This window comes from Coturnix japonica, unplaced genomic scaffold (assembly GCF_054131305.1).
Source record: "Coturnix japonica strain WE unplaced genomic scaffold, WE-NBRP24 Scf040, whole genome shotgun sequence".
In the NCBI taxonomy this organism is placed as follows: Eukaryota; Metazoa; Chordata; class Aves; order Galliformes; family Phasianidae; genus Coturnix; species Coturnix japonica.
Genome location: NW_028188943.1, coordinates 2,817,138 through 2,887,705, shown reverse-complemented (window position 1 = coordinate 2,887,705; position 70,568 = coordinate 2,817,138). Strand labels below are relative to the sequence as shown.

Below are 70,568 nucleotides of genomic sequence, written 5' to 3'. Positions count from 1 at the left end.
CCATTTTTTGTCTTTTTGTCCCTGCTCTACATAATTACCTCACCTGGTGCCTATGCCAATTTTACTGTGGTCAGAATGCCCTAGTCTCAAGTTTACTCTGTTCGGAAGCTTTCTTTGTGAAAGGCAACTTTTCCTATGCTACATACAGAAATACTGACAATTTATGCTGCAAAAACACAACCTACCTCTCACACCTGGAATCTACTACTCAGGGACGCTGTAGGGGACGCTGCACAGGTTGGCAGTATTGTGTGGAGCTTGGGGGCAGACGCTTCCTTCTGTTCTGAGCAGATACGAGAGCCCAGCCCCCTTCCTCTCGTGGGCTGTCTAGGTCTCTGACCTGCAGCTGAGCAGCTGGATTGGCTCCTCCCACTCGCGGGGACTTAGGATGAGGCTGTTTGTCTGCAGTGGAAGTAGGCTCACACCTCCCCCTACCTGTCTCCCTCAGAGATTCCCAAGAGCTCCTCAGGCTGCTGATTTCTTGCAGCAGCCTGGCCATCTGCTCCAGCAGCTCCTTGAGCAGGGTACACCGGCAACCAGGTTCTTTTAACTTAACTAGCTCGTAGGTATGGTGAGATGTTTCCTTTATTGCCATCTAAATGGAAATCACAATGAGACGGGTGGCTTGCTGCTGTTCTTCTCCAGTGCCAGAGAAGTCCACGTAGCCCAGCACTGTGGGAGGCGGTTCCTCCCAACACCGCTTCAATCCACTTTGCCCAGCCTCCATTTTGTGCTGGGGCCAGAAGGCCGCACTGCCCCACAGCACAGAAGGCCACTGCCCCACCCTCCATGATGTGCAGGGGGCACAGGGTCTCACTGCCCCATAGCGTTCAAGGCCACTGTCCCGCCCTCCATTATGAGCTGGGCCAGAAGGCCCCACTGTCCAATAGCACTGAAGGTCACTGCCCCGCCCTCCATTATGAGCTGGGCCAGCACACAGCACAGAAGGTGCTGGCATAGCACCCCCAAGGCATTCACTGTCTGCACACCCTTGCGACAGGGACGAGAGGCAGTGGGCGCTACGGGGTCAGGGGCATCTGTCCTTGCAGATCCCACGAGTGAGAGTGAGAGTGATTGTTGGTGGCCTTTGGCTACAGCTTTTGGAAGCCGAAGGTCTATTCAGATTCCCATGGCTGTGCTGCGAGGCATTGCGGGACGGGGACAAGCCAAGTGCAGCCGGCCCTCTCCCCGCCGGGGCCCGGCACAGCCCCCAGCCTGCGCTGCGCAGCAGGAGGAGAACAGCTGGGAGCTGGAGGTGCTGCAGGCCCAGCTGGAGGGCGAGCGGCTCCACTGCCAGGAGCTGCAGCGCCGCTGGGCTGCCGAGAGATGTGAACTGCAGAAGGCGGCAGAGCGGGAGCAGCAGCTGCTGACCGACCAACTGCGCTGTGCCTGGGAGAAGCAGCAGGCCCAGGAAGAGCAGCAGCTGAAGGAGTGGGTGCAGCGGCAGCGGGTGACGGGGACCCGGCAGCTGCTGCTCTGGAAGGAGGCCGAGCTGCGCGCGACAAAGGAGCAGCTGCAGCGTGATTGCGATGCAGCCCTGCGCCAGGCTCGGGAGCTGCAGCAGCAGCTGGCCAAGGTGCTGAGGAACCCCCCCAGCAGCGAGGCGGCCCATGCCCAGCTGCAGGATGTCCTCAGCAAGCTGCGCTGGGAGACGGATGGTGAGCAGCCCGCCTGCATCCGCCACCTCCAGCGTCAGCTGGAGCTGGAGAGGAGGCTCTTCACCTTTTACATCGTGGGGAGCTGGGCAGACGTGCTCCGTAAAGCAATGTCCTGCTCCCAGGACAGAATGGGAGCTCTGCGCCGCCACCGTGCAGAGCAGGGCTCCAGTCAACCGGCCATGAAGGACGCTCAGGTCCAGGTAAGATGACACACTGAGAGAGTGGGGATTGTTCAGCCTGGGGAGGGGGGGCTCTGGGGAAACCACAGAGTGGCCCTCCAGTGCCTGAAGGAGAACTGGGGAAAGCTGGAGATGTACTGGTTGTAAGGGAGGGTAGTGATACAAAAAAGAACAACACCCTGAAAGTAGAAGAGGGGAGATCTGGATGAAATATAAGAAGACGGGACACCATGAGGGGGCAGAGGCGCTGGCACAGGCTGCCTAGAGAGGCTGTGGTTGCCACACGCCTGGCAGTGCCCCAGGCCAGGCTGGACGCACCTTTGGGCAACCTGACCTAGTGGAAGTTGTCCCTGCCCTTGGCATGGGCTTGGAACGGGAGAGTCTTGAAGACCCCTTCCTACACAAACCATTCTGTTATTCTATGATTTTCTGGTTCTAGGTGCCAGAGACAGCCAAGGAAGACCTGGGGCTCCCGGGCAGCCGGCCCTCTCCCCGCTGGGGCCCGGCACAGCCCCCCACCTGCCCTGCACAGCGGGAGGAGAAGAGGCAGGAGCTGAAGGCACTGCAGGCCCAGCTGGAGGGCGAGCGGCTCCGCTCCCAGGAGCTGCAGCGCCGTTGTGCTGCTGAGAGACGTGAGCGGCAGGAGGCGGCAGAGCGGGAGCGGCAGCTGCTGGCCGACAAACTGCGCTCCAAGTGGGAGCGGGTGCGGGTGTCAAAGCTGCAGCGCCTGCGGGAGCAGAGCCTGAGGCAGTGGCAAGCAGAGATCTGCCAACTGCTGCAGGAGAAGGAGGCCCAGCTGCACCAGATGCAGGAGCTGCTGCAGAAGCAGCACAATGACACCATCCGCCAGGCATGGCAACTGCAGCGGCAACTGGTGGAGGCGCTGCTGAGGTGCGACAGCAGCAGAGCGGACCGCAGAATGCAGCAGGAAGTCCAGCGGCAGCTCTGCTGGAAGTCCCGTGCAGAGCAGGCTGTGGAGAGCAAGCGCCTCCAGTGTGAGCTGCAGGAGCAGAGAAGACGCTTCCTGCAGTACATCCTGGAGCACGTGGAGGGGCAGCCACGCGTCTTCTTCAACAGGGCCAGGGCCTGCCATCGGGCTGTAGCAGAGGTGGGTGTTCAGGCTACAGAGCAACAAGAGGCCTGTCCACCTGAGCGCTGGGAGCAGCAGGAGCAGAACACCCATCTGCTGAGTAAGCTGAAGGAGCTGCAGAGACGGTGCAGCCTCCTTGAAGAGAAGAGCAGAAGCTCTCAGCAGATGTGGGAGGAGGTGGAGTGGCTCAAGGACAAGATGCGTACGCTCTGCCTCCGTACCCAGCAGCTGCTGGAAATAGTCTGGCAGCTCAAGGAGGCCTCTTCCGCATCCAAAGACACCACAGAGAAGGCAGAGGAGGTCAACCATCTGCAGGGACAGCATTTGGAAAAGGAGGCTGCAGAGCAACAAGAGGCCTGCCCACCTGAGCACAGAGAGCAGCAGGAGCAGAACACCCACCTGCTGAGTACGCTGAAGGAGCTGCATAGACAGTGCAGCCTCCTTGGAGAGAAGTGCTGCCTGCTGAGGAGCAGAAGCTCTCAGCAGATGTGGGAGAAGGTAGAGCGGCTCAAGGACAAGACACGTACGCTCTGCCTCCGTACCCAGCAGCTGTTGGAAAGAGTCCGGCAGCTCAAGGAGGCCTCTTCCACATCCAAAGAGGCCACAGAGAAGGCAGAGGACATCAACCAGCTGCAGGGACAGCATGTGGAAAAGGAGAATGAGACGGCCAAGGAAGACCCGGGGTTCCCAGGCAGCACAAGCAGCAAGCTGCTAGAGCAGTGCAGCTACCTCCAACAAGCCCTGAGCAACCTGGAGAGTCACTGCCAGGCCCTGAAGGCCCAGAACCACCTGCTGAGAGACCTCCAGCAGGCTGACATCAAGCTTGGAGCGCTCAGCAAGCGTCTCGAGGAAAAATGCACACAGCTCCAGGAGATGGGGAAAAAGCTGAGGCCACACAGAAATCCCAAACAGGAATGCCCCAATCCCCAGGAAAAGCCGGGGGAGTCAAAAGAGTGGCCAGTGGCAGTCTGCATCTACATTTTCGCAGACCCTCACCACCAAAACGAAGATTCTTAGCACGTCACAGCTACAAAATCCTTATGAGGGCCCTAATGAGGACCCAGAAAACGAGCTTCCACTGACAGCTGGACAATACGTTTACATCTGTGGAGACATGGATGAGGATGGCTGGTTTCTGGGAGAGCTGACGGACGGCACAAGAGGACTGGTCCCTTCCAATCTGGTGGAAGAAGTTTCAGATGATGACCTGGATACCACCGTGCCTCCAGGGCTTCATGATCTCCTGCTGGATACCGATGAGGAAGAGAGACCAGGCAGCAGGAGCAGGGGCAGAAAGTGATGGTCACCATCCAGAAATCTGTGTCTGTGTGTTGGCTCAGCCTTGGGGACGCCGAGATTCCTCTCCATAAGACAGCAACATCCCATCAAGATTCCACCTTTCTGGATGAAGGCTACCTCATGCTCCACTTGACGTTCAAGTGGAGTGTGGTCCATCAGCAGGAAGGCCTTAAAAATTCATCCCTTGTAAGACTGAAAATTTATTACATTGGACTAGACTAAAAGAACAAAAACCACCAAAAACACCAAAACAACTTTTAAAAATTTATATATTATTTATATATTATATATATTATAATATATGATTATATAATATATATTATAATATACATTATATACATAATATATATAATATAATAAAATAATAAATAATATTATATTATATTATATATATTATAATATTTTTTAAAAAACTAATAAAAATAACCAAACCCAAAATCTGTGTCCAGTCTTCTTGTTTTTAGACAGTCTGCTCTTGTAAAGGTACAAGGAAAGGTAGAGGCTGAGGAAAGCCTCCAAAGTCTTTCTCAAGCGCTCTACCTACAAGTATTAGAATCAAGAGAGAAAGGAATCATCACTGCTTGCCTCTGTTCTTTGGGACACCTGAAGTACCTTGGAAGGCCACACTTCCTGAGCCCTACAGACAGTCTGTCCCAAAGCAGCTGTTTGATCATTTCCATTGGGTGACAATGCATAGCGCTTGCATCGTCTGCAGGCATGGACTCAGATGCAAATCCACATCCTTAACTGTAGGTCCGTACATCCTTTATATACATGCTCCAGCTCCCCATTCAAATTTTCTTTCTGTCCCTACATGTCAGCAGAGCACTTAGCAAGTCTCCTTCACGTCTAGACACCAACTGCCCATACAAGTGTGTGTGATAATGCACACGGCTGCGGCCAGCACTCTGTGTAAAGAGAAACTGTCAGAGAGCTGCACATCAGGGAGGGGTTCCTTGGTCTCAGCCTCTGCTTGCTTTTCTGGCTGGCTGTGAGGGACGCTCACGACCAGGTGAGATGGCACACAGAGGGCGTGGATCTCTGGGAGATAGGAGAGTTACATTCCGTGGAGCCAGATGTGCGTTCTTCATTCTCGAGTGTTGAAATCTCTTCTGGTGACAAAGCTGGTGAGACTCAGACAGAGGGATGCCGGTGGATGAGAAGGCCAAAAAGACAGCAAGAGCTGGAACAGTACCTGTGGGAGCTGCTGATGAGCATGGACTTGATCAACCTGGTTCTCCAGGGAAGGTTTTGGAGAAGGCAAGGGGCAAGAGATGGGAGCGCAGGGAGACAGCGAGATGCTCTCAGCCAGCATTTGTGTGCCGGGGACAGAAAAGCCACTGGCACTGGAGTTTCTTGCTTGCTTGCAGGAGACTCAAGCTTTGTGGAGATGGCCATGTATTTCAGCAGGGAGGAGCAGGCGCAGTGAGTGCTCTGCCGAGATATGATGCTGTAGACATACGATTCCATGGCCCTGCTCGCAGAGGGCTTTGCTGCCTTTCCTCCTCATGAAGGCATCTTGGGCACTGCAGAGTGAGCCTGCACATGCAGCAGAATAAGTGCAGTGCATTTCCTTCCTGATGAATGCAACAGCAACTACAAAAGAAACACGAATGAGTGTGAGTTTCAAAAGAGATTAATGTGCTCTGGACTCTGAGGAAAGACCCACAGTCACTGCTGGCAAGCAGGTGTCAGTCAGCCTTTCAATGAGGTCAGGGAGGGATGAAACAAGGCTCCAAGTATTTGTTGCACAGTTGAGTTGCTTCCTGCTGTGCTTCACAGCACAACGTGTTTTTATAAAGATGAATGCCTGGGAAACGGAAAGACTACTTTCATACATCTTGTTTGTGTTAGTTGACTGCAGTTCCAACCAGCTGGACATACAGGGTCTGGCTAATGACACCTGGAAGGAGGTACAGGCAGGAGGCCCAGCACCCTGCAACCTCCAGGTGAGGGAGAGCAGCCAAGGATTCCTTTGGGACCTGCAGGTTCACTGTGTGCAGCAATACATGCAGGAGCATCTGAGTATAGAGATGATGGCAGAGGTACAGAGCTAAGCATCACAGAGAGGGAGAGTTGCTCATCTTGTCTCCCATGGTAAGACAGGAACTAGGAGCCACGAGGAAAATGTGGCCGCATTCTGCTTTCCTCTTCTGTCCCACACCAGCCCCGTCAGAGGGGAGGAACAGCCACGCTTCCACTGAGACGTTCCTCTTCATGCACAAATGAGCATGCACGGAGCTGTGGGCAGAGCTGGGGCTGCACACACGTGGGTGTGCACAGGTGTGTCCACGCACTGCAGAGATTTGTGCACGCATGTGGGAGGGTGTGCAAGGACGAGGTGGTACGTGTGTGTGTGTGTGTGTGTGTGTGTGTGTGTGTGCAGGGATGGGGTGGTACGTGTGTGTGTGTGTGTGTGTGTGTGCAGGGATGGGGTGGTATGTGTGTGTGTGTGTGTGTGTGTGTGTGTGTGTGTGTGCAGGGATGGGGTGGTACGTGTGTGTGTGTGTGTGTGTGTGCAGGGATGGGGTGGTACGTGTGTGTGTGTGTGTGTGTGTGCAGGGATGGGGTGGTACGTGTGTGTGTGTGTGTGTGTGTGTGTGTGTGCAGGGATGGGGTGGTACGTGTGTGTGTGTGTGTGTGCAGGGATGGGGTGGTACGTGTGTGTGTGTGTGTGTGTGTGTGTGTGTGTGTGCAGGGATGGGGTGGTGGCCATTTGCACGAGCACAGAGGTGTGCAAAGCGGTGGGCGATTGCTCCGTTGAAGCAAGAAGCAAGCGTGACAGTGCTCCAGTTGTAAGGAAGTGCATTGCTGGAACAGGGCAGAGCTGAGCCTGCAACTGCAGCCTCCTTTGCACAGCCCAGCTCTCAGAGGGTGAGACAGTTGTGCTTCCTGAGCAGCTCAGGGACGTTGTGGACAGAAGCAGCCGAGTCCAAAGTTCCTGGTGTGAAGTGCTCCGAACATCGGGCTCTCTGGGCGAGCTCCCGGCTGACAGCACTGCTCCCCTCTGCCCTCGCCCGGGCCTGCTGGGAGCTGCAGGGCCTGCTGGGAGCTGCAGGCCCCGCAGGAACTACCACTCCCAGGATGCTGTGCGGCAGCACCGGGCGCCGCCATGACAGTGCTGTGTGCAGTGCTGTGCAGGGCTGGGCCTGTGGGCTCAGGGCACCGGGTGCTCCTTCCCTGAGCCTGCCAGGAGGTAAGGCACCGTGAGGGTGGTTTGGGGGAGACCAAAAGACGTAGAGAGGACGTAGGTGGGACATGGAGGTGAGATAGATGGGGCATGAACTGGATCTAGAGAGAGGGGTGAGAAGGCAAGGTGGATATCCGACAGGTGGGGACAGGGGCCTGTACAGGTCAAGGGCCAAGTCCAGCTCTGCAAGCACAGCAACATGTCGGGGACGCCGGGCTGCGGCTGGGGATGGAGCAGAGCAAGATGGAGAAAGGGGGGAACATTCAGGGAGCGAAGAAATCTCCAAGTGGGGCTTTCTCCATAGCTCAGCCTGCAGCGCAGCCACACGACCTAGGCAGGCCTCAGACTGGGATCCTGCTGCTGGGTGCTGCAGGGTGCAGCCTGGCTCAGTCCTCTCTGCACCTGGGGACTGATGGCTGTGTCTGGGATGGCAGTGAGCCTCCTCCACTCCAGGCTGAGCCACTCAGCTCTCCCAGAATCCCCGTCCATCCCCCTTTCTCATCCCTCCATTCCCACGCAGAACTGACTGAGGAGGGGAGGGATGGGTCCAATGGTGGTGGCAGATCTGGGACACTGCCCTTTCTGCTGCCCTTTCACATTGCCCTGAAGGTGGGCCCGGGGGCCTGGGGAGGTGGGCTTTGTAACTGAAGGAACGGCCGCAGGCAGGCAGAAATATGGCAAAGACATGTAATCATTGAACGTAGCAAACAGTCAAGAAATGACAGTATTCCCAACCATTTCCCATCCTAACAATCCGTTCTGATCCCACCCCCTCAAACTCCCACCCCCAATCAACTTCCCTCCCTCTGCCAAAAACCTCCCAGCCCCCTGTTGTAATCCAAGAAGAATGGCAGCAGCCATGGATCAAGAGAAGGACTTGACAGAGCAGCAGCTGTGGAGCAGGATAAAGAGCAAACCGTGTTGGTGGTGGATGCGACAGGCAGTGCCAGCAGGGCGTCCCCTGCTTCAAAGTGCACCTTTCCTCTCTCACCCACCACACATTCTCTCCTGCATTCAGGGTCTGAGGGATTTCTTCCAGTTGTACTCCATATCCGCATGGCCAGTGCGTGATACAGAGCCCAAGTGGAACACCTGCTTGGAAAATGAAATCAACTCCCCCATTCAGTTCTATGAGCGTGTGCCTTCCTCTCAAGTGATGCGTGGTCATATTTGAAAAATCCAAATTAGTTGGATATAAGAGAGGTAATAGCATCATAACCGAGCATTACTAATACATTCAATGATTATTGCCGCAGATTCCAGCACCATTTGTAACATCAGACCCCATTGGATTCACATCCAATCTATTAACATAGTAGAAGCACAAGATAACCTGGATAATGCCTAATAACTCTGGTTCCTGAGACAGTAGTTGGCGAACCTGAAGGCAAAAGGTCAGACCGCTAGGACAAACAGCCAGACAGCAGTATGGTTAAATATGGCTGCGTCCATCGACTGCCCGAAAAGCCATGCTTTTATAGCAGACAGACGAGGGCATTTAAAAACCACAGACACCAATTGGAGGAAAGCTACCGCAATAACAACCCTAAAACCCCCGTTGAAAGCCCCGAGCTACTCATTCTTTTCCTAGAGGTGTCCTTGGTTCTCATGCTGTTTCTCCCTCCACAGCTGCTGCTGTGTGAAGCCCTTCTCTTGATGCATGGCTGCTGCTCTGTAAAATTCTTCTGGTATTACAACGGCCCCCCAGATTCCCACCCCAATAATTCCTTCCTCCAAATTGCAACACTGAATTTCAAGTGTAACATTATCAGAGTACAATTTCTCCCCCAGAATTGCCACCGCACCAAGTTCCCTCCTCATCTCCCTTTCTGCTCTTCTCGTCTGCGCGTCTTCCTTACTTTCACCCTGTCCTTTTTCTTCTGGTGATGGAGATCTTCAGGCTGGAGGAGCTCTTGTCTTGCTGCAGCCACCCCAGCATCCCTTGCCAGCTGTGCTGTGCCCAAACTCATCCTCGCTGATCCATGCCAGCCGATCATCAATGTCAGCCATGTCCTCCGGGCTGCCTGCGCTTGTTGTCACTGCTGGAACAGCAGTCTGGAAAAGGCAATCTGGAAAAGTAAGTTCTTTGTACTTGAAAACTTCTCAGTTCCTTCTGATCTCGATATACAAAGTAGTTCCAAGTCCCTGTAGCTTTTGTGTTTTCTTTTGCAGAAGGATTCTGTGATTCTGTGTGATTCTGTGATCTTTGAGATCCTTTTCAACCCAGGCCATTCTATGACTGTACAGTTCCATACTGGAACAAATATAAAATGCTAACTATGTAAAACATGGAGTAAAACCTGTGTGATTTGTCCACACCAGGAGGTGATTAGAAAACAATTTGTAAGCTACAAAGATGCTTGCTGGAAAGGAAGAGAAAATAAAACTACAAGAAACAGGGAAAACATTTCTTCCTGAAAATAGGAAGAATAATGGACCTGCCATGAAATTTGGGTGAAGCTGCCTGATTTTATGAAGCTATTCACATTATTTTCTTGGTGCTGTGTTTCCCAAATGAGTGGTTTCTGGCTCTGCTGCAGCACCAGTCTGCATGTGAACATCAACTCTACTCTCCATCTGGGAAGATTAAGACTTCACTTCTCCCACCAGCACCACTGAATTACAGTTACTCAGTGATTAAACAAAGGAATCCTTAAAGAAGGGTTTACAGCTGTCCTGTTATCTGAAGTGATTGGGGCATTCTGATGCTATTAAGCTCTATGTATTAACAAGTTAAAAAAGAAAAGGTAGGCATCTGATTGTTGTGACAGTTTCTAAGTTATTTGGAAAGCTGTACCACCCAACCACTCCTTCTATTTGATGAAGGTGACAAAGCTCAGTTTAATTTCTGACTGCTGTTTAAATTCTGAAGCTCGAGCTGTTTCCTGGAGCAGAAAAAGCTCGGAAGCTGTCCCTCCTACAAGCAGGCACCTCTGAGCAAAATATGACATCTCAATTTCTGATGGTAAGGTCAGGAGATCTGATACCAGCGTCTAGCTTTCGGCTTCATGCTATGTTAGTGGGACCTTTGGCATCTAGCACTTAATGATCTTGAAGGTTTCTTCCAACCCAAGCCCTCCCATGATCCTATGATTCTGTGATTTCACTCAGGTTTATTAAGATGAGATGAGTTCTCCTAAATGCACTGTTCTCCATATGATTATATTTGGAGTCTTAAATTATAATTGGGTGACTTAAACCAGACACCAAACTTTCTGATGGCCAAAATGAAATGAAATCAATCCTTGACTGTGTCAGTAGTCTGTAACTAGAGCCCATCAGGTAATTCCCAGCCTCCTGCCTGTATCAGTGGCTGCACACAGTGAAAAAGTCTGATGGGATTTTAACCTCTAAAATGTTCCAAAGCAACCAGAGGGTGAATATATTCACTATGCAAATACCTGCAGGAATAAGCTTGTCATGTATGTCCTCAGGTAGCACAGTAGTTAATGGTGGGACTCAGTAGGTCATGCTGAAAGTTGAGTCTGCTGATCTTGAAGGTCTTTTCCAGCCTACATGACCTTATGCTAATATTTCTGTATTTATTTCTGTTCAGCTCCCAGAAAACCTCCCACCCAGCCCCCAGCTGACCCCGTGGTGGAAAATAAAACAGAAACCTCAGTGATGCTGGCATGGACCCCTCCGAAGATGCACCGCCCCATTCCAATCAATGGCTACGTCGTGGAATGCAAGAAACTAACTGGCTTCACCTGGGTGAGGTGCCACGAGTCTCATGTCCCCGTCCCAGAGTTCACGGTGGGCAATCTGTCTGAAGAGGCTGATGATCAGTTCCGAGTGTCTGCAGTCAATGCGCATGGACAGAGCCCGTCTCTGGAATTCCCAGGGAGCGTGCACCTTGGTAAGCACAAAAACCCCAGTGGAAATGGGTCAGTGTGTGCTGAGCAGCTGTGTTGGTTCCCTAAAGATGCTTCCTTTAACTTTAAGGATAGCAGTGCATTAACACACCAAAGGCTTTCCCTTATTCCTAGTTCTCCTATCTCCTATCAACCTCCAGCTACCACTAAAGTGATACAAGTTATGTTTCTGTGACAGGGACATGAATATCCTTATCTTTTGATATCTCATATGTGCAAGATCTGTAACAGATCTTAAGCATAGAAGTGCTTCTTCCAGCACTCATGCAAAGGGAGAAGTAGAAATGTCCCTATGATTTAATCTTCCATCTCTAAATGAGATACCAGACTTGCATCTAAAGAGCATTAAGACATACATGTTGTTCTTCCTCAGAACCAGTCCTGGTTGTGAAATCCCCCCTAACAACTGGTGAAGCTGTACCTGGAGGGGATGCCATGTTTACTATTGACCTTACAACAACGTGTTGCGGCACTTGGTACCTCAGTGGTAAAGTCTTACAGGAAAGCGAGACCTGGATCATCAAGAGAACCCAAACTACTCACAGCCTAATCATAAAGAACGTCACCAAGAACGAGGATGGAGCAGAAGTGAAATTTGTTGCCAAAAATGTTGATGTCAGCAGCAAGATGAGAGTGAGAGGTATTTGCTTTGATCCTTCTCCTTTCCTCTTACAGTCAAGGCATAGTTGCTGTGATCTGATGATTAGAACTGGGGCTGCAGGCATTCACGGACTGTACCAAATACCTGAAATTGCATCCCATGGACTGACGTGAGTCCTGGTAATGACCTAAACATGATAGCACTGAGTGTAGGGTAAGCCAATCTACCCAGCTGCTTGGTATCTGAACCAGATTGCTCCATGCCAGCTGATGAATGTCTGCAGTTCACAGCTACTGGCCAGTGCATTCAGTCACCAGGTTTACCACTGCATCACCATAGAGCAGTACTTTCAGCTCCAGGTTCAGACAGCCTTTCTGATTGCACTGGAATAGTTTAGAAGTAGGGGAGCAATCATTCCAATAATATCTCTATCAATCAGCTTTGCATGACAAAATAAAACAAATAAAGATTCATTATGGGAGGAGCTGTTTGTCATTGGGTGGAAACCTCCGCAGAAGCATGTTTAGAGCATTATTAATCAGTAGAAGGAGATGTTTGGTTGATTTTTACTTAGTAAATCCGGCAAGAAGAACAAATTAAATATCTTGAATTGCTCAGCACCTACACAATGATGAGTGCAGGAACAGAAGGTGATACTTTTTCAGAGATGTTGCAGCAAACATTGACCACGTTAGCCTGATATAAATTGAAATAACGAGGCCTTTGCTCCTGACAGGTGCTGCAGTGAGATTTACCTAGAAGAGCAAAGATGTAGAAAAGATCTCTGCTCCGCTGCGTGAGGAAGCCAAACTGCAGGCTGAGCTTTCAGACACAGGTGCTACTGTGGAGTGGATGAAGGATGGGAAGGAGCTCAAGGCCAGTGAAAAATAGGAACTGCACATTGTGGGGAAGAAACACACCCTGAAAATTCACAGCGTCTCCATGGATGATGCTGCAAGTTATCAGTGCATCTGTGAGGGGGATAAAATGCTCTATCAGCTTTCAGTGAAAGGTATGTGACAGTCTGGGCTGTCCTCTTCCTGCCCAGGGCCAGCAGACTGCATTCACCTGACTCCCCGACAGTCCAGCTGTTGTCAGACAGCATCTGGGGTGTTTTCAGTGGCTGTTTTGACTTGAACTGGCCAATCTGCTTTGTAGAGCCATTTGATTTCTGTGTTCTGTCCTGTGATTCGTCCCTAAGATATAGAGGAAATCAAGGGAAAGATAGGAAAAAGAGCATCCCAGTCTTCCTGTTCTTCTCCCAGGGTGGCCACGAGAGATGATGTAAACAGCTCTTTTTGTAGCAGTGATCCCAAATGTAGAAGAGACCTGTGAAGAGTCACAGGGATGTTTACTTAGCTGTCATTCCATGGTGGGCTTTTTCTTGCACAGATGTAGAGAGAAACTTAACTTTCCCACGCAGGTCTCTGTTTTGCTGCAGGGTGTAGGTCTGATCTCTGAGATCCACACGCTGGGCCTTGATTGCAATAAATGAGAGCCCTTTGTTTTCTCCAGTGGAAGACTTTCCATTTCTGCAGTACCCTCTGCAGATGACACAAATGCAAATGCACCTTCTTCCCAGCAACAATTGCCTTTTTTTTTTTTTTTACTCTGAGTATGCATGAGGCTCTTCATCATATTCTGCTGGCTTGTCACCCTTGTTGATCCATGGAGAAACAACAAAGCCCTAGAGTAGTGTATGCACTTTGGCATTGGAGAGCTTACTTAATTGCTTCTTCTCAAAGAACAAACTCCAGAGAGACATGGAGACAGCTCCAAACAGAACTGAATAATGGGACTAAATTGATGGAGAGCAGAACTTCCTGCCAAGGCTTGTCAGCTAGTCTTAATTTTGCTTTTCTTCTCTCAGTCATGTTAGCATAATATTTCATACTGGCAGGTCTGCCCCCAGAATTAACTGAATTAGCTGATGGACGTTTCCATGTGCTTTGCACTGTAATGTGACTATCAAATGAGTAATCAATGCTGTTATTTTAAAACCTGTGTTGGCAAGCTGTAAGACAAACAACTGCTGTTGATAGCTTGGTTACTGCAGAATCAGCTTTCGTGTATCTCATAGATAGGGAAGAGACCCTTAAGGGTCAGCTAGTTGGACTGCCTGGCAATGAACAGGGGCACCGCAGCTCCATCAGGTGCTCTGAGCCCTGTCCAGCCTGACTTTGAACATCCTCAGGCTCACCAATCTTATACCCATGCCACACACTCGCAGTATTTCACCATTCAGCATCGCCACTTGTATCTTCTCTTGCTGTAAACCAGAGCTAGCTGGTAAATCATCTGCTGTGCGGGTCAGCTGTGTCTCTCCCATGGGCATCACGTGGCTGCTGGGAGGCTCTGAAGAGCTGCAGCCAGAGGTGTGTCACCCGCTGGGCCTCGTGCCCAAAGGAGCCCACAGGAAAGTGTTGTTGCAGTTTGTCATGCACTGCACTGCCATGAGACTTGACGTGCCAGACATCCTCTGACACGTGACCTCCTGCATCCAGGCAGGACATCTGAGACGTCTCCTTCAGCCTGACGTGGCTGCGGTTTCACACTGGTTTTACTAAGGAAGGAGAAGGCACGTGGATGAAACTCTTTTCCTGCTCTTCCTGGCATTAGCTCATAGTACAAGTAAAGCACTGTCAGGTCAAGCCTGGAGGAGTAATGCTTGTCACTGACATGTTCATGTTCAGGGTGGAGCTGGAGGGTAAAATAACACAAGAAATGGTCATTGAAATTCAATATCTGTGAAATTCAGCTGGCTGCATTCACAGAACCTGGCGTTAAGATCTGTTTTCTGGTTTCTATCTTGAGCCTATTTTCCATAACCCAGTCCTCATTTATGAACTGAAGCTCTACTGAAAGCCTTTCGCTGTGTATGCTCATGCTGCAGCGCAGCGCTTGTGACCTTTAACAGCACATTCACATTCCTCTGATCACAGGATCCTTAAGGTTGATTAAGACCCTCTAGTCCGACTGCTCACCCATCACCACCATGATGCTCACCATCAGCTAGCTAAAAACTCAGCAGAGATGATAGATCAAGCACAACACTGGATTTGGGATGGCTAGAGATTCCTAAGATACTGAAGGATTGCTTGCAGGTGGTGTTGGCTCAGGTATTCACCCTGCATCCCACCTCCTGTTCTGTTTGGTTGAGAATCATGCATTCTGCAATTTCACTTTGTAATTCAAAGACCCTGGCTTTATCTGTTGAAAAACTGATCTAAAACAAGCCAAGAAGACTCCGTTGGAACTGGTTGATGCAGAACAAAGGACATCCCCAAAGGACAAGTTGCACTGTTTGATGAACATTATTGGATGAGAGCTAAGCTAAGATTTAAAAAGTTCTGGGGCTGTCTCTGAGCATCAGATACAGAGGAAGCCTGCATGATTCCCTGAGAATGGATACCTCCTACTTTGGTGTAGGGTTAAGGGAACACTAGCAGTAACTCCTATCACAAAATGTCACATGGCTCAGACAAAATGCCATCAAGAGGGCTTAATTAGGAGCACCAAATGGTCACAAGATGGTCTTAGGGCAGGGAAGTAATCTATCTATGTGATATTGATTGATGCTGTTAGTTCTTAACTGTGGAGAGTGTTAATGCAGAATGGCTTCATGAGAAAGGACATGAAGAGATTCCACTAGTTAAATTGTAAAAGAATGAATGTGATTAAAGACAAAGACGGTCTATTCTAGGGACGGTCACGGGCTAGGCAGCTGAGAAGAAATCAGTATGTGAAAAGACAGGGTATGTAGCTAAAGATGAAATATGTATCTAGAAGCAAGGACGGCCTAAGGGAAAAGCAAGATGTGTAGCAAGGTGTAGACAGAGCTGCAAAGAAAAAGTATCCATAAGACTAACCACAAAGGTCAGATGAAGTAATGTCTAATTCACCAATCCTGAGCTTAACTTTTGCAATATGCATGAACTTATTACTGATTGTATAAATGAGATGCTGTAACACCTAATAAACGAGGCTTGTTGACCATGATAGCATGAGACTTGTCTCCCGCGGTTACTTCCAACAAATGGTGACCCCGACGTGATAAGGAAAAAAGGGGTGCCACGGGTGAAGAACTGCGTTGGGTTCGGGTCCGGATTTCACAGCCCGACGGACGACGAAAAGAGCTAAAATTGGAGCTCCGCGTCTCGAGCGACCACGACAGGTGGGCTCGACCGACACGTGCTGCCGAAGCCTGGAGGGCTGCAACGGTACCGACGTGAGTAAAAATGGACAGGCAAGCAGCATATAATTTATTTTCCGCTTTTCTTAAGCGGAGACAGTTTAAGGGGGTAGACTTGGAAAAGGAACTCCCTAAGTTATTAGTGTATGGGTATGCTAAAGGGTTATTTCAGAATCTGCATTTAGTGCATGATCTTGCTGAATGGTGTAAATTTGGAGATGCAATTTTTCAGGGAATGATAGATGGGGAGAAAATGGCTAAAAAATGCGGGAAGTGGTGGCGTGTAGTTTATAATGATTTGTTGCAATATCAGGCAGAAAAGGAAGCGGTAGAGCAAGCTAGTGCTGCGCAGGGGAGGAATAAGAATTATAATGAATGGTCAGATTGCCCGGGGCCCCCTGCAGTGTCCACCGTAAAGTTGCCGCCGGCCGCCGAGCCTGCGTTGCCAGCGGTTGTGGAGCCGAGTGCCCCGTCTCCGTCTCCCTGCACGTCTGTATCAGACGAGCCGCCTGCATCGACCATGGCGCTACAGCCGGCCCCCTCGACCCCCCTTTGCAATGAGCCGCTCCCTGGGGCACAGAGTGACCTGGCGGAGGCCGTCGCGCGGGAGCGGGGGGGGGCTTGGGCTGCGCTGGCGCGGGCTTGTTTAGAGGCGGGAGACGGTGAGGCGTTGGAAGCGGTGCAACAGACGGTGCTGTCGGTGGGGTATTCGCCTAATGCTGCAGGTGGAACACAGGCTGCTATCAGTGCTTTAGATTGGAAGTTGTTGTCACAATTGCGGTCTATGGTCAGTCAGTTTGGAGTAAAAAGTGAGCCAGTGAGACAGATACTGGATTATATCTGGAGTACTCAGGTTTTGTTGCCATCTGATTGTCGGGCTATAGCTAGGTTGATTTTTTCGCAGCACGAACAACTGCTATTTAATGCTTATTGGGAAGAGATGTGCCAACAGAGAGTTGCGATAGTTAGGCAGCCCGGAGATCCCTTGTATAATGTCACTGTTGAAGAACTTTTAGGGGTGGGTCCTTTCATCCGGACAGAGGCCCAGGCCTTATTAGGACCAGCTAAATGTAGGGAGTCAATGTATCTGGCCAGGCAGGCTATGGATAAGATCAAGGCACCAGGTGGGTTGTCGTCTTATATGGGAATCCGGCAGGGAAGAAATGAGGATTTTGGAGCGTTTCTAGATAAGGTAGCTGGAGCCATAGAGAAGGCTGGAGTACCAGAGTACATGAGGGAAATAATGCTAAAACATTGTGCACTTCAGAATTGTAATGCTACAGCTCATGGCATTCTAAGTACTTTGAGGAGTAACTGGACAATAGAGGAGGCGTTAGACAGACTATCGAGCGTGCCCACGGGGGCTCAGGCTTTCATAGTTGAGGCTATTAAAGAGCTAGGGGCAGGATTAAAGGCACAGGCTGAGGCTTCTCAGAATCAAGTGTTAGCAGCCCTTGCACCCCTCCAAGCTGCAGTCGCTACAAGCCCACGCTCGCAGATCAGCTCCCTCATGAAATGTTTCCGTTGTGAAAAAACTGGCCACATCCGTCACGAGTGCCAAGCCACTGGGATTTGGTGCAGCAAGTGTCAATCCAACACCCACAACGCTGCTGTATGCTATAGGAAGTCGGGAAACGTGAGAAGCAGCGCACGAAAGAACAGCGGCCGCGCTCCGATACAAGCTGCCGTTCCCAGCCAGCGGCCGCCTGCCCCCCCGCACACGTCGCTCGTCGCGTTGTCGGTCTCTACAGCACCCCCGCCCTCTGCTTCGCCCACGTCGTTCTCTGCACCTCGCCATGCCACCCGTCCCTCGTCCTGCGCGGCTGTGTCTCTGCAGCCCGTGTGTAACGTGGTTAAAGACACGGATGGACTGAAACCAGGGGATTGTTGTGACCCAGGTCCAGTAGATCCAGAAAGAGAATCGGACGCATTTTCTCCTGATGATACTTTGAAGGAAGCAGGAATGACAATTTTCCCTACAGCGTACTGTGATGTCTTAGAGCAATGCAGAGAAGAAACAATATTAAGGGGTGATGCTGACACGTTGCAGACCTTTCCTAATCAGGTCCCCCATTTGGAATCCCTGCCTTATGAGTCAGTGAAGGAGCTAAGGGAGTCAGTGAGAACATACAGAGTTCAGTCAGCCTTTACATACAATCTTTTGGTTACAAACAGTGACACTTATGCTATGACCCCTCACGATTGGAAAACTGCGTTAAGAATGATCCTCTCTCCTATGCAATATGCTGTGTTTATGATTGAATACCGGCTACATAATTTGACTGATACCTCTTTGCCTCAGACTCGGACAAATCCCTGTGACACAGCACCTCTTCAACTGTGTCAGACAAATGTCACTCACATTCCTGAATTTGGCCGTCTAAAATATGCACATGTAACAATAGATATTCATTCTTCTTACATATTTGCCACAGCACATACAGGTGAACTCAGTCATGACACCCGTAAACACTGGTTATCTGCTTATGCTGCTATGGGAATCCCACATACTACAAAAACAGATAATGGGCCTGTGTATACCTCTAAGGCCACTCAAACTTTCCTCCAAGAAGGGTGTGTTAAACATACTACAGCCATTGCTCATTCTCCCACTGGACAAGCTATCACTGATCACATTTATCAAACATTGAAATCCATTCTTATTAATAAACAAAAAAGGGGGAATATGGGAGACACTCTGCAAGAAATATTATGTAAGGTTTTGCGTGTTTTGTTTGTGCTGAATTTTTTGAATCATGTTCATAGAGATACAGCTTATGTGGATCGTCATTTTGAGGCTTCCCCGGTGCTAAAGGAACAGCCTATGGTTAATGTTTGGAATATGGCCATAGAACTTTGGGACTGTCCTCTACCACTGACAACTTGGGGTCATGAATATGCTCTTATTTCCACAGGGACTGGCCCTATGTGGGTTCCAGCATGATATCTTCGGTCTCATCTGAAGGCAGAAAATAGCATCCTGCCTTTATAGTAATTGTAATTGTGTGTTTCTTACTTAGTGGTATTGCTTTGTAACTTGCTGTGTTATAGATAATATTAGTAATAGTTTGACATAGTGTGTGATTTTCTGTTTTACCAATGCAGTCTCAAGATTTAGAGTTTAAGGCATTAGCTAGGATGTTGTGTGCTTCTTCTATTTTAGTAATAGATCAGATGTGTATTAAACAGGATTTGATGTAATCAATGCTAGAATCTACAGGAATAGCTCTTTTAATGTTTTAGTACTGTTTGGTTATGATATTATTAGCCTATTAATTAGCTTTTCTTAATTTGCAAAGACAAAACCTGGAAAGGAATCCCAGCCAAAGAGATGACCCTGTATCATAGAACGGATACCTATTTTACATCCAATTAATTGGGATCTGAAAATATAACCATGCATCATTTTAGACAAAAGTGCACGCTAATTTGATGGTTTATTCTGTTTTCCAAGCAGGTGTTCCACTTGGGCTCTATATCACGCACTGGCCATGCGGATATGGTGTACAACTGGAAGAAATCCTTCAGACCCTGAATGCAGGAGAGAATCTGTGATGGGTGAGAGAGGAAAGGTGCACCTTGAAGCAGGGGACGCCCTGCTGGCACTACCTGTCGCATCCACCACCAACACAGCTTGCTGTTTCTCAAGGATCAATAAGTATTAATGCCCCTAGTGATACTCTAGTACATTTGTCCTCTAAAATTGGTTCTATTTGACATGCTACTTCATAAAATTGCACAATCATTAATCAATTATTAGCCCGGATAACTCAGTTGGTAGAGCATGGTTATGAGCATCTTAAAAGCATTTATTGCACAAATTTTAGTGGTCATTAAAATCAATATATCAGAGTATACAAAAATTGAAGACTTTTCCTGATCAATTACAGATTAACACAATGGGACCCTCATGGATTTATTTTTAGGTTGAAGAAACTTAGGTTGCAGTACAAACATGTTTGTTCTTTTTAGTAGGTTTAACAGTAATGTTGTGTTGTATTTGACTTGTCTCTTTTTTCACTTTTAGAGTATTGTCAATCGAGGTCTTGATTGAGTTGTAATAGTTATGTCATTAATATAAGTAGTGTTGTTATTCTATAGGCAGTATCTTGGAATTGTTGTAATACAAGAAGAATTCTACGGAGCAGCAGCCATGGATTGAGATAAGGAGTTCACAGAGCAGCAGCTATGGAGCAGGATAAAACTACTTGAGAACTGATTGAACAAATGAACTGAACTGCTTGTTAAATATGATTAATCGGTCGTTGAACTGAGCCTTTTCATTTTAAAAGAAAACGGGGGAAATGTGGAGAGTGTTAATGCAGAATGGCTTCATGAGAAAGGACATGAAGAGATTCCACTAGTTAAATTGTAAAAGAATGAATGTGATTAAAGACAAAGACGGTCTATTCTAGGGACGGTCACGGGCTAGGCAGCTGAGAAGAAATCAGTATGTGAAAAGACAGGGTATGTAGCTAAAGATGAAATATGTATCTAGAAGCAAGGACGGCCTAAGGGAAAAGCAAGATGTGTAGCAAGGTGTAGACAGAGCTGCAAAGAAAAAGTATCCATAAGACTAACCACAAAGGTCAGATGAAGTAATGTCTAATTCACCAATCCTGAGCTTAACTTTTGCAATATGCATGAACTTATTACTGATTGTATAAATGAGATGCTGTAACACCTAATAAACGAGGCTTGTTGACCATGATAGCATGAGACTTGTCTCCCGCGGTTACTTCCAACACTTAACAGCTTGACTCTAGAGGGACTGTTCTTCTTTGGTCACCTAGTTTTAAAAGAATAGATGGCTCCTGTCTATTACAATTTTTAAGGCATTATTTGTTCACTGATGCCATAAATGTGCCTGGCATAGCAATTGGCCTTGGTATATTCAGCTCGGCGTCCAGTCGGATCTTGAATATCTCCACAGAAGGAGACTCCACCACCTCCCTGGGCAGCCTGTTCCAGTGCTACGTCACCCTCACCGTAAAGAAGTTCTTCCGCATCTTCGTGCAGAACTTCCAATGCTGAAGTTTCATCCCATTACCCCTAGTCCTGTCCCTACACATTACTGAAAAGAGACCAGCCACGCCACTATGGCACCCACACCTCAGGTATTTATAAACCTGGATCAAATCCCCTCTCAGCCTTCCCTTCTCAAGGCTAAACAGACCCAGCTCGCTAAATCTCTCCTCATAAGGGAAATGCTCCAGGCCCTTCACCATCTTAGTGGCCCTCCGCTGGACTCTTTCCAAGAGATCCCTGTCTTTTTTGTACTGGGGAGCCCAGAACTGGACACAGCACTCCAGAGGAGGCCTCACCGGGGCAGAGTAGAGGAGGAGGATCACCTCCCTCGACCCGCTGGCCATGCTCTTTTTAATACACCCCAGGATGCCATTGGCCTTCTTGGCCACAAGGGCACACTGCTGGCTCATGGTCAATCTGTCGTCCACCAGGACGCCCAGGTCCCACTCAGCAGAGCCCCTCTCCAGCAGCTCTTCCCCCAGCCTGTACTGGTGCATGCAATTATTTCTCCCTAGGTGCAAGACTCTACACTTGCTTTTGTTAAACCTCATCTGGTTTCTTACTGCTCAGCTCTCCAGGCTGTCCAGGTCTCTCTGAATGGCAGCACAGCCTTCAGGTGTGTCAGCCAATCCTCACAACTTCGTGGCATCAGCAAACTTGCTGAGGGTGGTCACTATCCCCTCATCAAGGTCGTTGATGAAGATGTTGAACAAGACCGGACCCAGCACAGACCCCTGGGGGATGCCGCTAGTTACAGGCCTCCAGCCAGATTCCGCACCACCAACGACAACCCTCTGCACTCGGCCAGTCAGCCAATTCTCGACCCACTTCACCGTCCACTCATCTATCCCATACTTCCTCAGCTTTGTTATAAGGATGTCAAGGGGGACAGCATCAAAAGCCTTACAGAAATCAAGGTAGACTACATCTACCGCTCTCCCCCTGTCCACCCAGCTAGTGACATCTTCATAAAAGGCCTACAGGTTGGTCGAGCACGACCTCCCCTTGGTGAACCCATGCTGAGTACTCCTGATAACCTCCTTTTCTCCCAGTTGTCTGGAGATGGCATCCAGCACAAGCTGTTCCATCACCTTCCCTGGGACAGAGGTGAGGCTGACTGGCCTATAATTACCCGGGTCCTCCTTCTTGCCATTTTGAAGACAGGAGTGACACTGGCCGTCCTCCAGTCTTCAGGCACCTCCCCAGTTCTCCAAGACCTCTGATAGATTACAGAGAGCGGCTCAGCAACGACCTCCAGCAGCTCCCTCAGCACCTGTGGATGCACCCCATCAGGTCCCAAGGATTTATGGACCTTAATGTTTCCTAGGCACTCACAGACCACCTCTTCCCTGACTAAAGGGAAATCTCCCATTCCCCACACTCTCTCATTAACCTCCAGGGCCTGGGATTCCGGAGGGAGAGCCCTTTCACTAAAGACAGAAGCAAAAAAGGCGTTCACTATTTCCACCTCCTCAGCATCCCTCCTCTCCCTGGAAGCACTCAAGGCCAGGCTGGATGTGTTGTGAGCAACCTGGTCTACAGCGAGGTGTCCCTGTCTATAGCAGGTTGGAACGAGGTGATCTTAAGGGTCCCTTCCAACACAAACCATTCTAAGATTCTAGGACAGAAAAACAGGCCAGCTCTCCCACATTGTTTCAGTGTCATTTACTTATAAAACAAGCTCTGGGACAACCCGAGAAGGTATTTGTTCCACGTGCAGCATCACCTGTGATAGAAACCAAGGAAGCCTACAGCAGGCCTCAGGACTCAGCAAGCCTTTTTGGCTCAAAGCAGGGCCAGCTGGAGCAGCTTACCACGAGTGCACCCAGAAGGGCCTCCATGCAGCTGCAGGCTTGCCGCATGTCATTGCATGTCATTGTGATGCAACAGTGGGTGAGCGTGACATAAAGCTGCAGGCTGGAACTCCGGCTGGGGTGGCCTCAGTTCGCTGCTGCTGGAGCGAGAGGTGGTAGCGGAGGGTTGCAGCTCTCAGAGAGTTCCTACCAGGAGCCATGGAGTGCTGTTGCAGTGCTGGATTCCGAAATCCAGATGAATTTCTGAGCAGAGCGGGGAAGAGCGGAAAGGTGAGAGCTGCTACATCAATAGAGGGCTGAGTGCAGTAGCCTGGGGTATGCAGGGCTGCTCTGGGGCTGTAGATGCTCTCCAGAGGCTGAGGGACACTTCTCCTCATGCTGGTGCTGGAGAAGGCTTGCAGGGAATCGCACCTCTCTGCACATCCCAGCATCGGTTACAGAAGTGGGGAGGGAGCTGCCAAAGGGAGCGGAGGTGGGCTGGAGAGGGGAATGGAGTGTCTGAGTGTCCAAGCGTGTCTTTGTCTTTCTAGCTCCGACCCAGAGGACAGGAAGTTGGAGCAGGAGGTAGCTGGCTGTTGGACCTTCCACTTGGGGTTAAAATCCCTGTGCAGCCCGGCACCAAGCTCCTTTTCGCCAGGAGAAAGCTGGGGGAAAAGGTGAGAGGAGTAAGGAAGCGTCAAAAAGGGCTCTTGTTTCCTGGGGTTGCCGCCATGCCAAGGAGGCCTTGTGTTGGGATGCCAATCCCATGTGTTGGGATGCTGGGGCCAGGCATCCATCAGGCACAGAAATGTGGAGACCGGGTCGTTCCTGGAGGAGGGTGCAACCCTCTGCTCTCCCTCTTGGAGGACTTAGGAAAACCCAGACATGACTGTTTGGGAAAGAGGCAAGAGGCCAGCCTGTGGGTGTGAGCAGCTTGGAAGTGTCTCTGTCTCTTTGCTGCTCTCTCCTTCCCCATTCACACTCTACAACACATCTCTTCCAGCTCCACCAGCCTTCTCCTCAGTTTGACCTGAGAGATCCGTACAGTCGCAATCTGTGCACAGAGTACAACAGCCTGCATGACCCGCATCTGCGGGAGTTCCACAACCGCAAAAACAACCTGCGGAACCTGAAGAAACGGGGCTTGGTCACCGAGGATGGCGACGTAAGTTTGGCTGTTGGGCTGACCAACATGGGTCTCCTCAGGAGGGCTTTCCAGTCTGCCAGGCAGGGGCCTGACACTACAGCCATCTGTCATTGTCTCTTCTGTAGGTTGTCTGCACTCTGAAGGAGTTCAACGAGTACAGGCAGTACCTGACCAGGCTGAAGCTGGAGAAAAAGCAAGCAAAGAGGCGAGAAGAGGTAGGCAAAGCCCAGTATTGGTAGGCACGTGTCAGCAGCATGGCACTGAGGGCACGGGCTTTACTTGATGGATCTGAGGGAGATGGGGAAAGCAGAAAAGGTGAGGGGCGGGCTGGTGGTCTAGGCATTGAGGCATGGAAAGGACAGCTCAGCTCAGAGCTGAGCTAGCACAGCGTGCTGGTGTGAAGGCAGCCTGGAAAGTTGCTTGCTTACAAGCAGAGCACTGTGGCAGCCGTTCTCTTCTGCCCTCATTGCAAGGCTGAAGCAGTGTGCTTGCCCTCTTCTGCGTAAAGCAGCAGTACTTAGGGTGGGAAGCACTCTCTAAGACAAGACCAAGCATAAACCCTCTGTTCCCTTCCAGGATGAGCTTCTTCAGGAGATTTCCAATTTGAAGAAATCGATCCACAGACTACAGATGGCCAGGGACAAGTTCCAGCCCAGTCCCGTGGATTACATTGCGGGTTCGAAAATCAGACCCACAATGCTTCATAAACCAGCTGGCCCCTCTCCTTCATGCTATAATCTTCTGTCTGGACAATGCAGAAGGAATGTGGCTTTGATGGAGCGTGGCCTTCAGGGAGACTCATGGAGCACAGGGCGTGCAATGAAGCTGCCTGAGAAGTCACCCAAACCTGCGTTGGGCAGGGAAGGCTCCAAACTCCCCAGAATCATCCAGACTACTTCTGCGTCAACAACAAACTCCAAACTCCCCAGAAGCATTCGTACTGCTTCTGACCCAACAGCAAACTCCAAACTCCCCAGAATCATCCAGACTACTTCTGCGTCAACAACAAACTCCAAACTCCCCAGAAGCATTCGTACTGCTTCTGACCCAAAAACAAACTCCAGAGTCCCTAGAAGCATCCAGGCCCCAGTGAAGGGAAAAGGAAAAAAAGGGGAAAACAAGTAGAGAGATTGGCCAAAAACCAAAACAGTGGCAACAAATTAGTTTTAATTGGCTTAATTAATTTTAATTTGTTTAATTCGTTTTAATTTGTTTAATTAATTGACCAAAGATGATACCAGAATGCAAGATAACACACTACAGTACAATATATCATAATTAGTATCAGAATTAGAATTAAAACCAATAAAAAAAATTAAAAAAATAACATTACAAAGTGTGTCCGAAAACTGAAGTCCTTATTCTAAAGCCGAGGTGAGACAACCCAGGGAGTTCTCGTGCTGCTGGGATCAAAAAGGAAAGGGGAGATCAAGTGATATACGGATGGCTTTTATCTTTTGCACTGAACATAAAGGGTGACAGAGCAGCAAGCAATCCTCTGGGGGATGTAGTTGTTCTCTGCTGGGGGTACATGCAGTGTTACAGGCTTGGGACAGAATGGCTGGATGACTGTGAAGAGGAAAGGGACCTGGGGCTGTTGGTCGATGCTCTGCTCAACATGAGCCCACAGTGTGCCCAGGTGGCCAAGAAGGCCAAGGGCATCCTGGCCTGTATAAGAAACAGTGTGGCCAGCAGGAGCAGAGAGGTGATCATCCCTCTGTACTCAGCTCTGGTGAGGCCGCATCTCAAGTACTGTGTTCAGTTTTGGGCTCCTCACTACAAGAAGGACATGGAGGATGAGGTCCTCACAGGGGACTTCAACCACCCTGATATCTGTGGGAGGGACAACACAGCATTGCACCAGAAATCAAAGAGGTTTCTGGAATGTGCTGATGATAACTTCCTCTTCCAAGTAGTATGGGAACCTCAAAGATCAGGTTAGGAAAGCTAAAACCCAGGCAGAACTAAATCTAGCTGGGGACAGAAAGGGGAACAGGTATATCAGTGATTAAAAAGAAGGTAAGCGAGGATGTGGGCCCTCTCTGGAAGGCAACTAGAGGCCTGGTCATGAGGAATACAGAGAGAGCTGAGGTGCTCAATGACTTCTTTGCTTCAGGCCTCACTGGCAAGTGCTCTAGGCCCAGAGCCCACACTGCAGAAAGCAACAGTAAAACTTGGAGAAGGTGGATCTGTAAGTGCTGTAAGTGAAGATGAGGTTCTAGACCATCGAAAGAATCTGAAGCTGCACAAGTCAAAGGGATCCATCCGCAGGTTCTGAGGGAACTGGTGGATGAACTTGCAAAGCCGCTGTGCATCGTATTTGAAAGGTCATGGCAGTCTGGTGAAGATCCCACTGATCAGAAAAGGGGAAACATAACCCCCCTATTCCGGATCGGGAAAAAAGAAGATCCAGGGAACTACAGGCCAGTCAGTCTCACCTCTGTGCTTGGTAAGATCGCGGGGTAGATCCAACTGAAGGCCCTACTGCACCACACGGAAAAATAAAGACAAGGTGGCTGGTGGTAATCAAAATGGTTTCACCATGGGCAAGTCAGACGTGACAAACTTGGTGGCCCATGTCAACTTCATGAAGTTCAACAAGGACAAGTGCCCTGAGTTGGGGAAATCTCAAGCACAGATAAAGGTTGGGTGGAGAATGGCTTGAGAGCAGCACCGAGGAGAAGGATTTGGGGGTCTCAGATGATTCAGCACGAGGTGGCAGTGTACGCTTGCGGCCTGGAAGGCCAAATATATCCCAGGTTTCATCAAGAGAAGTGTGACCAGCGAGTCGAGGAGGCGACTCTGCCCCTCCGCGCTGCTCCCGTAAGACCCCACATGGAGTACTGCGTCCAGCTCTGGGGACCCCAACACAAGGACACTGTGCTGTTGGAGCAGGTCCAGATGAGGGAAATGGAGATGATCAGAGGGCTGGAGCACCTCCCCTAGAAGGACAGGCTGAGAGAGCTGGGGCTCTTCAGCCTGGAGAAGAGAAGGCTCCAGGGGGACCTTATAGCCACCTCCCAGTATCTGAAGGGAGTGCATAGGAAAGCTTGGGAGGGACTTTTTATAAATGCATGTAGTGACAGGATGAAGGGAAATGGTTTTAAACTGGAAGAGGGTAGATTTAGAATACATACCAGGAAGAACGTTACTGTGAGGGTGGTGAAACACTGGAACAGTCTTCCCAGTGAGGCTGTGGTTGCCTCACAGAATCACAGAATTGCAGGGGTTGGAAGGGACCTCTAGAGATCATCGAGTCCAACCCTCCTGGAAAGCAGGCTCCCTACACCACGTCGCACAGCTCGGCGTCCAGTCGGATCTTGAATATCTCCACAGAAGGAGACTCCACCACCTCCCTGGGCAGCCCGTTCCAGTGCTACGTCACCCTCACCGTAAAGAAGTTCTTCCGCATCTTCGTGCAGAACTTCCAATGCTGAAGTTTCATCCCATTACCCCTAGTCCTGTCCCTACACATTACTGAAAAGAGACCAGCCACGCCACTATGGCACCCACACCTCAGGTATTTATAAACCTGGATCAAATCCCCTCTCAGCCTTCCTTTCTCAAGGCTAAACAGACCCAGTTTGCTAAATCTCTCCTCATAGGGGAAATGCTCCAGGCCCTCCACCATCTTAGTGGCCCTCCGCTGGACTCTTTCCAAGAGATCCCTGTCTTTTTTGTACTGGGGAGCCCAGAACTGGACACAGTACTCCAGAGGAGGCCCCACCGGGGCAGAGTAGAGGAGGAGGATCACCTCCCTCGACCCGCTGGCCATGCTCTTTTTAATACACCCCAGGATGCCATTGGCCTTCTTGGCCACAAGGGCACACTGCTGGCTCATGGTCAATCTGTCGTCCACCAGGACGCCCAGGTCCCTCTCAGCAGAGCCCCTCTCCAGCAGCTCTTCCCCCAGCCTGTACTGGTGCATGCAATTATTTCTCCCTAGGTGCAAGACTCTACACTTGCTTTTGTTAAACCTCATCTGGTTTCTTACTGCCCAGCTCTCCAGCCTGTCCAGGTCCCGCTGAATGGCAGCACAGCCTTCAGGCGTGTCAGCCAATCCTCCCAACTTCGTGTCATCAGCAAACTTGCTGAGGGTGGTCACTATCCCCTCATCAAGGTCACTGATGAAGATGTTGAACAAGACCGGACCCAGCACAGACCCCTGGGGGACGCCGCTAGTTACAGGCCTCCAGCCAGATTCCGCACCACCAACGACAACCCTCTGCACTCGGCCAGTCAGCCAATTCTCGACCCACTTCACCGTCCATCTATCCCATACTTCCTCAGCTTTGTTATAAGGATGTCAAGGGGGACAGCATCAAAAGCCTTACAGAAATCAAGGTAGACTACATCTACCGCTCTCCCCCTGTCCACCCAGCTAGTGACATCTTCATAAAAGGCCACCAGGTTGGTCGAGCACGACCTCCCCTTGGTGAACCCATGCTGAGTACTCCTGATAACCTCCTTTTCTCCCAGTTGTCTGGAGATGGCATCCAGCACAAGCTGTTCCATCACCTTCCCTGGGACAGAGGTGAGGCTGACCGGCCTATAATTACCCGGGTCCTCCTTCTTGCCATTTTGAAGACAGGAGTGACACTGGCTGTCCTCCAGTCTTCAGGCACCTCCCCAGTTCTCCAAGACTTCTGATAGATTACAGAGAGCGGCTCAGCAACGACCTCCAGCAGCTCCCTCAGCACCTATGGATGCACCTCATCAGGTCCCAAGGATTCATATTCAGTGACTGAAAGCAACAGTTGTTGCTCTAAGAAATGCAATACTAAGCTAGGTCTGCCTGTAGCTGACAGCCATCAGCTTGCTCCTCAGGCAGGTTCTGTCTGGATGGAATGAAGGGCATGAAATACTGATGTGCTCATCAAACGCTGCTTGTTAGCTTAGAGACAAGGTGTTAAATAGGTTTGTTCATGTATTGCAAACATGTTACTTAGCTGCCTTCATTCTAGCTTCAGAAGAACATGTGCAGAATACAGAATTGATTAAAAGAAATAAGAACTGTCTGCATAGAACTTACTCTTTCCTTTACACAGGAGAATCAAGCACACGTTTGTATGTGAGTACCTCCAGAGGTGAAACTCGATCACCCAAATGTAATGAGCAGAGACATTACAATCAGTTCTAACTGTATCTTCATGCTGTGCTGAATAAGCCTGAGTCAGGATGTAAACCACTTTCTCTTTTTTTCTTCAGATGAAGCCATTAATTTTGTCAACAAGCCCAAAACAACTCCAGAAATATCAGTCAGTCCTTCTGAAGACCTGGAGCTGGTGTGTGAGGTGTCAGCTGCAAGCGGAGCTTTCATATGGAAGAAAGATCAAACAGAGGTGAAGCAGGACCAGAGGACAACCATCATCTCCCAGGGGACGCACCGCAAGCTCATGGTCAAAAATGTGACCCTGAAAGACCAAGGGAGCTACAGCTGTGAAACAAAAGATGACAAAGCAACATTCCAAGTGAAAGTCAGAGGTGAGAAAATGCTTGGAAACCCAGAGATAAAGGAACGCTTCATTTGGTGTGTCTTGCATTTGGAGGATCAACTGACAGCCTCTCTGGTGCAAAACATTTTGGCTATAGGACTTTCTTTGTCATCTAGTGTCATAGCAACACTTTTCTACATTTGCTTTTACATCCAGGAATGAATTACTGCAACAAACCATAGGCAAGGAGGGTAACTTGTGCAGCTCTTGTAGTCATCTGGTGTCTGCAGGGTTACAGTGCAAGAGCACACCAGGCATGCAAGGAGTGAGAAAATGGGAGGTGTTTGAAGAGATCTGGTTACAAAATTTGAATGACACAATGAGGTGGAAAATGCAAATAATCAGACTCATAAATGGCCTGGGTTGCAAAGCCCCACAGTGCTCATCCAGTTCCAACCCCCTTCTTCCTATGTGCAGGGTTGCCAACCAGCTGCCCAGGCTGCCCAGAACCACATCCAGCCTGGCCTTGAATGCCTGCAGGGATGGAGCATCCACAGTCTCCTTGGGCAACCTGTTCTAGAGGGCCGTTCCCTTCTGATTTACTGGAAATGTAGAGAGACATGAGAAGAAAAAAAGATAAGGGAGGAGGTTCAGCAGTGCATGCAGGTGTTCTAAATCTCATGTCCAAATCTGCTATCAGACTGAGAAATGTTTAGCTTTGTGATATGATGTGATATGATGTGATATGAAATGATATGCTTATCATTTCCCAAGGCAAAATAGAGGGGAAAGTATTTTCCTGTCTTAATGAGGTATCACAATGCTCCCTGTGAAGGGCAAGTATAGTGAAAACGGGGAACTGGAGTAATCTCTGCAGCAGACTACAGCAAAACGGTGTGACTGTTGTGATGTCCCTGCAGAGAAAGAAGACGTGTTTACAAACAAGGACAAGGTACAAAAAGAGGTGAAGGCTGTACTGACTCAAAATGCCACGCTGAGCTGCGAGGTGGCCCAGGAGAAGACGGAGGTGAAGTGGTACAAGGAGGGGAAACTGATCACCTCGAGCAAGAAGTTCAAGGTGGAGTCAGAGGGCAAACAGCGTCGGCTGGTGGTGAGCCAGGTGGAGAAGAAAGGTGCAGGGGAGTACAGCTGCGAGGCTGCTGGCCAGAAACTCACCTTCAAGATTCATGTAACTGGTAGGAAACACATTTTGGTTGATATTCTTTGATTATTCCATAGTCTGGCTGTGGAAACGTCTGTGTGAATGTGTCCTCTTGATTCTGCCATGAAACTGTTTTGGGGAGGATGAAAAGAAATGCTTACAAACGTGCAGCTAAAATGATTATTTGTTTTTAACAGTGTTTCATCCAGCTCTTCCCCTACAACTACTTTATCATCAGCTGTCCATGGATGTCCAACTGTGATTTGTACAATGTGCAACACTGCTCTTCCAGTTGATATTTCAACAGTAGTAGTTACAGATCTCTACTGTGGCTGCACTGAGAAGGTTTGGTTGTCGGTGTCCTAAGAACTTTTATTCAGAGGCATTGCACTTGCCTTTGGTTTGTTGAATCCCATGTTGACAACCATTCGTTCCATGTTCTGTAAATGTAATGACCAGTCATGAATCCATTGATACCTTTCTAATTGTACGTTTCTCATTAGTCTTAGGGTTTAGAACAGAGGCAGATCTCTCACTCCAACTGCAGTAGAGATTGCTCTGGTGTCAGTATATTTTGCACAAGATCCAGTAAATTTTAACTTAGACTCCAGATAGCCTTGAGCACATCAGCTGCATTCTGAGTGACCATTAGTGAGCTGGCTGATGACGAGGGTTTGTCTTCTGTTTTATTTGTAGCTGCACTCTACTGGTTTTTGCTCATAAGTCAACTTGTTCTCTGTTAACTTTACAGTTCTTGTCTTGTATTCTGAGCTGATCAGGACAGGGAATCTGTTTTCTCCTCTTCTTTCTTATGGCAGTGAACACATTGGAGCTTAATCCTGGTCAAGGTTTGGCATTTGATCAGCTCTGTGGAGGAGCAACTGTACTGGGAGTCTACTGCCTTTCTGCTCACACAGACCTGGTGTCCTTGCAGGGCATAGCTTGCGTTCTGTTCCCTTGTAAAGGTTGCAGTCTTTGCTCTCTCCATCTTGGGGCATTCTGCTCCTTCAGTCCCTGGTGTGCAATGTATCTCTGCTCCTGTAGTAGACAGTTTTGCTGCTGCCTGTGGTGTAGACTCTAAACTATCAGCTTTTACGTTTCCCACACCATGTGGATGTGATTCTGGGGCCTTTGGATCTGTTCCGTGAGTTGTGTAGCTCATGCTTTTGGCTCAGGAAACTGGCAGTTTCAGCAAAGAGTGGATTACAGAAAGGGTAGATTTGGGAGGTATCTGTCAGAGAAAATGAAATATGAACAATGACAGAAAGACTATGGCAACAGCTGGAATCTACCAAGTTAATCCTCAGCAGCCAAAGCCAGCCCACGTCTTATTGCAGAGGTGTAGGGAGAAAACACAGAAATGTAGTGCTTTTACACTTGAATTTTGCTAGCTGAGGGCTATGATTAGCTGTTTGCCTCAGAAACCAAAGGTTTTCTGTTCTCTTTCAGACCGGATGAGCTCATGGCTGCACAGGGTAATGTAATACTTCCTCCTCTGCCATACGTGGAGAGTGCTTGCCTAGCTACCGTTGCTGTATTTCTCATGTTTACCACTGTAACATGACGTGCAAGTCCAGCCCTCACTGCAAAATGATGTGGTGTGAAAGTCAGGAGGGATTATGAGTACTCTTGGAGTGGTTGGCTCTTTCACTACAGAAATCCTCATCTTACTAGCTTCTCCCAAAGTGCAATGGCTTCCTGAGTCTTAATTTGTCCTCTTACCATTGCACTCAGAAAGATTTTCAGGGTTCCTCTACCCCAGGGTTCCACTGGTAGCACAGAACAATCCCATTTTAAGGACATGTTGAATGTTAGGTGCTGAGTGTTGAGCATTACAGGATGCAGATTAGACCTTCTTGCTTAAAAGAAACAAGTGCTGCACACCTTGGAAACCTATAGAAAACTAGAGTAAAAAGGGCTGATTCTGCCATCTCATTATCTCAGTATTTGTGGTGCATGCTGAAATCCTTATTTGAAGTGGGCCAAAGCTCCATTGCATTTGTGAGAAGTTTTGCATCACCTGGTTGGTCTAGGCCATGTTTGTTGTCTTGCTAATAAGCAAGCCTTCTGATCTTCATCAAATCATTGCGGTTGGAAAAGACCACAAAGATCCCCACATCCAGCCTCACCCCATCCCACCATGCACACTGCCCACGTCCCTCAGTGCCACATCTCCATGGTTATTGAACACTCCCAGGGATGGTGACCCCACCAGCTCCCTGCAAAGCTGTGCCACCACATCACCATTCCTCTTCAGAAGAAGTTTTTCTTAACATCCAACTTGAACCTCCCCTGAAAATCATCAGTCAGAACAGGGGCTGTTGAAGATGGGCGGAGAGAATTATGCTTCTGCAGTCAATACAAGCAGGGAGATCAAATGTAGAGTGTATCAACTGCATTCTTGCATTGGCTTGCTGCCCTGCTCCCTCGCCTTCAGTGGACTGCAGTGCTGGTGGTAGAGCTGTGGTGTGAATCCTGGGATTGCACGTACTGCAGCGGTCAGCAGCACAGGAACTTGAGCTGAACTTACCCTCCTGGGCAGCTGCTGCCACTCAGAATTCAGACAGCATGCAGAGGAGAAAGTCATGAAGGAAGGGAAAGGGATGGCAGCAGAAGGCTTCACAGAGTGACAGCGGGGAGGAAGGAGATAGGGGACAGGTCCTGGAAGGGTTTGCCATGACTGCTGGGGAGCAGGAGCCTTCCCAGTCACCTGAGCTGGGTATGCCTGAATATGCTTGCATGAATGATCTGAATGAGTGGTCTTCCATGTCTCCACTGCAAATAAAAGGCAATGTCAATCCCCCTCACACCTGTTAGTCCTGTATTCATGCTTGGAGCCTCTGTCTTGGTATCAACATCAGGACCCTGGGATCTTTCCTGGGACCCAAACAAGCATAGGAAGCTTATTCAAAATTGCTCTGCTGTTAGAAGCTGGCTAGCACTAGAGAAGTCCATGATGTAAGTGCGTCAGAAATATTCTGCACTTCTACAGCCTTTTGTAGGGAAAACCATGGAATAGAAATGGAAGCCCATTTATTTAGGGTTTATCTGTTCTCCCATGTCTCAAATATGAACTAGCATGAATGCTCTCAGCAACCAGTTGTTGGTAAAAGGAGAACCAGATAAAACAGTCATTAAAGTAATCAATAAAAGATTCAATGTATCAATCGATCCCACTTAGCAAAGTGATTAACTGAATCCCCTTAACTGAAGTGTGTATGCCTAACTAATTACACTTGCTATCTTTCTGATGCTAACTCCATTTGTTGACACAAAGGGTAAGGTGGGCTTTAAACACTTTCTTCTATATGTGTTAGGTATTAAGAGGAGATGACCTCAGCCAGTTCTCTGAAGAATCAGGGGTTGCTGAGAGTACAAAACCATGCTTTATGCATAAAACCGAGCTACAAAATCTAATGTAGGCCAAATATTCACCATATCAAGGGCTATATCATTGCCTTAGGGTAGAGTCAAAAGATGGTTTTCTGCTCTTAAATTTCTATGGTTTCCTGATTTTGAGGTCTTCACTTCATAATTGAGCTGTATTTGGCTGATCTCCAGTGCAGAGTGGAGCAATATCAAAAAGACAGACAGATGAAGATCTGTCATTGTCTTCATTAGAAGAAATCTGAAAATTAGGAGTCCAAGCTGATAGTAAAGACTACCCAGAGGGATGGGATGACCATAGGGACTGTGCTGAGGATGCATTATAATGTGTGATAAACACTGTGAAGCAGTGTTGCTCCAGGAAATGGTCCAATACAACATAGAAGCAACTTTTAATGTCTTCCAGTCACAAGTTGTTCATATCTAATGTATATTTTAACCAATGTTTTCCAGTTCCAGAAGCAGAGGATGCTTTTATCAACAAGCAGAAGGTGCAGTAGGAGGTGAAGGCTGCACCAACAGAAAATGCCACGCTGAGCTGTGAGGTGGCCCAGGAGAAGACGGAGGTGAAGTGGTACAAGGAGGGGAAACTGATCACCTGGAGCAAGAAGTTCAAGGCTGAGTCAGAGGGCAAACAGCGTCGGCTGGTGGTGAGCCAGGTGGAGAAGAAAGATGCAGGGGAGTACAGCTGCGAGGCTGCTGGCCAGAAACTCACCTTCAAGATTCATGTCACAGCTGAGAGAAATTGTTTCGACTGTATTGAACCCCCCAACAAAGAAGGAGGGGAAATTTAAGTGCTTTGACACATTTAACCCCAGCATTCAGTGATGTAGACGGTGCTTAAATTCTGTTTAATTCATATAGTTTTCTGTTTCCTTTCTGAAGCTATGAACGCAGAGGACTTGGGTAGCCTCAGCTTAAGACAGGCTGGAAATAATTGGGGAATTTCCCTGGGGATCTCAAGTAGATGCAATGATAGCAAAATGAAAAGTCAATAATTACAGGGGAAATTGAAGAATATTAAAGATATCTTCAGGGCACAAGCACACCCCTGCAAATGCTTCTTCCTAAATAGTCTCAGAGACAGCATTTGGTCACAATGCTAGAAGGCGGCACTGGTGGTTTCTATTAAATTAATGAAACCTGCAATTAAAAAGGTTTTCCTGTATTTTCTTTTGTTTTCTTCTCTATAGCAGGTACAAAAGAAATGCTTAAAAATAGAAAGGCTTCAAGCTGGTGCTTTTCTTTCCAGAAATGGAGGAAGACAGGCGTTCTATTTATTAGGAGAGTCTGATAAGAAAGTGGAAAAAGGCTTTTTACCAGGGTCTATAGCAACATAAGAAGGGGCAATGGTTTCAAAAGTGAAGAGGGTAGACTCTGTTTGGACATGAGAAAAGTTCTTTATGATGAGGGTGGTGATACACTGGAACAGATTGTCCAGTGAAGGTTGTGGGTGACTCATCATTGGGAGTGTCCAAGGCCAGGCTGGATGGGGACCCTGGGCAGCCTCATTTAGTGAATGATGTCCCTGACCACGGCAAGAGGTTGGACTGGATGATCTTTAAAGTTTCCTTCTATACCCAAACCATTCTATGATTCCATAGGGGAAACCATTTTATTACTGCCTCTGTAAACTCAGGAGATATTAGAACTGTTTTCAGAAATTATTAGGTGAGAAAAATACATTTCCTCACTATGACTTAATCACAAACAGAATTTAACCTTGACCCTCACCTGGCTTTTGCTGGCAAAGCAACTTACAGCTGTCAGCTTGTTTGGACAATGTAATGCCTGTCCCCTTGTATGAAACAGACTTTTCAATGACTGCGTATGCTGGTGTGCTGCTGGACAGTGGGGAAAGGGGTGTTGTTTTCTTTTTGAAGATTTTGGAACATGATACTGGTGGAAATGAAAACAAGTTTAGGGCTATCTAAGCTGTTTTGGTCTGGCAGGGAGGAAGTTCTTCACTGGCAATTGATATAGTTCAGATGTTGGCATTCAGTTCATAGCACTGTCAGGAAATGTGAGTGGGAAAGCTGTCCTCAACGGTACAGTCCAAAGACTAATTTGGGCACTTGGGGAAGGCTGTGTAGAAAAGATTCATGTCTTAAATGTGCCCATTTGCCTTCAATTCCAGAAGCAGAAGATGCTTTTATCAACAAGCAGAACGTGCAGAAGGAGGTGAAGGCTGCACCAACAGAAAATGCCACGCTGAGCTGCAAGGTGGCCCAGGAGAAGACGGAGGTGAAGTGGTACAAGGAGGGGAAACTGATCACCTTGAGCAAGAAGTTCAAGGCTGAGTCAGAGGGCAAACAGCGTCGGCTGGTGGTGAGCCAGGTGGAGAAGAAAGATGCAGGGGAGTACAGCTGCGAGGCTGCTGGCCAGAAACTCACCTTCAAGATTCATGTCACAGGTAAGACAGGTGTTGTCTGAAATACAGCAGAGAACAGTATAGTAAAATCTAGTTTCCATTATACAGTGATCCAGGTGCAGTAGTCTGTGCTGAGGTTTTTTCCCCTATACTTGATTGCCTGGGTTTGTAGCAAGTATTTGGATTTAGTATGGCACAAAGACCTGTTTCAGTCTGTCTGTAGAATAATAATTACTGATATATGTACAGTGGAAGCAATATTCAAGATATTATTCAAATCTCTCCTGTGCCTGAGATCCCAAACTGTAATTCTTGTTCACCGAAACATTTGACTAAGAGAAGTATGTGCAGTGAGGCTGGAGTGCATGTTGTACGTGCAGCCTTTCATGGCAGGAGAAGCAGGAACTTCTCCTAGTAGTACACTGCCTTTTTACTATGCCTTTATGTTGGAGGCTGCATCTGGATAGGTGAGTCTGCTACTCACAGTAAGAGACCTGGTAGAGCTGACTATTCCCAGAGCTCAAAGTAAGATATCTGCAAGTCACACACAAAGAACAAAAGACTGCGTTGGTGAGCATATTTCCTTTGTGCCTTCGACAGTCACAGTTGTGGCAATGGTAGAGGCCATGAGGAGTCTGTTCAGGAAGCCAGGAGTACTGTTCTGGGTCATGAAAAGGCAGCCAGTGGTTTGACTATCACATGTTTATGTGTTTTGATGTTTCACAGTGGGTCTTAAGTAAAAGGAACTCAGGTTTTGGTTGCCTGCAGGACAGATGTTCTTTTGGGTTCAATATATTTGCATAGTGACTTGCAACCATGGGACTGGTGTTCAAGGACCCTCTTGGTTCCTTCAGTTCCTAGGTTCTTTCTTGCCTAGATTTGACACTTCGTTTCAACAGAAGAGCTGATATTCTCTATGAAGGCTATTAGTTTGGGCACAAGTGGTAACCTAAACCTGTTCCAACCTGTACATACAAACCTGCAAGATGGTCTCACTTCAGTCCTTCTGTTTTTCTTTTCTTCCCTCAGAGCCAAAACCTGTGTTTATAAACCAGGAGCAGGTGCAGAAAGAGGTGAGTGCTGCCCTGTCAGCAAGTGCTTCCCTCAGCTGTGAAGTAGCACAGGATCCAACTGGAGTAAAATGGTTCAAGGATGGAAGACTGCTTGCCTCCTCCAGAAAGTTCAAACTGGAATCTGTGGGCAAAACACGGCGTCTGGTTGTGGAGCAGCTGGAGAAGAAAGATGCTGGAGAATACATCTGCGAGGCTGCTGGCCAGAAGATGACCTTCGAGCTGGAAACAACTGGTGAGCATTCAGAAATTCTCAGCCAGGATTTTGTAGCCTTGTTGTGAACTGGGTTTTAGGGTGAAATCTCAGTTTTCTTTGCACCTGACAGTGTGAGAATTTGCTCTGGCCCTTTGTGTACCTCCCCGGTGCTCAGCTGTTCCTTCCCTTACTTGGGGATAACGTCATTTATTCAAGGTGATGTCCAAACGAGCTTGTTAACAGTCCTCTGCAGTGCTTTAAGCTGTCATAGGTCAGCCAGAATTTATGCATGTTCTATAGCCATTCCTACATGTTGAAAACACTGCACTGTGCTTAAGCTTCAGCATATGTTCCAGTAAGCACAGTTCCATTAATTCTAGGGGAGTGGGTGAATTAAGCATAGATCTGAAGGCTGCCTTTGCCCAGTGCAGAGATGGAAGGACTAATGTAGATTTGACTTGATATTTTCCCTTCTAGGATGGGAAGGAGCTCAGTCAAAATAAAAAAGTGGGCATTACTTCCCAGGGAAATAAGAGAAGTCTCATTATTCACAGGCGGTGAACTCTCATTTTCTCTCTCAGTCTGCAACCAGGTTGAGTTGCTGTTTCAGTACAGGCTGTTTTATGCAGGAACTCTGCTCCTGAGGTTAATCCAAGTTGTATCCAGGCCCTTCAGAAGGAAAGGGAAATATCAGCACAGAAATATGGTCTGATTCTGACATAAATAAGTGCAGACCTGGACAGTTAAAAAGGATTGTGTGATGTTCAAGGGATTTTGAATCAAAGATGTCCCCTAGGTAAGATTTGTGGCTGACATTCCCCATACATTGTGGGCACACAAGCTAAGGAGAGACTAGTGATGAGCATGCAGAGAAGCCAATGATTCAGACAGGTTTGTAGTGACACGACATTGTAGAGTTCTGTCTATTTCTCCTTGGCATAGTTTGGAAAATAAAGATGAGGTGATGGTGGTAACCAATATGGCTTCCTCAAGGTCAAGCCATGCCTGACAAACTTGGTGGCCTTTCATGATGGAGTAACAGCATCAGTGGATAATGGGAGAGCAACTGACATCATCTACTTGGACTTGTGCAGAGCATTTGATCCCGTCCTGCATGACATCCTGGTCACCAAACTGGAGAAAAATGGTTTTGATGGATGGACCAGTTGCAGGTTAGGGAACTGTCTGGATGGTCACACTCAGAGAGCTGCAGTCAATAGCTCAGTGTCCAGGTGGAGGGTGGTGTTGGGACCAGTGTTATTTAACATTTTTGTAGGCAACATGGAGAGTGGAATCAAATGAACCCTCAGCAAGTTTGCAGAGGACACCAAGCTGAGCGGTGCTGTTGATGTGCTAGAGGGAAGGGATGCTACCCAGAGGGACCTGGACAGGCTGGAGAGGTGGGCCCTTGGCAGCCTCATGAACTTGAGTGTGGCCAAGTACAAGGCCCTGCACCTGGGTCAGGGCAATCCCAAGTACAGGCACAGGCTTAGAGGAGAATGATTTGAGAGAAGCCTTGACCCTGAGGAGAAGAGATGGTCTGGAGGGAGGTGTCCCTGCCTATAGCAGGGGGATTGGAACTAAATGACCTTAAAGATTCATTCAGTTCTATTGTTTTTCTACCCTTAATTTTACTTAAAATGTTTCAGAATAAATGAGATTCTCGTTTCCAAGAAAACTGTTTGCAGGGAGCTCCACTGTAGCTAGTAAGTCTATCTTTAAGTTCAAGGGCAATAATGCATTGACTGTGTTGAAGAGAGAAATGACTCAGGAATGGATGATGGTTTAGAATAAAACATAATCCTACTTATTTTCTATGCAAATATGTGTAAGGAAAAGATGCTGCACTCAGTTCTGGAAATACCCTGACAAATATATCTCTACTGTTTCACAGCTGGAGATATCAAGATTGTTAAAGCACTGGAAGATGTGGAAGTGAATGAATATGGGAGTGCATCTTTTGTCTGTGAGATTTCACACGATGAGGTTCAGACCCAGTGGTACAAAGATGACAACAAGCTGAAGGCTGATGACAACATCAGAATGCGGCAAGATGGTAGGGTGTAAGAGGGAGATCTTTCTCCTGAGTGGGGGGTGGGTTGGAGATCAAGCATATAAGACATCTGAAATGAAGTGAAGAAGGTTCAGAAGCGAGTTCCCCTTTTGTTTTGGGACTGAGGTTATGGTGGAACAAGTGACATGGTGGGATGCTTAGTGTGGGAAGTGTGATGCTATCCCACCATCCCACACTGCCAGGAGCAGGTAGGAAATGAGTGCAGTTATTTCCAAAGTGAGGGTGAACAGGGCAGTCAGTTCACCTCTCCAAAGAGGTTTTGTCTGACAGTGAGTGTGATCCTTCTGTATCAGGTACTTTGAAGGTGACGGCGGCCACATTTGGTCAGTCCTTGTAGAAGCCATGTTTAGATTACACTTTGGTGGGGATGTGGACGTGGGGGAATGGGTGGTTTCATTGACATGAGAGAACAGGCAGTGATGCTGTGAAACCAGATGGATGATGCTCAGCCTGGCCATGTGCCTCAGAGCTCTTTGCTCAAGGAAGCCAAGTGTAGTTGTGGGTTTGCTCTCAAGAGCACAGTTTGGTAGGGATGAGTTGGCGGTTGGACTAGATGACCTTAATGGTCCTTTCCAGCCTTAGTGACTCTGTGGTTCTCTGCTTCAGGAAAGAGCTACTCGCTGACTTACACACGTGTCCAAGTCAAGGATGCAGCAGAAATAAAATCTGTAGCAGAAAAGGCAGAATCTCGTGAATCTTGTGCCCATCTTACAGTTAAAGGTAATTATGCTTCTGATGACGATTTTGATTAAATTATGTTATAAACGAGCTAACATCCTTTGCTTTAATGTCAAGGAAGTTAAACACCACCAGGACCTTTCACAGAAATAAAAACTCCTACCTACCTACCTTTCTGCCCACAAAATATCCAGCTTCTCTTTTGGAATTTACTTTTGCTAAGTAAAACAGATTATTTTCTTAGGAGGTTGATTTTCTACGTTTAGACTTCAGATTTGTGTTTGAACGTTGAGGGATAAAAAACATAGCTTGACTTTTTCTTCATTTTCTCTTGCTGTTTGAAAAGAACACAGGGTTGTTTTTGGTTTTTTTTTTTAATATATACAATGTTAGGGTATATATATGATGTTAAGTGTGATAAAGAAAAGGGAGACATTTGAGTTAGCACACTACTCAAGAGTTCAGTCCCCAGCTTTGCCACTGTTACAATTATAAGGGCAAGAACTTCCTGGAAAATGAATTTCTCCTAAGTAGAGTCATTACATTTGAGCTACAGAGACCTTTACTAGGTGAAAACTTGTTGTTCAGAGCTATGTTGCTGTATTTAACCAAAGTAATTATCAATGTCCGTGTTTCATTCAACCTCTATTCCATTTCGTTATGCGAGGAGTTTGATATTGGGATGGGAAGGTCATGGTTTGATTTAGATGTTGGACTGGGAATCAGAAGATCTGGGCTCTTTTCAGGTTGTCAATCTTATTGTCTGACTTCTTAACAACATTCTTTTCTTTCTGTTATTTTTTAATGATGTTTCAAGGCATTCTGAGCTGATAGGTGTAGTGTTCATGTGCAGTAATGCTGACGTGAGTAAGTGGGGTGATAATGTAAGGGTTTTTTACATTCCTTCTAAATCTCTGCTTTCTCTTGTTCCATCCTTCTTAAAGAGCAATCAGTTAATATTGTAAAGGAGCTGTGTGATGAGGATGTGACTGAGCCTGAAGAAGCCAAATTTGAATGTGAGATATCCATTCCTTCTGTGAAACCTCCCAACTGGTATTCCTACGTGGGGAAGTCTTACAGGCTGGCAGAAACTTGATTATGCAGCAAGAAGGCACCATCCACCAGCTGACCATAGCGAAAACCACCACTGATATGACAAGCACCATTCAGTTCTCAATTGGCAAATCAAAATCCACAGCCAATCTGCTTGTCAGAGGTAACATATCCTGGCTTGGTTTACATCATGAAGATGAAGAATTAATTAACGTACAGTCTTCCTTCACTGGGGTCTTTGAAATATTTTGTGTGTGTCTGGAGGTTCTGCTCCATTTCCAGTTCAAAGTCGTTGGACAATAAATGAGACAGCTGCATCTCAGTAAAAGATCTGTTTGAATAGCTGTGATGTGCTTACTATTCAGATCTACAGAGCTGAGGTTTTGTCCTTGGCTATACCAAAGAAGTCAGATCAGGTGAAATTAATTGTATTTCTGAACTAGACAAGGTTAAGTTTGGTAGCACCTAAATTTGATGCAGTTTGTCATTGATTTCACCTGAAAGAAACTTGCAGGCTTTTTATCTGCTGTTGTCCCCAGCATAAGAGTCTCCATTCACATCCTGAAGTATTTGTTATATTTTCAACTCACTCTTATTTGAATAAAAGCCTCAACAATTTGGAGCAATTTAATAAGCACAGAACAAGAGCTGGACCTTGCATTTGGTAGATAATACACAGTATTACTTTATAGAAATGTAGTCAATGGCATTCCCTATAGACAATCGTTTGTTTTATCTTTAGAGTCGTTCAAAGAACCATTGTGAACTTGACATTAATTGGAATGGAATACACGCAAGAGACTTTCCTCTTCTTCCAATTGTCCTCATCCTTTCTTCTCTTCCACCCCTGCTTTGCAGATTACCATATAGAAATCACCAGGAAGTTGGAGGACAAGACAGCTTTGGAACGTCATTCTGTCATCCTGTCCTGTGACTTCAGGCCTTCTCCAAAGGTTGTGAAATGGTTCAAGGGCCACACACTCATCAAGCCCTCTGAGAAGTACAAGATCAAGAGGGATAAGCATTCAGCAGAGCTCAAGATTCTGAAGCTGAAGCCCGATGATGCTGGTGTGTACAAGTGCAAGGCAGGAATTGCAGAGACTGAGGCTACGCTGACAGCTGAAGGTATGAGCAGGGAGGGTGACCTCTTCCATGTCCTATTTCACCTCAGATTTCTCTTCTTGGGGTTGATTTCTGCCGTTCTCTCCTGCTAACTTTATAAATGTATAATCTTCACTGAGAAGATTACACAAAGATCATCTAGTCCAACCATTCTACCACATCCCAGTATGATTTATAGTAACAGTGGTAACAGTTCACCTTGTTTCCCCACAGCCCGCAATGTAGAAGTAACGAAGCAGCTGCAGGATGTGGAAATTGAAGAAGAGAGCTCTGCTGTCTTCTCCTGCGAGCTGTCCCATAATGACGAGGACGTGGAATGGTTCCTGAATGGCAACCTCCTTTACACCAACAATTACAATGACATCAAGAACGTTGGCAATTGCTGCACACTGACAATGAAGCAGGTTAAGCCTGAGGATGCTGGCACAGTGACAGTGAAGTCAGACAAGGTGTCAGAAAGCGCACCTGAAGGTGATAGGTGGGTCTGATCACACCCCTCCTGGATGTAAGAGATGCTAAGGAGCTCCAGTTCATTCTATTGTGCAGCATTCCTGCTTCTAAAGCTGACCTCTCTGGGGTGACAAGTCATCAGAGGCTTTCTTCCAGTGGAAGGTTCCATTGCAGCAGATATCAACGAAGGAGGATGGTTTTGGTGTCCTGCCAAAGCATTCCATTGCTTTTTATCATCATTTTATTTAGCACAAGGAGAGTTACAAGAGCAGTTTCTTTTACTGCTTCAGTAACATGCAGTGTCAATGCTGTTGTCTCCAAGGATTTATGACTGCAGGGAGAGATCATTCAGTGTGTGTTTTGCCTCTGGGATGACTAATGACCAGGCTGTGAGCAACCTGATCTAGCTGTGAATGTCCCTTTTTATTGCAGGGGAGCTGGGCTAGATGGCCTTTAAGGGTCTCTTCCAATTCTAAGGGTACTGTGATTCTAATCTGCCCTCCCCAGCAATTAAGCTCTTTATGCGCTCAGAGTTTGAAGGATTTCCTCTTTCTCCTTTCTTTTGCATTTGGTGGAAGTTTTTTCCCCAGTATAAACATCTGATGTGTGAAATAGAAGAGAGATAAAAGGAGTCAATAAAACAGGAAAATCAAAAGTGTTCAGCAGCTTATCCTCTTAATCCTGTGGCCTGCTGTATGAGCTCTGCTCCATGTGAGGGCAATGCCAGCTCTCCAGCTTTAGAAGAGCTGCATCCCAATTACTTCATATGATATCAGTCCCACCCACCAGCAATGCAGGCTGTCCCTCCTGTTCCCTGTATTCTCCTACTGATTAGTTCAGAATTCCATAAAGCGTATTCAGTCAACACACATGAAACCGCTTTAGGTTCTATATTGCTGTCGTCAGTGCTGGTAAAGATTTATTTATCCCTCTTTAAAAATCTGAAAGCAACTGGAAATGTCTCAACTTCTGTATCACATTGTTCTGTTTTGCCCTTTTAATTGCAGAGAAGCCTGCTGTCTTCATGAAGTCCTTGGATGATGTTTTTGGTGAGGAGCGGGGTGTGATTAAATTGGAATGCGAAGTCTCTAAAGAGAAGGTCAAACCAGTGTGGAAGAAGGACGGTGTTCTGCTCACTTCTGGCAACAAGTATGAGCTGGTACAGTCTGGGAAGACCCTATGTCCCCTTATCCATGACTTCGAGAAGTCAGATGCAGGTTTCTATACCTGTGATATTGGCACTGATGTTGCCAAATCAAAGGTTGGCTTTCAGGGTAAGTACTGTGGAAAGTAAAGGAGTGCTGAAAGCACATTCAGTGTGGTCACTATGTCTTACACCTATTCCCCCACAAGCCTTAATAGTTTCTACAATAGAAGTGTATTACTGCAATTTAGCACAGTGATGTCTGGAAAATTCCCATTGCTTTTGATGTAAATGTATCTTGTTTTGCCATGAAAATCACCAAACACATCAAGAATGTCCTGGAAATATTTCCTTTATAAACATCTCTAAAATGGAGAAATGGTTTGAACACCAGTAGGGGTAGGATGGTAACAAATGAGCTAATAGAAACATTTAATTTCTTGTCATAGGCAAAACCCTTTTTCTCACACAGCATCCTAGAGTTGTCCTCTCTGTTAGGTTTTTCCCTCTGTAGCTTATTGAATCTTCATTCTGCTCCATGGACTGAGCTGCTCTAATTGTAGTTCTTCCAGAGCAAAGACAAGAGATTCACGTCTCTTTTTTTTTATCGCTTTCTGGTAATTCTGAGTGGAGAATGTCTTAGAGAATACATCAGTAAGGAATGCAGCCATGTTCTGCAAATCCTGAGTTAAAACACCAGTACTGCTACTCATGTCAGTCACAAATGCCTTTTCTCCATATAAACCTCATACTAACCTATCTCTTACCTTCCAGAGCTGAATAGTGGCATTACCAAACGGCTGAAAAACACTGAAATCCAGGAGGGAGAAGATTGTACTTTTGAATGCATTCCATCCCATGAAAGCATTGATGAGTTCAAGTGGACACTGAATGGAAGCAGAGTGGAAAGTGGTGGGTGATTTAAAGCTTCTAACGTGAGTCTGAAATATACTCTCATTATCAAAAGTGTGACTCCTACTGACACTGAGGAAGTCGTTTTTATTGCCCGTGGTCTAACCTCCAAAGCCTCTCTGTCTGTGAAAGGTAATGAGATGGGAGAGATTCTGGGGCCTGATTCCTTCAACTGTCTTCTGATAAGATTGTCGTGAGAGCTAACTCATAATATGGTTAAAGTGAATAGCAACCTTCTACTTGAAACTCAAAGCACCGAGAATTTCTCTTAAAAATAAGTAAAAGGATGAAACATTTTACACAAATGTGAGAACTACCCAAAGTACTGGGGTAGTGTTGGAAATGGGCATCTCACTACAGCTTGTTCCATTAACAGTAAATCAGGAATGATCTGTTGAGGGAACTGTGGGAGCAAATATCCTCTAAGTATAAGCTGAAGGGATGGCCTTCACACCATCTAGCTGTACAACAAATTCCTATCTAGAACATGTGCATCTGAGAGCATCATCCGAGGCTCCCAGTGTGATGAGTGGAGAGAAGAAAGAGGCAGTTTTCAGACATGGTTCATCATCCTCAATTGGGTAGATTTAAGAGAGAATAAATGCTGCCTGGAATTCTATTGTCTGTACTTTGCAGATTACTGCTGGCTGTAGGATGGCGTCTGTTGCAAGTGCCTCTCTAACTTATCTCCAGCATGTAGATGCATGTATTTTGAGAGAGGCATCCTACCCTAAGTGTATGTTACTCAAAAAGCATGTTTTCTTCTAGGAAAACCTACTGAGGTTTCTAAACAGCTGGAGGATAAGACAGCAGCAGCAGGGCAGGACATCAGCCTGAGCTGTGAGCTGTCAAAACCGGATTTGAACATCAGGTGGTACAAGGATGGCAAAGCAATCAGAAAAAGCCAGAAGTACGACTTGCAGCAGGAGGGAACTGGGGCCATTCTGATCATCCATGACTCTACTGCCAAGGACAGTGGGGAGTACCCCTGTGAGACAGAGGACTCCATAACAAAAGCCAGGGTCACTGTGCAAGGTGAGTTGAAAAGCACACTGGGGATGGCATGTAGAGAAGTCGAGGTAAATATCTGCAGCCTGTGGGTGATGTTTTTCTCTTCTGTTTCCTTGAGCAGGATCAATTCTTAGTTTTCAGAAAATATGATGGATTAAAATCTTTTCCTTAAAATAATCTGGAAACTGAATGATTCTCCAGTGTGATGTGGATCTGGGCAGCCTGGTCTGGTGGTTGGTGACCCCTTGGAGGGGGTTTGAAACTAGATGCTCTTTGAGGTCCTTTTCTACTCAGGCCACTCTATGATTCTGTGATCGTTCTATGATTCTATGATCTTGGGTGTTCGTGAGCCAAGAAAAGATGGCAATCTGAATTAGTCTATATTGAATATGTGTAATCAAAACTATATGCAGTTGATCAGATGAGATCCTACCAGCGCATGTATAATGGTATTGAACTTTCCAGATATCTACTGGAATTATCAAACCTATGTAAATCGGTGGACTCTGTTGTCTTCTTAGACTCTTTGCATCTCTATGTGATATTCTGAAATGAGGGCAAAGGAGATTCAGGACACCTCTGTATGCTTGGGACTTGTTGTGGTAACAAATCCCTTTGTCCTACACCCTCATCCTTTTTTTTTTCCTTCCAGAAAAACCTAATTACTTTATCAAGGAACTTTCAGATGTGAAAATTGAAGAAAGTGGAAGTGCACTTTTTACATGTCAGAGCGAGAAAGCCGCATCCTTCGTCATATGGAGGAAAGGCATTGCTGAGCTCAGGCCTGGCAGGAAATACAAGAGGGCACAGAAAGGACGAGACCTGCAGCTGAGCATAAAAAATCTGGAGAAAAGTGACAGTGACGTGTACACCTGTGACATTGGTGATGCCCAGTCCAGAGCCAAGCTGGTTGTACAAGGTATGTGTGAGAGCCATATGACTGCGCATCCTGTTTCTCCACTACCAAGACAGAATTTGTACATTTATGGCAGGTCTTTGGGGCTGCAGCTGTCTGGCCTGAATAGCTGTTCACAAGCCATGCTCAGAGCAAGCTGCACAGAAAGGGAAAGAACTACCGACTAGAGCAGTGCCATTGAGAACTTTATGTATCATTTAAAAACCAAAAATGCTGATGTACGGTGAGGCTGGTGACCCAGAAATCAGTGTGAACTTTCTATCTCAGACCTTTCTGAGTTAAAAATAGTCCTCCAGATTTCTAGGCAAAAATTCCCTTATGCTGCATTCTGGGTAGTGTTCACGGTTTAAACAAAAATCTACCTGTGTCCGTAGCAGGGGGGGCTGCAGGCAAGCGAGGTGCTAGAAGGAGCTGAACCTCTGTCCCAACTACTTCAGAAGCAGCCCAGACCCCCTCGTACATGGCTAAGATCTCCTTCTCAGTTGGAGTGTAGCAGTCCTCAGACCCTTTATATGCTCGACTCCAAAGTCCCGGGGGTTGGCCTTGGGTTTCTCCTAAAGCTCTTTGCCACAAACTCCAAGTGGGACCTTTCTCTCCAGCAGCAGTGTAGAGGTAGTTCTTTACATCCTGTCCCGTCCGTACTGGCCCCAAGGCCACGGCACGGGCTATCTCTTGTTTTATCTGCTCAAAAGCCTGCTGCTGCTCAGGACCCCATGAGAAATTATTCTTCTTCCGTGTTACCTGATAGAGGGGGCTCACTATGTGGCTGTAGTTTGGGACATGCATTCTCCAAAAGCCCACTACTCCCAGAAAAGATTGGGTCTCTGTCTTGTTGGTGGGCGGAGACATAGCAGTGATTTTTTCAATCACATCTGCTGGGATGTGTCGATGCCCATCTTGCCATTTTACACCTAAGAACTGGATTTCCTGGGCAGACCCCTTCACCTTGCTGCGCTTAATGGCAAAACCAGCTTGCAAAAGAATTTGGATTATCTGTTTTCTTTTCTTGAAAATCTCTGCTGCTGTATGGCCCCACACGACAATATCATCAATATACTGCAAGTGTTCGGGAGCATTACCCTGTTCCAAGACAGCTTGGATCAACCCATGGCAAATTGTTGGGCTGTGCTTCCACCCTTGAGTTAAACGGTTCCAGGTATACTGAACAGCTCTACAGGAAAAAGCAAACTGTGGCCTTCATTTTGCAGCCAATGGGATGGAAAAGAAGGCATTAGCAATGTCAATGGTGGCATACCACCTAGCTTCTTTTGACTCCAGTTCATACTGGAGTTCTAGCATGTCTGGTACAGCAGAACTCAATGGAGGTGTGATTTCATTTAGGCCACGGTAATCCACCGTCAGCCTCCATTCTTCACTGGCTTTATGCACTGGCCATATGGGGCTGTTAAAAGGCGAGTGAGTTTTGCTAATCGCTCCCTGATTCTCTAATTGGCGAATTAGCTTGTGAATGGGGAGCAATGAGTCCCTGTTGGTGCGGTACTGCCGTCTGTGAACCACTCTGGTGACAATTGGTACCTCTTGGTCCTTTACCTGGAGCAACCCCACAGCAGAAGGATCATCTGACAGACCAGGTAAAGTTGACAGCTGCTTAACACCGTTTGTGTTTACAGCAGCTATCCCAAAGGCCCATTGATACCCCTTGGGATCCTTAAAATATCCCATCCTAAGGTAATCGATTCCCAGTATACATGGAGCCTCTGGACCAGTCACAATAGGGTGCCTTTGCCAGTTTTTACCAGTGAGGCTTATTTCGGCCTCCAACATAGTCAATTCTTGGGAACCCCCAGTCACTCCATGGATATCTATTGGTTGTGTCCCTTGGTGACTTGAGGGCATTAGGGTGCATTGTGCATCGGTGTCCACCAAGGCTTTATATTTCTGTGGTTGAGATGTGCCAGGCCACTTAATCCACACAGTCCAGTATACTCTATTGTCCCTTTCCCCCCCCTGGCTGGGGGCAGGGCCCCTCTATTGTTTACCTCGTTGGCTTGCAGCAACTGGAACTCTCCCCTTCTTGGAAGAGTTCACCTCGGTAGTTGTTTCACCTTGTAATTCTTCCACTCATGCCTGAAGTGCAGAAGTGGATGAATTACACCACTTCTTCATGTCCTCCCCATGACTACAGAGGAAAAGCAACAAGGCAAGACGTGTAGTCTCATCGTTGATTCGAGGTGACTTATCATTGTCATTTGCTTGAATACGAGGACGTCTCTTTTTAATGGTTGAGATTTTTGATGATACAGGTCGAGAGGAACTCATGTTGTTTAGCTTTCTCAATAGGCGATCGTGGAAATCCTGGTTTCCATCATCTCGTACCACCGTGGATTCATCTACATCAGGCACATTAGCCAATTTGTCAATAATATCATTTTGTGTTCCCTCCATTTTGTTTAATCTTTCCACAATTTTGACAATGGCTGAAGTATACAGATTAACTTCTGTAGCGCTTATAAATAATTCAAGTTCCTGAAGTCTGCCAATTAGTTCATTCACAAAGGGTTTCCTTTCCCCTTTGCCATATACTAATGCAAGTGCACTGGCATGCTTTTCTGGAGCTGCCTTTGTAAAGTCACGCCACATTTGTCGTGGAACGCGGACTGCTTCAGGATCATGTAATTGGTTTGGATCGTTACAATTGAACTCGGGGCTGTATAGCATTTCCACCAGAGCACTTTCACTCAAAGATTGGATACCTTTCTCTATATCAGTCCATTTCTTTCTCTCAGGCTCCAAGTCCCGTTTAAAGGGGAATCTATCTCTTACCGCTATCAACATCCGCTTCCAGAGGGTGTAGGACCGATTTTGGCATGTGCCAATACCTCTGTCCACACGCGAGTCCCTGGAAATGCTACCCAGTTGGCGAGCTTCACTGCCATCAAGCCATGCACTGTTGGCACCATTGTCCCAGCAGCGAAGTAACCAAGTGACCATATTTTCTTTTGGCTGACATGTGAAATCCTTTCTTAGATCTCGAATTTCACTCAGTTTAAAAGATCGATCAATAATGGTCGTTATACTTTGCTCGCCTTTTGCTCTATCAAGCGTCCCAGGTGTTGATGGTGGCAACTGTGTTGATGAGGCTGCCCCATCTATAAGTTTGGACTCGAGAAATTCTCGTAAAGAAAATCTAGCTTTTGGCTCCTCTTCAGACTCTGACCCCGACCCTTGTGTTATTTCCTTCAGGTAACCCTCCTTCTTTTTCCTCTCTCCTAACTTCCTCTGCTCCTCTAACTTCTTCTGCTCCTCTAACATCTTCTTATACTGCTCTAACATCCTCTGCTCCTCTAACTTCTTCTGGTCCTCTGACTCCCCCTGCTCTCCTGAGTCCCCCTGCTCTCCTGAGTCCCCTTGCTCTCCTGAGTCCTGCTCTCCTAACTCCCTCCGCTCTTCTAACTCCTTCTGCATTTTCTCTAACTGAGTTGAAGCTTGTTTTGTCTTTCGCCCTTTTACAGGGGCAACCAACATTGCGTCTAGTGTCCCCGATGGTTGTTCCAATTGGACTACATGTGCCCCCGGTGGCTGGTCAGATTGAACTACATGTGCCCCCGGTGGCTAGTCAAATTGGACTACATGCGCCCCCAGTGGCTGGCCAAATTGGACTACATGTGCCCCCAATGTCTGGTCAAATTGGACTACATGTGACCCTGGTTGTTGGTTAAATACATTCAGCTCACCCCGGAGGGCACATAGCTGGTCTCGGAGAGCGTTCCGCTCAAACTGGACAGCACCGAGCTCAGTCTGGAGGCTGTTGTAGTTGGACTGAAGAGTGTTGTACCCGAACCGGAGGACGTTATGCTCGGACTGGAGAGTGTTGAGTTTGGATTGGATACTCTCATTCTCGGCCCTGAGACTCTCTCTCTCAACCTCAAAATCTTCCCTCTCAGGAATGGTATTGAATAAGGCCCGATAAGCATTAGCTAGGCCCCAAGTCATTTGTGCCTCCTTAGATCTGCCTGAGCCACAACATTCCTGTCTCAAATATGCAGTCAAACTCTCAGGATTCTTTAAGTGTTCAGGAGTAAAGCTCCATGACACTAAAGATGTCTGTCCTCTAAAAGTCTCTCCAAAGTTTCTCCACACTCCCTGCCACTCAGTATTCTCTGACTCTAGGGAAGACTTCCTCCTGAGGTTATAAATCCAGATACCGAGTGAGATCACTACAATAACCAACTGCAAATTGAGGGAGATTAATACGATTGACAGTGTGGTCCACTGGGACAACTGGTCAGTCGAAGACTGCTTAAAAGATGCAAAGAAAAAAGGAAAAGCACGCTCAAAAACCTCCATATCCGTACTATTGGTTGCATTAGTTGCATTAGTTGCTCCCTCTGGAGCTGCATGCAAATACCAAATAAGCGTTGCTAACCGTGCTTTCAATCTATTATACATTCCTATAACTTCATAGGAAAAATAGGCTAGCTTAAACATGGTCCAATATGTTTGGAGCATCGTAAAAGAGGAACTAATGAAATGCAGTACCTTATAAAGCACACTTAGTAGAGGGAACTTTTTTTCTTTTTTTTTAATAGAGAGGGAAAAAAAGTAAAAAAAGAAAACAAAGCTCAGCAGTGTTTATAAAATAAACCGGAGTATTGGCAGTCTGCCTGGACTTTCAAGGTCAAGCTCACAGGTGCAGAATCGCAAACCTAAGATAGCTCCTTAACTGGAAAAAAAACTTGTAGCTCTGTTTAAAGCTAAAAGAGCAACAGAAGAAAACACAGAAAAACAGCAACTCAATTTGCCCGCATTCTCCACCAAAATCTGTCACGGTTGGAACGAAAAGTCCACCTGCGTCCGTGACAGGGGCCGTGGGCCCCGCAGGGGCCCTAGGCCGAAAGGAAAAAGTTAATTAGGAAAAGAAAACAGCGGCAACGATCTAAGGAGGCACACTTATTTACTAAATACTATATCGAAATACCGCATAACACAATATAATACAATATAACTGAAAATTGAAAATTGAGCTAACGAATCAAGCAAAATAGGAGAGAGAATGAGTCCCGTAACCGAGAGGCCTACTGTGAAATCTAGGCGAACGGCTGAAGGCTCCCACACACTCCCCTGAACGCCAGAACTCGAAAGACGTCAGTCTGTTCTGCGACCGAGTTAATATAGAGTCCAGGTCCCGTGACCCATCGTGTTGTTCTCTGGGAGATGTAGTCTTCTTCTGTAAGTTGCAGATTCAGTAAAATTATTCATGCTTTATATGATGTTATGATGTGGAATACTGATAGCAAAATTACAAAATTATTAAACCATGACACCCTGGTATTTTTCTTTTTTTTTTCTTAAATATTTTCTATTTTTTTTTCTTAAGTATTTTCCTTTTTTTTTTCTTAAGTATTTTCCTTTTTTTTTTCTTAAATATTTTCCTTTTTACTATTTAAATGTTATGGGCACATCTTATAGAAACACAAGGCTGTTTACAAAGAAGTGCATGCTGTGTTGCTGTATGATGAGCAAGATACATCTATTCTTCATCTAGCAGGAATAGTTGCTGAGCCTTAAGAACAGTTTCAGAAAGCTTTGGGAATTTGGGCGTTTTCCTTGTTTCTGAAACACAAAATGAAAATTTACGCTGTATACAAAGAAAAGGGGAGTCCGAACTTGTACGTTAAATTTGAAGGAGATCAATCTGGGGTAATATTTAAAAAAAAAAAAAAAAAAAGGGAGCGTGGTCATCAAATACTATAAAATATATTAGCTGTTACTAGAATGCCACTTATCTTCCCCCCATAAGAATCACTCTCATGTTGTATGTGAATTTGTGAGGTGGGTTTTGAAGCTGAAATTTAAAACTTCTTGTATGGCTGTCTTCATAGTGGCTATCCAGACTATCTGTAGAAATAACAGCTATTATGTAGTCAGCTATTCACCAGTTTTAACTGATTATAAATTACGTTTCAGGGTGGAGAACATAGCATAGTGCCTGACACCTGTGTTGATCCTGAGGGCATTCTTGATTCTGTGCATTATGATGTCATGGATATTAAAGAGCAAGCTGAGGCAGCACATAGTTCCATTGTATCCCTGGGGGACCCGAAGGAAGATACTGGCTGGTTTGAAAAGCAGCTGGAGAAAACTAACTTTGAACTGATGGAGACCAAAGAAGAGCTAACAGAGGAAAACACCAAACTACTTAAAACTGAAGAAGAGCTGATGCAGAAGAACAAAGGTGAGTTATGCGATGTGAAAGGTAGAAAACAGAAATAGTTCATTAATCTAAAAGAGAAATAACCAGTTTGAGTAGGAATTAGAGGAGATGTTCTACCTTTGGAACCATAGCCTGTAGATAAGTGATAGTTTGTTCCTTGTGTATATTCAGGTTCAGCAATTCCACGGTTTTTGGTTATTTCTTTTCTTTTTTTCCCCCTCTCCTTTAAACTGCAACTAGCAGCTTTACGCTTTCGTAAGTATGGGGTTAAATGTCTATATCTTGATTTTTACTTTTATATTGTAATCTCTACTCTTCTTTATGTCTTGTTGATGCAATGTTTTCGTTCCAAGAAATATAGAAAACTTTTGAATCACTCCCAATAAGTGAAGACCACATGCAAATTAATTAATCTGTTCAAAAGCTACCTAAACATTAGAATATCTGGAAAAATTGATTACTTAATAAACTATCTATTGGCTACTTATGTAATACAACCTTTTCTGTGTGTTACAGACTTTGAAATGCAGGTGATTAAATTGGATGAGTCTGTTGAGCAACTTAAAGAAGCAACTGAGGTAACTTTATCAAGAAGATGTTGTGTAAAATTGTTTTAATACCAACTTGTGGTAGCTTAAAATGCTATGAATGCTCAGGATATCTCCACGTTCTATGCAGTCCATAAAACTTTATCCTGACTAATGTACTGCGAGCTACTGAATATGTGAAGACTAGCTTGATTAAGTATGTGTGCATTCCACTTCTGGTGGTTTTTGTTCATTTTTTGATGTTTGGTAGCCTGAAGTAGCTCTGAAAACATTTATAGTTAATTCTGTCACTCAGATCTCTAACCTTGTAAGCTTAGCAACTTGACCCTTCTTAGTCTTTGACTGTCTGCATCACTGCAACTTAGTATTTCCATGGTATTAAAGCTGACTGTGATGAGTAGTCATGTCCTCACCTATTACTTCTTCCAAGAACAAGGCTCCAACTCTATCTGTGAGATTGTGTGGCCTGAACACTTCTGAGGCTTTTCTTTTCATAAGCTACTAAAGATGAATAATCAGTCCTTGGCAGTGCCAGCATGGCTTAACAATCATCATCTTGTAAGTAAGGAAGCTTCACTTGTGGTCAAGGACACAATCTAAAATATGCGTGACAGAGCTGACTAAGCTTTAAGGTTGGATTATATCTGTCACGATGAAAGTGATTTTAGCAGCTTAGCAGAAGTGTGATGTGATGAACTTGTATGAGAGCTGACCATTTGCTCTTTGACCATGTTTGTAATTTTGTTGACTTCTTGGAAACAGGAAATTCTTTGATAAACTGGTAAACTCTTGATTGTGTGCAAGTCTTTTACTTTGTAACCTGCTAGGCTCTTGCTTTCCCTTGTATACTCTACCGAGTATTGCACTTGTCATTATCTGAAGGTGTACTTGTTCTGTCTGCTATTGAGATTTGTAACTGATGTCTATAGAGTCACCGGGTAAATATTTTAGCTGTATGGTTTTGTGTAAATATTTGCCTACAGAAGATTACTGAGACTTAAGTGCTCCTTTTGTTAAGCTTCAATGTAACTGATCTTATATCAATACAGGAAAAGACTACCTACCATTTAACTACCATTAAAGCAGAACCGGCAGAAGAGAACACTAATAAAGGAACTGAAAGCAGCCAATTTTCAGTGCTTTCAGTTAAAGCACTGAAACAAGAGGAAACTGAGTTGGAAGTGGGAAGAAAGTGCAGTACTGACGAGGATAAGCCTACTGTGGAAGAGCCACCTCCAAAGAAAGGTACAGTTTCTTCCATCGTTGAACAGGGTGTCTTCCAAAACAATAAATTGCTTCCTATTCCGGATAGGAAGCAAAAGGCTGTGAAGCGCGTACCTTATGGTATAAGGAGAAAAGCCACTGTGTTAAACTGTAAATAGAAGTAACTGTTATGTAAATATCCCTTTTTCAGAAGGTCCTATGCTGTTCATTTTTGAATGCTTAAGAATAAAAGTTTTTTGCACTATTTTTTTCCTTTTTGCTGCTTTTTCCTCATCTGTTGATGCACTTGCAGATTTGGTAATAGTTTTAAAGCAGTTTCTTTAGGATTGTTTCAACTGCTGTTGCTGATCTTCTGAGTAGCATCAGCTGCTCAAGTGCTTTTTTTTGTTTGTTTGTTTTGTTTTTCCTGAAGCAACTATCAAAATTGTTGACGACCTGCAAATTGCTCGCTCATGGGCAATATTTGAGCAAAATGGTTTGGATAAGCTCTGATGCATTTAACTTCACTTCTGGGCACAGCTGAGCATCAGTGTTCCTAGAATTACGGAAGGCATATACAATGTAGAAGGGAAAATCTAAAACTTAGCTGTATTCCCTTCCTTTCTTGTATTCCTCTTGCAAAATATGTGCAAGGGAGAAAGTCAAGGCCTTCTTTGGATGAGATGCTGTTCTTGGATGATTTGTCCCTGCTGCCTTTATTTGGCATAAATATTGAATCCTAATGTGACCACTGAATGGCATCACATATAAGCATCTTACCAGAGACTGAGGGAGGGATGTGGACTCCTCCATACTCCAAATAGTAGTGGGTTTGTTCTAATCATATGACCAAAGCTCTCATTTAAAAATTAATGACAGCAATGCTCCACATAGGAATTAAAATGGGTAGCTGATAGTCACAATGTCAGCATGAAGTTTTCTGTTAAGAAGTACTGAGTATTCAATCATGTTAAAATTTTCTTCTATTTGTGAGTATTAATAGCGTCCAATTTCAAAAACAGCTTAATATATATTCTTTAGCTATGTTAAATATACACAGTAGAACAATGAGCACAGGTATGTTGTGCTGGTTCTTTTGTAGAATTAGTTATATAAGTAGCACGAGCAAAAGTGTTTTAGGAGATGCTAGGTTATCTCAGCTTCAAGTTCAGGGTATTTACACCATTCTCTGAGCTTTTATGTCTTGTTTCCTATGCTCTGTAATAATGCTTTTTCCCTACTTCCTGTGTAAGGAGCTTCTAGACTGAACATTACACATCTTCTCCCTAGTCTTATTTATCTTGCTTTAGTGCTTGCTTGTTGTTTTCAGCATAAAGTGTTTAGATTACTTATAAATCATATTCCCCTCACTAGTGTTGCTGGGAGCAGCAGTCAAAACCAAAACCTGGTTTGGGGTGGAATACTCCACTGCTGTTTCTTCAGTATGACTTTTAAATCAGTTGAGGGCTGTATATAAAACTCCTTAGATGAGTTAAGAGGCTGTTTCCATGCAGTACATGTGAATCTGTATGTAATGCAGGCTGCACGTGGGCACTATAAAATTCTGCATTTCTGTAGTTGTAGTAATAAAAGCACTGTACAAGAATCACCATGGAATATATTGTTGTGGTGACCCAATCCCTAGTAAGTCTTGACTTATATTTATTTTAATACTTAAAGTATGCATATTATGGAATGGACGTAACTGGATTCTAAAGCAATGATGAAATACAGCAGAAGTCGCTTTTGATAGAAAGAAAATGCATGTGATTTTAGCTAATTGCTCACCAGTTAAAGAAAAAAACAGCCCCAAGCTAATGGAATATTTATGGAAACTTGAATCTGCAAATTTGTACAACTTTATGAGTGAACTTTATATGCAAAAGAGTAAGTGTGGACAGAAGTAGGAATCCTCATATTTTGTTTAGAGATCAACTGAATAAGAGAGACAGATATCAACACTTAAGTGATCAACTTGTCCAGGGTTTTATCTTTCTTTTGAAAGTAAGAGGACTGTGAGTTGGAATGAAATTTCTTAGAGAACTGTTTATCTACCATTTAGATGTAGATGGAGTGATTCCTGGCTGCTTTATAGGGATTGCTGAAGCACGGAAGATAGAAAGAATATAGCTGTGAATTATCTATCTCGTTCCCATGTTTCTTAAATCTAATTAGATTTTCTACTGGTGTGGAGTGGAAGGTTTGAGTAGTGCCATGGTAAAAGTGTTCTTCCAGACTGAAAACCTTTTGCTGTTAATTCTGTATAGAAATCTGAGGCACCTGATTACGTGTTCAGAGGACTTGAATTCCTTCACTAGTATCAAATACTATGTGATGTGAGGGCATGGCTTGCATATTACGACAGTGTTTCACTTAGAAGTTGCTACTTGGTGTTGTGAACTGCTATGTAATAATGATTTTAATCAATCTGAGCTACATTCCTTTTCCCTTTTTTGTTTGTTTGTTTGTTTGTTTTACAGTAGTTGTAAATGAGAGAAAGAAAAAGAACACTGTAGAGCAAAGGACAATTGAACACATGAAACGAAAGTGCTCCGCGTACCGAAAGGAAGTACTAGCACTGAGGGAAAGAACTGAAATCTTGGAACATCATTTAGCTGTGCTTGAAGAACAATGCAGCAGAGAACAAAATAAAAAAGAGGATTTCAGTAAGCAGGTAACAAGCCTGCGTATTGAGCTTTCTTTTTCTGAAGAAACAGCTGATGTCCTCCGTGAACAAATTCTGCAGGGTCAAGCTGACTATCGGGGAATTGCTTCTGAACTGGATGAACAGAAATCTATAAATATGACACTAGAAGACAAAAATGCCCAACTAACTAACAACATAGAAGTTGCCAAAGAATATATAATTGATAAAGTGTCACAAGTAAAAGAAATGCGGACCAAATTAGATGAATTATACAAATGTCACTTAGAGTTTCACGCCATCGGTACTGACTTTGTCAGTGTAAAGGATTCCTCAGACTGTGAAAAAGATGAGCCAGGGACATCTCAAATTAGTTCTGCATGCATTCAGTCACAGACTTCTTCCATCTCAGATCTTGTGCAGGACCTCTCCTTTAACTATAGTCTTGAAAGGATTTGGGAAGTATGCAGAAGTATTGTTGATGTTTCCTCACAAAAAAGTCAGCACATCAAAGCACTGCTTCAAGACAATGAAAACCTAAAGGCGGGACTGAATAATGCTGAAAATCATAATCGTCAACTTGTAACGAAGCTATGTGAGATTACAACTCACACTAGTCAGGAAGAAGATCTTGTGAAACAGTTACATGAGCAAATAGAAAAGAAAACTCAGGACTTTGAAGAAAAGACTGCAGAAGATCAGAGAGTGATTGCACAATTTCAGGAGGAAGTTGCCAACTGTGAGGTAAAAATAAGAGAGCTTGAATATCTCCTGGAGGTTTCCAAGACAATGGAAGACAATGTGTCAAAACTCAATGAATTACTTAAAGAAAAAGAATCTATTATTGTTAATCTAGAGACAGTTACAGCAACTCTGCAGGAGATGTCTGCTAATGCAGACAAAAAGGTTGAAGAGTTAAGTATCAATGAAGCAAATCTGATTCAAGAAGTTATGCAGCTGAAAAACAGCTTGGAGCAGATGAAACATTCTCTTCGGGAAAAGGAAAAGAGTGAAATGGAGAAAGTGCAACGTATAGAATCGTAAGTAACCACTGAGTTAACTTAGAGCCCTTTGAGAATGAACTAGAGTTAAAAATAGTTAATGGGAACATCCCTTCGACTTAATGCATTTGCATGCTTATCAATGGCCAAACTACTACTTTAGGATGCTTTGGTATGCTACTTGAGTTCCAAGGGAAAACAGGAGTGTGCAAGGAAATAAAGAATAATATGGGGATTTCTGGTGGTTTTGTTGTACATCCCTCAGAATAGCATCTGAATAATTTATTGCTTCAGCATCTGATTATGAGAAGCAAGCTGAAATTCAAAAGTAATTGTTTAAATCTTGTCACTGGTCTAGATAGATTTAAGAGTCTATTTACAAATAGAAACCAACAGGCAGGGCATGGATGAAGCTGTAATTGCTGTTTCCATGAGATGTGTAACAGTAATGTTCTTTGTCTCTTTATTTTTAACATAAGGCTAGAAAATATTCTTTCTGAGAGTTCTGCCCTTGTACTGAATTTGAAAAAAGATTTGCAGAGGAAAGAAGAAGAGTATGCAGATCTAAAAGACAAACATTCTGATGCCGAGAAACAAATTCAGCAAGTACAAAGCGAGGTTTGTAGTCAACTGAGCTATTTTTTTCTGTAAGATTATGCTTGGTTTTCTGCTGTTAAAACTTCTCAAACTTTAACTATGAAGCTGGAAATTTCACAATAGTGTGGCTAGCAGCAAATCTTAGGTAAAGTTGCCATTGAAGCTCTAGAGGGGACCACAAGTTAAAACATGGTTTCGCATAGATAATGAACAGAGGAAAGTAAAGTTGGTTGGTAGTCTGGAATAAGGTTTGTGAAGAGAATAGCTAATCTGCCTCTGGAGGGGACTTGTTATTATCTCTAAGTTACTGGTGACTTGCCATTGGTATCCGTGGTAACTCCAAAGCCTAAAACCTAAGTCTTGTGAAAAAACGCTGATAACTGGGAAGAAGAATGCTATTTACTTGAAGAGAAATAGACTACTTTCCAGAGGCTCTTTAATATAAGCATGTATATTTTTTTCTTCAATTTCAGCTTCAGTGATGCTAATAGTTAAAATTTAATTATTAAACAAGAAGATATCTTAAAACCCATTTTGCAGGATCTTAGTCTGAAAGTTTATTGGGTGTGCTTGGGGTGGAAAATTGAAGCTTAAAAATGAATTCATGTCTTCCTTGGTAACCTTGCACTTGCTGTCGTTTTCCTACTCAGCACTTGTTTGTGAATTCCTCTTTATTTAACAAAGAAGTATTTGGCCAGGTTGGATTACAGAAGTCTTTTAATGAACCGTGAGCTGTGCTTACATTACAGGTGTCCACGATGCGTTCTGTGGAGGAATCCCTCAGGAACAGGATGGATGAACTTGAAAGGATTAATAACCAGTTTAAGGATGAGCTGGATTATAAAGACTATACTATCCAACAACTTAAACAGGTATTTTTCTTGCTCTTATTTTTTATTAAATGAATGATGCAGGTTTTCCAAGCAACAGGAAAAAGGTGAAAAAAAAAATTGGAGCAAAATGAAAGTGGCCAACTGAAATTAGTGGTAGACCATGAAAGATATTCAAATAATTAGTCACTACAGAGCACTGGCAGATTGCTTTAAATACAATAATCTGCATAGTAAATACATATGTAATACATGCATGTAACCTGATCTTGTTGAGTGACATCACGATATGTTAATTGAAATGTCTTACCATAAACTCTTTTTATCAGCTTGAGTCCTTATTTATGCTATATGAAAAACTTATTAATTCTAGGCTGTCTTAAAAATTCTGCTTGTTTCTACTGTGTATGCTTTTCTATCATCATGAAATATAGGAGCTGGAGGAAAAGGACCATAATCTTCAAAAGTGGCGTGAGGAGAGAGATCAGTTTGTTGAAGCTTTGGAAGAACAGCTCAAAACTTTGGCTTCTAATGTCATACAAAAAGAGACAGAAATAGCAGAACTGAGACAATCTGCCTTAAAGGATTCAAGCAAGGTCAGCTCTCCTTTCCTCCTACCTGATTAGCTACCCATAAATTCTGTAAAACTCCTGTACCTGCTCTTTGTATTCTGGGTGTGCTTCTGTTCTTGAACACTGTCGTATTGACATCATGTGCAACTAACCAAAAAAAGCACCAGCTTTTATTTTTGTTCTTCAGAAACAGAATTTCTGTTAATTACTAAAATTTCAATTTTTTCAGTAGTTCAGATAAGCAGATGTCAGTTTGATGCTTATGATCCTACAATCATACTGGACATCTGTAGCTTTTTCCGATAATTCACAGCATTTCCGGATCCCAAGCTAGGCTCAATACTCAGACAGTAGTTCTGTCTCAGGTTTCTTACTTTCTTTGCTTTCTCTGAGGTAGTATCTACAATGGCATGAAAAGACAGAAGGGGACGTGGAGAGAGATTAAGGGAAGCATCAAAAAGCAGAGGGGGGATGATCTCTGGAAGTTGCATTTCTTATTTCAACATCCAGCTTTTAATCAGGATAGCCAATCTAAGCCGTAGCATAGAATTTCAGAAGCTAAACAGAAGACTAAATGAGTTGTGCTCTTTTGAGAATGTTTGGATTCACTTTCTCTGAGAAGAAAGATGTTCTCATAGCAAAACTTCCCCTACAACTGCCGACTTTCTCACAGTACCGAAGATTTGGGAACAAATAAAAGCTCGGGTTATTATATCTTAAGGGAGATGAAGGCTGAAGCACATAAGTAAAATAGAAGAATCAAAATATATTGTATTACAACTTCCCAGGCAATTCTGTGACTACTGCACTTGTAACAGTGACCGTACAAATCCGTGAAATGTTACTGTTCTTGAATAGTTAAGTGTTCTAGCCTGCAATTCTAAAACTGATGCTACTAAGTAATTGCAATACTGCTTGTGTGTGTTAATTCCTTTTGCCAATCCCACAACTCAGCAGTTTTTACTGTTTATTAGGATAATGCAACTGTGATAGAAGAGTTAAGAAAAGAACTGGCTGACAAAGATGACTTTATAAAGGAATTAAAACAACGCATTAACCACAGTAGCCCTCAGTGTTTGCCAGAAATACCTTTACTTGAAGAAAGACAAAGTAGAAGGAATGACTCTGTAAATGAAAAAGTATGATTATATTTATAGAAAGTAAGTACTTAACATCTTGTTAACCCCTTTTTGTTCTTCTGTTTTCCTAGGAGATACTGGAGCTGGAATCATTTTTCTTAGCATATAGTCCTTTAATTACATATTCAGTGATGAGTACTTGTTGGTTCTTTTTGTCTTCCACTCAAACATGAGCTCTCATCTTCTCAAAAATATTTTATTTACTAGAACACCATCTCTCTGTGTACATTATGGAACTTTTCCATGCAGTTTTCCATGTATTCATATGTGGATGCTGAAGATTAGGCAGAGGTTTAGCCTTTGGTGTTCTAACATAGCAGCTGTGAGCGTGCAGAGTATGGGGGGTATGGATGACAAAACGACCAGCGTTACAGATTTTGTCCCTAAATAATGTCTCGCTTTCTCTCTTTTGGAGGCAGAATACTGCCTGAGACTGTTAGTGAGACCCAGTAGGGTGTATCTGAAGATCACACAATGAATAGATGTTACTACCTTCCCACACTTGTGCTGTGTTTCAGCTTACGTGTTCATGTGGCGTCTGAGCTTGAGGTTTTACACTGTAACTTTAGAAAACTCGAGATATTTTGGAGGTCTAATGCATAGCCTAATCTTTACTCCTTTTAAATATTTACAGCCTAGGAAACAACAAAGCAAAACTAAAACTGGAGAAAGTATTCCATTAAGATGCAAAGCTGAAGACAATTATTTGTCACGTCGATGTACTAGGAGCCTCACTTCATTAAATGAATCTGAGGTTAGTATGAAACTTCAGATCTGAAAATGTTGTGATTGTATTGCTTTTGATAAGGAATGAGTAGGAAAAGATCTCATGTTCTCTAAACAATTCCCAAGTTTTAATTTATTTATCTCTTTCAAGGTGATCAGATCACCTGTTTTTATAGCCTTTGATAGGAATAAAAGCTGTTGAAACAATTGTGTGATGAATTTTTGTCAGGTGCTGTTGAAAACTCTCCTCATGTTAATGCTTATGAAGTGGCTCATGATTAGATAAGTTACTTGGAAAAAATTCATGGAGCCACTGAAACGGGCACAGCAAATTGAACTTATTTTCTTCCTCTGCAGGATTTCTGGATATTGTTTTGTTAGCAGATGATGTTAATCATTCCTATATAAGTTTTTAATTGCTAACTTTCATAAAATAGCAGTTACATATATTTTAAAAACAAAGTATTTATTAACCAACTTAATTCTTGGAAATACAGTGGGTGGTGATACTCCATTCAGATTCTTAGCAGAGCCTGATAAAGTGGCTCTGACTACTTTTTGTCTTTCTACAATCTTTGGTAACTTTTTGAGAGGAAGAAGACTCCCCTCAGGGGGTCGGAACAGTGTAAGTAGTAAAAGCTGCTAGTCTGTGTTTGGGACACTGGAGTTTGCTAGTTACTAGCAGCAGTAGAAGCAGCCATCTACCATTTTCTGATGTCCCCAGCAGCCTGTCTTCCATGTGTTCAACCAGCATCTGAACTCATTTTTGATATGCTAGCTGAATTCCTGCCATAGAGAAGGAGGAGTCCAGGTGATCTCAGTTCTGACTTTGTTGTTCCTGTTGAGAAAAACAGGATTGGGTGGATTGTGGACAGTAAGTGCTGCTGGGGAAATGCATACTGACATTTCCCTGTCACTTAGCTGTGCATTTGCTGCCATTTGACCATGAGCAGGTACATGATAGCCTTCAGCTTAAGTACGGTGTCATTGCTTGAATGCCTGTATTCTCTCCAGGGAAAAGATAGCAATGGAGTTCTTTAATGACTTGTACTGGGCTTGCACCTTGCCAGCTGGACCTTACTTATGTAAATAACATCTCTAGTGTAGAAGAGGAAGGGCAAATTCCCTAAGATTAAGCTGGAAGTTAATCGAACACTTGAATCAAATGCTCCTTTTCCTGCCCAGTTCTGACACAGCAGAGTTGAGATGAAGAAAATCGTGTCAGTTCTACCACCATTCTCTATTAAAAAAAAAGTGTAGTTGTCTGTGCCCTTGAGAAAAAATGACTTGTAAAGTATCAGGCTTAGTTTAACATGGAGAACTTTTTTTGTGATCATAGATTGGAAATAATTTTAAATGTAACAAGTTCTAGGAAAGAGGGGTAAAACTCTGCTGTAACTGAAATAGACTCCTTCTGTGTCTTCCTACAAGTGTTCTTACAGCAGGAAAATTGAATGCTTACATATCCTTTTCCAGATGCTTTATAACTTTTTAATCTCATGGCTACCTTAACACTTGCACTTAAAATTCTTCTGTGCTATCAGGAGCATTTGGAAACTGTCCTCGACTCTTCTGGAGTGTCCGCAGAAAATGGCAAAACTAGTCGGTTCCCAAAACCGGAGCTGGAAATCCCACTGACACCTCTGCAACCTGATAAGATGGAGATAAAGCAGCACGGCAGCATGATACCTTTAGGAGTGAAAATGCCTAAGGCAAAAAAGAAAAGAAGTGATGACATGGATGAGGTATGACCTAGACCCAACAGAAAACAAAATATCTGATGCCTTTTTACCATTCTCATTTAAGCATTAAAAAAATGCTATTTCTACCTCAGTAAAGTAGTTGAAGAATTTAATCAATGAACTGCTTTAATGAACAAAACTAATAGCCAAGCTCAGTGATAATGGTTTAAGAGAAGGGAATTTCTCTTAACTCCATTGTGTATTTTCTTTGAAACCTGTAGACATAAATCAGCATTTTAGACATCATCAGATGTCTAATACTGATATCTTAATGTCCTGTTTTTATAATTGAATGCTTATTTATTATCTGATTTACAGTGGAATAGTTACCACTAGCAGATACTTCCCTACTATTAGCAAAAGTGTTAAAAGTGTTCACTTTTGTGACATCAGTTGTTCTTTCAAAAAGAATCATGGCTGAAACTTGTCTTATTTTCCCAGGATTTTGTGAAAAGTGAGAACACGAAAAATACAAAATCTGTCATGGCTTTTAATTCACCCTCTGCAAGTGACGAGAAAATGGTTGGTTTTTGTTCTAGTTTTGAAGCTAGCTTGGGACTTCCTGTAATTGTGTGGTCACACGAAAGAAGCAGTGTCTTATCCTTATGTGTATACCTGAATGGGAATCTTACATGCTTATGAGCTCTTCCTATTAAATTCCATAAGCTAACCAAAGGGCAAGTCAGTCTGTCCCCAGAGCGTGTCATGGCTGTACTGTGTAATGATTTGGAGGGAAGGATATTGCACATTGAATAGTTGGGAAGAGAAGCTTTAGTGTATTATCGTGTGCTTTTGTAAGTGAAGCCCTTGTATTAAACTAAGGTTCATATCATTAATATGCATGGCAGTTATTAAAAACAGATGTTCACATGTGATAGCAGTATCCTTGGCATGGTCAGAGTATGAGTAGTAGATTTTTCCCATCTGTTGTCTTCTGTTTTGTATGTTTGTTTATTTTATGTAATTAGAACAGCTTATGTAAGAAACAACTCCACAGCTTGGGAGCTACTTTTAAAGAAACTACTGCCTTATTAAGAAACTTTAAGAAACGTATGCCTTGAAATAGCTGAGATTTTGACAACTCCCTAAAGGGTATAAAATTGTCTACATTACTTGCCGTTGTGGTATCATCAGCATAATGAACAGAGGTGTCAGTAGTAAAGCTCAAAATGTCAACTTAAAATAACGTTGAACTAAAATGAAGTTTAAACAATGCTCTTGTTTCACATGTTCACATCTCTGTTGAACAGAAATCCGGAAAAGACTACTTCCTGAGAAAGCGAGTACATGCTTCAAGACTGACTAAAAAGAAGGATGAAACACTGCAAAAAGTTGGAGATTTTATTCAAAGCTCTCCTTCTATTATACACTCTAAAGGTTGGTGTAGAATAAGTTTTATTCCATGTTTTCTAGACATTGTAGAATGGCTTGTTTCTGCTGTAGGCTATTAATGTATGTGTTCTTAGACTTGTCTGCCATGTTAAGTTGTCCTTTGATTTATGAAGTAAATGCATTTATTCGTCTCTTCAGAGATTCATTATTACATTTGTGAAAACCTACAAGTATACAGAGAAAGTTGGTTCTGTCTTGTGCTTCTGTCAGCACGAAAGTTAGGCCTGTTGTTTAACTCCTGCTGAAGTTTCTGACTTCCAGCGACTTCTGAGCCATGATTGTCTTTCATACTCCATTTTAATGCGTGCTTTAAGCTGCCGTACCTGAAGCTATAAACTGTTTCAGCTATAGAAGCAATAAAGAACCTCGATGAACAAATACAATTTCTGAGTATTTTCACTTAAATTTTATGTGTCATTTATAAACCAAGTTTGTTACGAAGCTTTTTTTGCATTCAGTGATTTAAAGACTCACAAAACCAGTAAGTTGATTGGTTTATGTATCAAAACAAATTTCTTCTAGCCAAGAAGCTGATGTCAGCAGTAAGTTCTCCTAAATCAAACGAACCTGAAAGTCTCGAAGAAGGAGAGACCAAGCCAAAACGATGCAAAAGGAAGCTGTATTCCACTGTCGTTTCTGGCCCTCTAGATATACCTGCTTCTTCGGTAAGCGATTATACTGTAGTCTTGGCTTAAAATAAACTACTAAGGAGTCCAAACAGACTGGAGGTTTCATCTATTTGCAGGAGGAGGTTGAAAGTACTGAGGTATTTCTTTATTCTACCAAGTCATTCTTGTTGGTCTTCCTGCTGTTCTGTTTTAGTTTGTCCTCAAAGATCTCTGTGTTTGGCTGGCTTACAGTTTACTAAGTAGGTGATGTAGCAATCACGGAGTTGTCTTCTAATTTGGAATCATAGATAATTTCAGTGTGTCGAAGTGGGATTATTCTACTACACGCTTTTCTAGAGCACAACTTAGACAGCTTTTTAGGTATGCTTAAACTATGATCTCCTGTCTAAGCCAACTTGCAAGGATCTGATGTGCCAGTTTCATGACTCTGTCGGCAGCTATTGTGCTAAGAACATTCTTGCTCTGTTGGAACTGCATCTTTTAATTATATTAGAGTCCTTTTTCTGTTCAGCATAGTGATCATTTGCCCATACTGTAATATCCCTCTGAATTTTTTGATGATTTTACGAATGATAGGGGCAGAAACCAAAATGTTATTTTTTTTTGTTAGAGGATGAAGAAGATGAGACAATTTCTTTTCTCACTGTAGTTCTGAGAACATGGAACTGAACCGAGAACTGAAATTCTGGGCAAGTCATAGCTACAGGGATTGAGGCTAAAAATGTTTTCTGAACGCTTCATGTTTCACAAAACAAGTATTATAATACTCTTTTGAAAACAAGTATTTCAAAATGAAAGCTGCCTTCAGGCTTTCCTCAGATGTGTGTGCTTTTTTAAGATAAACAGGATTTTGTACATTCTCCATATTTGTTCCTTGTGATTAAGCTGCATTAAAATGATCTCGGTATCCCATAGTTTTCTGAATAAAATATAATAAGCAAATTCCATTCTGAAATCCATTTAGGGGAAGAAATATGTTTGCGTGGGTCAAGAAGAGCTTGTCAGTCTTGTGTGAAAAGATGAGTAACTTTTGAAATGTTTTCTTCAGGAATCTGAGGAACAAAAGAAGGAAAGTGATCATCTGATCATCAAGCGACGGCTGAGATCCAGAACAGCTAAAAAACCTTGAAGAAGCGTGTTTGTTCCCCTTTCTCAGGACATACTTTTATCGTAGTATTAAAACTGGTTGTTAATAAACAGTAACAGTTACTCCGTTGTGTTCTTAAATTTGTATATAGGTGTTTGTTGCAGAACGGCGGGAGAAAAGCAGACGACCACACCTGTCATTGACATATGATCAGCGAATCTCATTTATTCCTTGGCTGCGTGTACCTTTATAATACGGATAATTAGCTCATACATATTGCAACATATCTCTGTTTCGTTCGATTTGTTGGCCTCAATTATATTATATTGTGTTATCTTGTATTTCAATATCATATTTAGTAAAGTAAGTTTTTCCTCCTTAGATTGCCGCTGTTTTATCCCATTCCCCTTTTCCCCCTCCTTTCCGGGCCCCGGGGGGGGGGGGCCCACGGGGTGGCTTCCCCTGTCACAGGCATAGGTAAATCTAAGTAACCCGTGACACCATCCAAAGCCAATCTTCCCTCTTTCTGCCTGAAACTGTTTCCCCTCCTCCTATCCCAAGTGACCCTGCTAACAGCTTTAGAAAGCCTTCATGCAGCATGAAAACGTGCCTGTGAGCAAACAAGCAGAGAGAGCAGCAAGGATTGCTGTTGCACTGCGTCACGCCGCTCACTGCCCTCTCCTCCCTTACAGGTTTCAAATGGAATTGGTCCCCAAACTGCCGCCCCTGATACACCGCAAGTCCTCCGGGAGCTTCTCTGGGGCACGGAAGCCAAAAAAAGATGAGACTTTGCCACCTCTTTCCAAGGGCAGGAAAGGTAAAGTGGCTTTGAGCTCCTTTCCACGGCACAGGCAACCAACTGGAGGTGGGCAGTCTCTTGCTGACCATCATCCCAGGGCTCTCACTTGTTTCAAACCTTCCTGCCGGCTCAGCATGGCTTCTTCCCCTTAGATAATGGTTGGCCTGTCCAAAAGGGAAGTGCTGGGTGTGACGTACCCCCATCCCTGGCTATGGCAGGAGGATGTGGGGATCTCAGGCCCTGCCCTCCCCCAGTGGAAGGGCAGGGACCCCAAAAGTCATTCTGCTACCTTCTTGTCACCAGCCAGGTCCTCTTTCCCATAGCCAACGTCCCTCCTGCAGCCCCAAAACAGAGCTGAGCTGCAGAAAGGAGGCCCTCCTGTTCATATGCTCCCTTCAAATACTACAAGGCCGCAGTGAGGTCTCCCTGAAGCCTTCTTTTCTCCAAGCAAAACAAGCCCAGTTCCCTCAACCTGTCCTCGTAGGAAAGGTGCTCCAGCCCTCTGATCATCTTCGTTGCCGCCCTTAGCATTATTTGCATTTCTCTTTTGCCTTCCTAAAAAACACACCTGCTTCCGGGCACATTTCATCCCACTGTTAGGCCTTGTAAGAAGCACTATGGCAAGTCCACATGCAGAAAACACTGTCATTCCATTCAGTAACAGAGAAACCATTCTGCCCTTGCTCATGACTCTCGTCCCTGTTTCCTCCTGAACTGGGCAGTGTTTGTGGGCAATGAAAGAAATCCCCATATTCCAGAAAATAAAGACAAATAAGAAATAGGCAGAAAAGCGGCACTAATACTTTGTCACTGGTGGGAATCTCCACAGAATGTGTTGTGCTGAAGGTGTGAGGTTAAGGGATCATCACTCTCAAGATAAAAGTCATAGCATGGAAGATTTAGCGATGGCGTGCTGACTAGAAGGAAAAAACAACACTTACCTTGGAGCTTGTTCATTTTCCCTCCTATCATCAGATATCTTATCATCATCTACGTAGCTCTGAGGTTGGCAAAAGCCTGTTGCCATGAGCTTTGCTAAACGCAGCAGTGCTGTGGCTCAGAGGTATTACACTGGCACATCGCAAAGGAGAACTCCATAACCCAAGTGTAGAGGGAAGAAGAAAGGGGAACTGTTACAATTAATTACCTCCTCTAAATTGGTAACTGTAGGCTTCTTGTCACACACTCGTGCCTTAAAGCAGAACACCACGGATGTTGACAACCATGACAGGGATTTCTGCATACAAGCAACCACACGAGGCTGGGCACACTCTCCTGTCTCTTTGCCATTCCTGGAAAGACCCAAAAGAGCTCAGTGTTCTCTTGCTGTTAGTTTACATCCTCCAAGCACTTCCAAAGGCACGCTGCTCTGTAGAAAAAGCTGAGCTGTCCAGAAAGTTTGTTCAGGAAGAAGGCAGCAGTATCAGTGCCCGTCATCCTGGGGGACCTGAATGCATTTGTGAAGAGAACAGGGAAAGTAGAGCGAAGAAAGCAAAAAACCAGGCACTAGCAGTGCTGCCCACAGGGGGCGGGGCTTGAGGCAGGGCCTGTGCCAGAGGGGGGCCTGGCACAGTTAGGGCCAGCTCAGGGCCCAGAGCAGAGGGGGAGCAGGCAGAGGCAGGGCCTTGGGGCCCAGGATGGAGGAGGACCAGGCACAGCTGGGGCCAGCTCAGGGCCCAGACTGGAGAGGGACCCAGCACAGTTGAGGCCACTGCAGGGCCCAGGTGAGAGGGGAACCCAGCACAGTCGGGGCTGCTTTGGGGCCCAGGCTGGAAAGGGGCCTGGCACAGCCAGGGCCTTGTGGCAGCACTCAGACTCTCCAGTTCAACCGTTAACCATAACCTCAAATGGTAACTGTAGTGGAAGGCAGGAGCTGATACAGCTGCTTTACTCTGTTTTAATTTTCCAAAGAATGGTGAAGGACTCGAGCTAGTATCCAAAAAAAGGAATTTCTGAAAAAAAAACCCAACACAAATCTAAACAAAAAATCCCAAATACACTTTTCTGAAGAACAGGATTCACAAAATGTTGCTATGGAGCAGATCTCCAAATAGAGACTCTTTCTCTTAGACAGCCAGCTCTAACATGAGATTAGGGAGGGCAGCAACCAGGCTCTCCCCCTTTTTTGCACATATGAAGTGCTTCCAGCTGTGCTCCACAGCAGAACATCTTTCAATGAAGATTAAAGCCTGTGAAATGAAAGAATCCATTCCTATTTCTTTCACATTTGTGTTCATTGACTTCAGTTCCAACCAGGTGGACTCGCAGTGTCTTGCAAGTGACACCTGGAAGCAGGTACAGAGTGGAGACCCAGCACCCTCAATCTCCAGGTGAGTAACAGCAGCCAAGGAGGCCTTTGGGCTCTGCAGGGTCCAAGTGTGGAGCATTACACACAGGAACACCTGAGTATAAAGACAGTGGCAGAGCTGTAGAGCTAGCCATAACAGAGAG

General features: G+C 45.1%; 3 protein-coding genes and 2 long non-coding RNA genes across 5 annotated transcripts; all 5 read left to right on the top strand.

The window, feature by feature from the left end:
* The first annotated feature begins 7,324 nt into the window (after positions 1-7,324).
* On the top strand, positions 7,325-11,269 carry LOC146753000 (uncharacterized). The gene is made up of 3 exons (XR_014940271.1): positions 7,325-7,422; positions 9,309-9,493; positions 10,973-11,269. It is a non-coding gene; the product is annotated as an uncharacterized LOC146753000 (long non-coding RNA).
* A 10,745-nt stretch (positions 11,270-22,014) lies between these two features.
* On the top strand, positions 22,015-24,193 carry LOC146752999 (fibrous sheath-interacting protein 2-like). Its single transcript, XM_085531057.1, has 3 exons — positions 22,015-23,196; positions 23,457-23,582; positions 23,909-24,193. The coding sequence occupies exons 1-3, from the start codon at positions 23,125-23,127 to the stop codon at positions 24,191-24,193; spliced, it is 483 nt and encodes a 160-aa protein (XP_085387183.1). The 5' UTR covers positions 22,015-23,124.
* A 19,810-nt stretch (positions 24,194-44,003) lies between these two features.
* LOC146752998 (immunoglobulin superfamily member 22-like) lies at positions 44,004-45,114 on the top strand. The gene is made up of 2 exons (XM_085531056.1): positions 44,004-44,324; positions 44,969-45,114. The coding sequence occupies exons 1-2, from the start codon at positions 44,075-44,077 to the stop codon at positions 45,112-45,114; spliced, it is 396 nt and encodes a 131-aa protein (XP_085387182.1). The 5' UTR covers positions 44,004-44,074.
* Positions 45,115-52,967: 7,853 nt separating this feature from the next.
* On the top strand, positions 52,968-58,647 carry LOC146752997 (kinesin-like protein KIF20B). Its single transcript, XM_085531055.1, has 4 exons — positions 52,968-53,229; positions 53,725-53,786; positions 54,806-55,001; positions 57,440-58,647. Exons 1-4 carry the CDS (start codon positions 53,037-53,039, stop codon positions 58,645-58,647), a joined length of 1,659 nt encoding a protein of 552 aa, XP_085387181.1. The 5' UTR covers positions 52,968-53,036.
* Positions 58,648-64,649: 6,002 nt separating this feature from the next.
* On the top strand, positions 64,650-66,267 carry LOC146752996 (uncharacterized). Its single transcript, XR_014940320.1, has 3 exons — positions 64,650-64,732; positions 65,461-65,587; positions 66,125-66,267. It is a non-coding gene; the product is annotated as an uncharacterized LOC146752996 (long non-coding RNA).
* Positions 66,268-70,568: the final 4,301 nt, after the last annotated feature.

Coding starts and splice junctions, on each gene's coding strand:
- LOC146752999 (XM_085531057.1), top strand. CDS start 23,125: ATGGAGTGCTGTTGCAGTGCTGGATTCCGAAATCCAGATGAATTTCTG. Junction 23,197..23,456: donor GAGCGGGGAAGAGCGGAAAG/GTGAGAGCTGCT, acceptor TTGTCTTTCTAG/CTCCGACCCAGAGGACAGGA. Junction 23,583..23,908: donor GGAGAAAGCTGGGGGAAAAG/GTGAGAGGAGTA, acceptor CATCTCTTCCAG/CTCCACCAGCCTTCTCCTCA.
- LOC146752998 (XM_085531056.1), top strand. CDS start 44,075: ATGAAGTCCTTGGATGATGTTTTTGGTGAGGAGCGGGGTGTGATTAAA. Junction 44,325..44,968: donor ATCAAAGGTTGGCTTTCAGG/GTAAGTACTGTG, acceptor CTTACCTTCCAG/AGCTGAATAGTGGCATTACC.
- LOC146752997 (XM_085531055.1), top strand. CDS start 53,037: ATGGATATTAAAGAGCAAGCTGAGGCAGCACATAGTTCCATTGTATCC. Junction 53,787..54,805: donor AACTTAAAGAAGCAACTGAG/GTAACTTTATCA, acceptor ATATCAATACAG/GAAAAGACTACCTACCATTT. Junction 55,002..57,439: donor AGAGCCACCTCCAAAGAAAG/GTACAGTTTCTT, acceptor TTTGTTTTACAG/TAGTTGTAAATGAGAGAAAG.